Genomic DNA, 55,627 nt, shown 5'->3' with positions numbered 1-55,627 from the left:
CTCACGGACCACGAGTGCGCCGCGGACCACTGGTTGAAAACACCTGGCTTACAGTATCAAGCGGACTTAAGCTGCCACCTCTTGATGAAAAGTTGTAATATTTCACCCAGCTGCGTGAATAACAGAAAGCGCGAATTAAGTGGCCACTTCTAAATGGGACCCACTGTACAGTAGCTGAAGGTCTGTGGCTAAAGCAGCCATAATGAAAGTGTTATCATTGTTTGGATACTTCCCACACACACATGCTTTTTAATCGCATAGACACTACAACTACCAAGCTGGAATCAAAGCACATCGATTCACCTCTCACAGTCACACCCTAAACAAGCACCTTAAACAAACTAACAAGCGTCTCAGTCTCATGCATGTATAGCCATAGGCAAAACTGTATCAGACATAACGTTAGCAAAATCATCCATCGCACAGAATGATTTTTGTAGCACGTGCAATAGGTAGGCTACAGCCCTGCCCTGGATACATCTCTCAAAGTGCGCTCTAAAACATTTGGTTTAAAATGGAGATGTAGCCTAGATCATTACTGGTGCATTAATAAATCTACATTGTGACGAGTTGACACAAATTATTCACTTTGACGAATTTATGTAGTCTAGTTAATTGAGCCATGCTCTTCCTTAACGTTACTTCAAAACACCTTTGAAAATAGAGGATTGTTTGGGAATGAACGTTAGCTCAGATGCTTTTTGAGACTTTTTGTGGTCGGCTAATGCAACATTTTACAAAGCACTGACAGGGCCACCAAGGACTGTGAGCGAATCAACAGCAGAAAAACCTATTTAGCAAGCAGAAATATCCCAGCCTGTTTAGGATGCTTCATAGACAGGTTATCTTTCAGGTAGGTTAGGCCTATATTTTCCATTAGAAAACCACATTAGCGAACGCGTTGTGACTAACTCACTTAGCTCCTGTAGGCTATAATGGTCAGAAAAGAAGATGACAGTCGAAAGATACATTACAGCGCTGATATCAATGTGCTTGGTAACCGCATTTATGGTTTTCTGCAAATACACTGGTCAATAATCAAATTGGCCTCCATCACTCAACCAATGGTAATGGTAGGCCTAGGCCTAACATTATTTTACCTAGGTCGGAGGTAGGCCTATACAACTTGTATAACATTAACGTACCTGCAGTTAAAACCAAGCATGTCTGATAAACATTCTCAGATTTATTTCGGCTTCAAGAAGAAATGGGAATTACATTTCATGTGAAAATCATCCTACCCTTATTAGACGTTCTCTGTGGTAAACTGCAGTGTCCTTGTAGGAAGCGTCTTTCCAACCCACTTTAGATTAAAGGAGAATTCCGGTGTGATATTGACCTAAAGTGTATCGAAACATGATACCGAGTGTGAACGTATGTCTCATAGCCCATCTCGGCTTGTCCCCTGCACTCCAAAATCTGGCGCTAGTTAGCCGATGCTACCAACATCTTATTCCAAAAATAATTCAGTGGAAATGCATGGATTCCAGTTGCTGCTACTGGAAGAAACTGGAATCCATGCATTTCCACTGAATTATTTTTGGAATCTGATCCCTTATCATACCTGTTCATTCTTACTCGTTGCTCGACTTATCGTGACTAAATTCAAGATGGCTGCAAACGTTAAACTTCGTGAAGATACTGTCTGTATAAATCGTCTTGTAAGTAAACTACCAGTGCTTTTTCAAAGTTCTCAATGTCTCGTTTTAAATGTCAGGGCCCTAGGAAGTCTACCAATGAAGTGTGGAGATACATTGAGCCTCGTAAATGGGTGTAAAACAGTGATTTATTTGCATGGCTAGCCCGATGCCGAAGCACCACTACTGAAAAAGTTGTTGGTAGCATCGGCTAACTAGCGCCAGATTTTGGAGTGCAGGGGACAAGTCGAGATGGGCTATGAGACATACGTTCACACTCGGTATCATGTTTCAATACACTTTAGGTCAATATCACACCGGAATTCTCCTTTAACTTCCAACAAAATTACGTCTCATTGCAACGATGCGCCATCTGGTGGACAAACGACTACGTAACGCCAATACTGGGAATGCAGCCAAATGATGATGAATATTTGGTTTTCCTTTAATCGTACTGAATTTGTAATTATGTATCGGCCGTTCTAATTGCCGATACCGATGGTACGTGCCTTTGTGTGTATGTGTGTGCACCACCATCTACAGGACAATGACTGTACAGTCACTAAATGTACACATAACTTCATTTTTTTAGACCCCCCCCATGGATGAAATTCTACGAAACTTGGCATACCCCCAGAGAATGCCAGGTCAATCATACACATAAAATTTGGTGCAGTTCTGAACATCTTAACTGAAGATAGGGGCGATTAATGCAGAATAATATTGCATTTTCATTTTTTACCGGGGGGGGCGGGGAGTGGCCCCCGGGGACGAAACAAACATTTTCCGTAAAAGTCTAGGGGGGCTACATACCCACCAAATTGCATGTGCCCCGGTGTTTCGTGTCCTGGATATCGTTGACCAAAAATTCAGGAAGTAGATGACGGGGAAAAAAAAACAAAAAAAACTTTGACAATCCCTATATGACCGCTTCATATAGGGATTGCAGCGGTCATAATAACTCATCATACAGGATCATTTAATGTGTCATTTAGCAGTAAATATGTAAAGAGTATGAGTAAGATGTTATTGCAATTCAGGTGTTGTTGTTGCTCAGGGTTGGACTTCTTTGCAGTGTCATCATTAAATTTGACGTTGTTGACTCACCTGGTATGACTTCCTTTAACGCCTGACTGGGCATCAGGTACCTGCGTCAGAGAGCGGAGATGTTGTTTCAATCGTATTACGACTGTCTGCCGTTGTAATGACAGGTGTAAAACTAAAGTATTGTGACAATTGACAGCATTAATGTCTGGAGAATTCCAGCGATCCTGGAGGTAAAGGCGTAAGATGTAATCAAACCATTTCAGTGCGGCTGCCTCACCCTGTGAGTCGGATTAATGGTGTGCCACTCAACCATACTTACCGTCGCTAAAGGCACTTTTTTCGCCTGATTAAATAATTTAATAAAAACAGAGTCTTGCGTCGTGCTTTGACAGGCTGGTGGCCACCACTTAAAGTATGTTAAAGTATGTTGCTGTTTTTTTTTTCCCCGTGTTAAAATTAAATACCCTTCATAGTCAACTAATGTGTCAATAAAATAATGCCAGTATATGCACCAATGAGTTGTGCTGTGGATGGAAAGGACAGGCAAATATTGCAATGGTCTAACCAGGCCATTTCAATAGTCTGTCCAGGGAATTTGCTTGCTGTCCAGTACTAAGGGATCAGCCTTTCAAAGTGCTGAAACATGGTGTCTAATACCAGTCACGGTGGGGGGTTGTAGAGGTCAGTTTTCAAGGCCCGATGCAAATGTGGAGTGCTCTCTGGTCAGGTTTGAACAAATAGTTTTGTTTGCTTGTATCACCAGGCTTGACATCAGGGTCGACATCCATCACTTTCATTCTATCATTTCCTTTCTTCTCTCTTTTCTCATCAGAGGGCTCTTTTTAGTCCATCTCTCACTCTCTCACTCCATCTTTCTCACTCCATTCCTCCCTGTCCCGTTTTCCCTCCCTCAGTCATATTAAGAAGTCTCATTTGTGTTTGATAATTTATATTTTATTTTTTTACTCTTCAACTTAAATGTAACAAAGCTCCATCTCTTGGTATCAAACCCTCACCGCTCTTCCTCACCTCACAGCTGTGTCTCTCTCTCTGACTGCATTAATGAACTGATCTCCATCACTCTGTACACTGAACAAATACATTGGAAAAAAAAATGCTTGAAATGTGTGAATGTAGCCCAGCTGAATGTCAGTCTCGTTGGCATTTGTTAGTGATCTTGTTGCTCAACCGTGTGTGGTGTTATTATAGCTAAGCCCAAGAGTGAACTGTCTAGGGAGTGTGTTTGAGTGTGTGTGTGTGTGTGTGTGTAAGAGAGAGAGAGAGAGATCAAGCCTGGAGCAACAAAGTGAGACTGTTGTGTTTCAGGTGATGCTAATCTGACAGTTATGAATTGTCAGATCCCAAAACCGCCTGACAGTGAAGAGTTTTTAATTCAAACATTAGCTGTTTAAATAGCCTATACACTGTTGACTGTGGTAAACACGACAAACGAGAACCTGGGGAGGTGACTGGACAAGCTGCTTGCAGTTTCCACAATAAAAGTCCTATGTACACACAACAGCACTGAGTGACTCAGCTGTTCTCAGCCCAAAAAAAAAAAAGAAAAAAAGAAAAGACAAATAAAGAATCACTTTCCCGAAAACTGAAGGCAGGTATTCCGGTCAAATGTAGAGTGATTTACTGATCCTTTTTAACATGCATTTTAAGATAGAGTCATCAGCCACTCTATGTGGTCTACATCATTGGGAACCACTGACATTCCAAAACGCTTACCACAAACTGTGCTGACAGATCATTGCTAAGGGATTTTTTCCACTCCAGTTGAACTGCCAATCTGAGAATGCTTAACACATGTGGAAGTAACATGCAAATAGACTGTTCCTTGGTTCTTTTGACAAGGAAGAAAAGTCTTGTTGGTGCAGCTGCAATAAATGTAATTTCCTCTACAACTCTTAAAAATGCGATTTCCTCTACTACTCTCAAAACAAGCTTAAAACACACACGCACACACTGCCTCAATGATCTTTACCCTTAACCGTGCAATAATTTAAAAAGTGTCAATGCCATCAGTGTTGAAAGGATAAACTGTGGGTGTTTGCCTGCGTAGAGCCATCGTGTCCTCTTGCCTTTGTTCTAATTAGCGCCTGTATGACATTCTTTATGTCAGTTTCGGATGCCAGACCGCTTCTTTACCTTGGGTGCAGGCCAAGCGGCCCCACAACAATGTACTTGTGCTTGCAGCTCAGTCAGGTGGCTTGTTTGCGCACCTTTTAGATATTTGACGGACACCTGGCATCTCATCCGTCTGCACAGTAATGAACTTAAGTGACACAAATAACAGCTTTGTACAGTTTCATAAAGTGGTGGTTTGTACGCAAGTTAACTCGTCAAACAAGAGCACAAAAGCACTGGCTTATGCCTCAGAAAAATGTAACTGCACCTCCATGTGAATGTAGAAAGCATTTACTATTATTTAGCATAATTAAAGCTGACAGCACATCCAGTGTCTGTTTGTACAGACACGTTATTTTAATTGGACTATGTAAGAGAAATGACAAAATTGTATTACACAATACAACTAATACACAACAGACATGCAGGCAGACACACACACACACATACACTGTGTTTGCCAGAGCTAGTGGGCTGTGGTTTAGATGTTGACCGCAGGCAGACACACACACACATACACTGTGTTTGCCAGAGCTAGTGGGCTGTGGTTTAGATGTTGACCGCAGGCCTTTTCATTCCATGCTGAATCACACTATTAAAGGAACATGTCATGAAACGGCAAAAACACAAAAGGAAATGATCCTCTATCCTCTCCACCTCTCCCCCCAAGGGCTTTCATCCACTGCTCTTTGCACACGCTCGGTGATTCCCGTACCCCCGTAAGAAACTCACCACCTCTAAGGCTCTAGCTGCAGGTCTGGGTCTCTGTGAGGGATTTATTGGGAAGGTGTGTGTTAAATATATCATTATTTTCACATTTCCTTCCTGCAGTCCCCCCCGATCTCACGGCCTTGCCTGGAGCTGAGGCCGGGCGCTTGTGTGTGCGCCTATAGCACCCTTATCTGATCCAGACCACTTTGGAGAGACACCTGTGGAATTTCGGACGATATATTACCACCTAAGTAGTCATAAAAAAGAGATTTAGGATCATACCAAGGCAACGGTGACAGCTGGAAGCAACGCTGTTAAAAAGCCCCTGTAAATAAAGAGAGAAGCAGTGAGGAAGAGTTTTTACGACGTCACGACGTGAATAGGTGCGGAGCGCTCCCCCTCCAGCGCGCCCTCAGTGGACACGGAGATGGAAGAGCCAGAGAGGAGGAGACCGCACAACACAAACCCAACGTCCCACTATTATACTATTTAGATGGTAGCACCAGAGAGGAGACCGCACAACACAAACCCAACGTCCCACTATTATACTATTTAGATGGTAGCACCAGAGAGGAGACCGCAAAACACAAACACAACGTCCCACTATTATACTATTTAGGGTGCACATAGATGGTAGCACCAGAGAGGAGACCGCACAACACAAACTCAACGTTCCACTATTATACTATTTAGGGTGCACACCAGCCAGACAGGCAAGCATGCCTGAAATCCCCAGGGTTCCTTGTTTGTATTAAACAAAGAGCATAACCAATGGACTACTTTAGTTTTCTTTCCTTGTCTCTCATACAGACGCAAGCACTCAGACAGAGGCACACACACACACTCTCTCTCTCCTCTCCATCTCTGCAGCAACCTCCTTCACCTATTGTGTCTTGGGGGACTTTTTAAACCAAATACCCATGCTGTCAGTTGGCCTTTGATTTGTTCACTCGTTTCTTCTTTGCTCTCTCTCTTCTCCTTCTGCTCCTTTACCTGGCAGGCCCAGTTGAAAGCCTGTTTATTTGACACCTAATGTGTTGACAGGTGTCAGGGCAGGGAGCCTCTTCCTTTGTGTGTGTGTGTGTGTGTGTGTGCCTGGGGCCAGGACTCGCCTCCCTTGCCCTGGGGGTCTTCCTGTGGTAGAGTGTGTTTCCAGAACAATCCCTGAAGGTGACAGGCCCTTAAATAGAGGGCTTAACCCGCCTCAACGGCTCCCTGGTGTGCACAATTAAGCCTTAAACACTGTGGTACGTCTCCTTTGTTTGTTTTTTTTGTGTGTGTGTTTTTTTTATTGTGTTGACATGATATTGGGTTTGTTTTGTTTCAGGAAAAGTCTTGTCTATCTGATGTTGCATGTAAGTAATTGATTTGAATGTTAGACATGGAAAAAACAAGTAAATTTACTTTATTTTCATTTTTTTATCAAAGTGTATCTGACAATATTTATTTAAAAAACGTCATAATATTACAACACACACACTAGAACACATGCATACATGATTCACATACACTATATCATATCATACATAAACTTGATTCACTGGAAATCCTGTCTCACTGAAGTCCTGCGCCATTCTAGAGCACATACATTAAACTAAGCACTTGCACCTGTGGCTGTAGTTCTGCTAATTGATTGCTTGTTGAAAAGCTCACCTCATACAGTGTGAGTGACCAGGCAGGAAATACTTTGGTGAAACTCTGCCTTTGAAGAGCTGCTCCTATCGATCATTGGCTTCTAATTTGTTGCATTTCACCAGAGGTGACATGAACTGACAGGATAAGTGAACTAGACCAAAAAAAAAAAAACTAAAAATGAGGTGGACGGAGGAGGAAGACGACGACCGGCACACACACACACACACACACACACACACACACACACACACACACACACACACACACACACACACACACACACACACACACACACCTCCTGAGTCTTCTGCAGGGTGGGAATGTAGTCAGGCTGCATTTTACATTGCTGGCCTGTCAGAGCCAGTGTAAGCCCCAACACTCACAAACTGCTCTGGCCCTGTGCACATCTCAGGACTCCAGATGTGGCCTTCACTCTGACCAGACCCAGAGAACACTCGTACTGTAAGTGTTTGTGGACATGCAGTCAGAAAGACCCAAACTGTTCTACTGGTCAGATATTTTATATTGATCTTATTCCAAGAGCATGAACCTGAAGAAGAGATTTCACAACAATCTTAAAATAAGTGGTACCATGGAGACCTTTTACTACAAAAAAAGTCCCCTCTCCCAAACCAATGTTTCTGAACATCAATAAAAAAGTTAGTTCAAAAAGCAAACATACAAAGAGGTTCCGCTAACAATATCTTCACCATAAGGTGCAGAGAACTACTTTAAATGGTTTGGGATAGTATAAGTTCTTATTAGTTAACCCTATTACACTTAACCCTTATTAGTTAACCCTATTACAATTAACCCAAATTTAACAGCATAAAATGTTATGTCAAGTCATGTTAGATAACATACATTACTCACAAAAAGTTAGGGATGTCAGGCTTTCGGGTGAAATCTAATGTTTCAGTAGGCCTACAGAAAGTACTAAAACATTGAACTGTTAACTGTTGGACAACCACATTCAAACGTTTAAAGAAGGTTTCACCCAAAAGCCTAATATCCCTGACTTTTTGTGAGGAATGTATGTTGATAGGTTTTATCATTGGATAAAAAAAGAAGGGGGAACACCACCAGAGATGTGATAGTAGGACTTTTTGTCAGCACAAAAAATGTCTTCAATAAGAATTGCTTTCTTAGCATAGAGAGAGAGAGATAGAGATAGATAGATAGATAGATAGATAGATAGATACTTTATTGATCCCCAAGGGGAAATTCAAGGTCTCAGTAGCATACAGACATCACACACAACATGCACTTACAGCAGAAATGGTAAGTATACGTATAAATATATAACAAAACTCCACTGTACAATAGAGACAGTAGAAGATAATAAAAACTAAATATACTATATAAATTAAATAAAAAAATCCACAGTGTGCTTGAGAGTGATTAAGCATGAGACGCTTGCAGTGACAGGGACGGGACTGGCCTGTAGTTCTGTGTGCATGGTGCTCAAGAGAGTGAGTGGCATGGTGAAGGTGCAAAAAGTAGTCCAACAGTAGTCCTGTAGTTCTGTGTGCATAGTAAGGTGCTCAAGAGTGAGTGTCATGGTGAAGGCATTTATGGGCATGTATTGCAATGCTATGCATGTCCTGTGTCACTGGGCTCAAAAAACATTTTTTTCTGCTTTTATAGCCATGCACATCTAGCCTGTATGGTGAAAAATGTCATTCTAGTTGGCTACTGCTTTTCTTTTTGTTGCATTGCATCTACTAAGTTATGTGCTTCAAAAGTTATCTGCTACTTCAAAAGAAAGTCCTACATGTAAGATTATGATTTGTATTATTTTACTTTTGACATGTTATCTTTATGTGTCACCCTTCTTTGAGTCTTTGCCCCAACTTGGCCACCCCATAATTATTTTTCTAGAATCGCCAGTCTCCTTTTCTTAAAAAACAAATAATTGTCCAAAGGAAATTTTGCTGTTTTCTTCAGTGGCATCTATTAGGTCCACACACACGTTCACATCTCTTGGGAACTGTGGTAACTACTGAACTATGTGGTAATAATGCATCCATGGTTACGCAGACAGTGTACCATTCTAACTTCATGTCTGTTGCCGCAGCAATTAAATGTCTGGTTACACGCTCAGTGTAACATTCTATCTTGCAATGGAGCAGATAACACAGGCCATCACCTCTTGCTCTCTGCATATGACTGGGTCCCTTACTATTCCCAGAACAATACACTCATTTGATTTTAAAGTGACATTATGCAAACTTTGGCAGTTAACTGTTTTTTTTTTTTATAACATCCTCAAATTCATGTGAAGGAGAGATAGCCATCCAAGCTATTCACTAGAGTTTAATGCTCTAGATCGGAACAGGCTTCACTTGACATCACCAAAAATACTAATGTAACTCATCAGTTTGCAAATCTACTCATCAGTGGCAGTCTGATGCCTATAAGTTAGACAGCTTGCTAGTTTTAAATACTTGACTTGATGACTTTGGCAAAATTATCATTCAAACTGTTTGAGACTCTTCACTACCAATTGATACCGATCTGTCCCACTTTCTCAACCAACCCCCACCACCATGTCCCCAGATAATGTTATTTGGAGACAAAGGCCCTGAACATCTCTACTGTTAATGAAGCCATTAGACACAGCAACTGAGCCTGCCAGCAAGCGACGCCATAAAACGTCCAGGTGGAAAATCTCAGGTGGCAATTTTACTACCACACAACACTTCCTGGTGGTGTAATTAGTCTGCGCTGCTGTATCTTTGAACAGGAAGAGCCTCACTGGGGATCGCCTCGCCATGATCACCGGAGACCTGTCTAACAGAAGAACCATCCCCACAAGACTGCCGTTTCATGTTTAGGAGTATTTCAGGAATTACTGTTCCAGTGTCAAAAAGAGGGTTTGTTGAGTTATGTGAGGGACACAAGTAAAGTTGAAGTACAAAAGGAGTTACCCCCCTAGCAGGCCAGAGGGCCAGAGTGTTTTTTCAGCATTACAAATAATAATTTATGTGCTTTTCGTTAGGGCCAAATTGCCCTCCCCCTCCCTGAGGAAAAAAAGAGGTGGGGGGGGGGGGGGCACCATTAACCAAACTCTATTTCTTCAACATGTTTATACCTGTATAAGAGCTATGCCAAAAATGCTATGTCTCACAAGGCTCTCTCCCCTGGGCAAGCGAAGAGACACATCTCACTACGTCTGCATGGGTGAGGAAGGTTTTTTTACCTGGTTTTACAGCACTCACATCAGAGACAGAGAGCACTCATAACTGTCTAATCAGCGCTGTTAATCTGACTGAACCACACATTCCCCATTAGCCGTCATTTCAGCCCCAGCGACAAGCAAATGGCAGGCGTCCTTCTGCCAGATCTACAGATGATAACAAATGTGACAGTAGGTTTTCTTTTTATTTTCTGCCCTCTCCCCCCCACAGACGTCTTGATTTATGAAGATATCTAGGTTTGGGTAATGTAAAGACAGGGATTTTTTTTTGTAGGCCTAGACACAGTTTATCATCCTAAAATGTCAAATTTTAAGCCCTGGCTATATTTTTTGAATCAGGTCTTTGACAGAAAGGTGTGGAGTGAAGAGGATAAGTCAGACAGACAGAAATGCAAAGTTAGACACATAAAAAAAGGCACACAGAGACACACACAAAACAATTTTAAAAATAATAAAAATCCCAGAAATGTCAGAAGAGAAAACTCAAACCTGTCAGCAATCACGTCTGCTTTGTGAACAAATGGCACCTCACACAAGTGTGGAACATGTCAAATCAGTAATTGTTGACAGGTAAATATACTCAACTATGCCATAGCCCATTCATTTGCGCGACTTGAGTCAATGATTATATTTCAGGAGAGCTCGACGAAACCTGCACCAGCTCTGATTTATTGAACCATGAGATACGCGACAGTATTAATCCTGACAAATTTGGTGGGACAGCTGAACAAATACGCCGGAGATCTTATCACACATAACCTGACCACGAGCTGAGCCCACAAATGGGTGCTGTAGGACAGGCTGTGCCATTACAGCCCTCTAGTGGCCTCATGTGGTACTGCATGTGATAGGTCGCAGGCTACTGGAGGAAGAAAACTGATGGCGGCGTTGGAGAGGCCTATACACTTGACAGTGACAAGTTAACCAGATATATGAGAGTAACGGTGTGAAGTTAACTCGACCTGTGCTATGTGAGTGGGTATGGGATATATACGCTATATGGGAGTTGATGCATGGTCGGAAGGAGGCTCACAAGGAGAGGTGTGACTCGGGCCATCTGTACAGACAGCTATGGGCGTGTCTGCATACGCACAGATTCACACACATACACTCACAAACTGCTAGTGGTAATCAGAGAGAGGGAGAGGGTGGATTTCCCCTTTCTTTAATTCCTTCTCCAGGTGTGTTAGTGAACCCCCCATCCCCCCCCCCCCCCCCCCCCCCCAGCACACACTCACTCACACACACACACACAGTCCCAAAGACATATCATCCACATACTATGTACGCTATTGTCAAGAGGGTGGCAATGATGACAAAAGACTATGCTTCAAAGAAACAAAGACTGTTTCTCAAACTCAGCTCCTACACTCCTTTCTCCCTCTCAGGAATTGGGAGCGTGAAGCGACAGAGATGTTCAAGACTGCTGACATGGAAACTGAGTGCAGTGCACGTCCAAAACTCTCACCCCAGGAAGCTTGAAAATAACACGCTGAAAACGAGGGATGGGGGAGGAGGGGAGAGAAAGAGAGAGAGATGGAGATGGAGAGAAAGAGGGGGAGGAGGGTTAACTACACCTTTTAATCAAAGCTGTTTTCCTAAGGGTGCAATTTTCACCTTTTTGTTCTAAGCCAAAGTGACAAAGAACACCTCTGTAGCCACAAATAGCACAAGGCATTCATGCTCTGATTTCTTCCCCCCTTCCCTTTACTCCTGAACAGATTTTTTTTCTCATTTTAATCTTAACCCCTGGCAATTTCAGGGTCATCTTTGCTGTAATAAAATAATGGAAATTGTAATAAATACGACACTAAAATGCATTTCACACATACTGGAGTTGAGGACGAAGGGAGCAGATGTACCAGCAACACATCATTTCCAGTGTTGATAATGAATATGGGGAAGATTCTTATTATGGAGCAATTAACAAATTATGAAGCCAAGGAGAGGTATTGTATTATATTCGTGCGGCTAATAGAGCACAGAGGGACCCCTCACAACGCAGGTGTGCCCAAAACAACCCTCTAACCACCACTCCCCTGCTGCACACACACACACACACACACACACACACACACACACACACACACACACACACACACAGGTACAAGCAACCAGCACACAGACATACACACATGGAGGCAACGGCACAAACACACACATAGAAGTAACAGCACACGGACATGGAAACACACATGTATAAGCAACAACACAAACACACACACACGTACTAACAGCACAACCACAAACAAACTTACAAGCAACAGCACTCACACACGTGCAAACACACACACAAGCAGTCAAACTTTCTACTTAACTCTCGCACGCACACACACACACACAAAAACGAACAAACAACACAAGGCATAACATCCCCTTCAATTCAGACAGCCGGAAAAGCCAGTGACAAGGAGAAGACAAAAGGAGTGTGACCTTTTTAAAAGCGGCATTCCCATTCCCATGGCCTCAGAAGCAGCTCTACAGGCACAGTGAGGACACACAGAGGAAAAGTCAAACTCTTCAATGCACGTACTTGCACAGGAAGTCACGCACACGGCGAGTGAATGGTGCAGAACACACAAACACTACAAACGGCTGCAAGCAATTAAAACAGCGGCTCTTAAATAAACACACTGATTAACCTTCTAAAACAAGTGGCTGGCCGTGTTAATTAGGTCAGGCATTAGTGTCATTATGGTAGATTGTTGCAATGTTTTTTAACCTGCTGATAAAGTACTGCAATCAAATCATCATTTAGTCTTGTACTGGCAAATGGAACAATCAGTAGTTTGATGTGTAATTGTCAAAATGTGTTAGAAAATCGTACCGTTTGATTTCTAAATTTATTCCTTTTAATTACCTAAATGGGGGGTCATTTTGTTCTGCAATGCAAAAAATGTCTAAATGAATCCTTGAGATCGTTGTTGTTCTTTATTTGATTAATTAGTACTAAGGTTGCTTTTGTAATGACACATTTGATTAACTATTTTACACTTGTTAAGTGCGGCCTCTAAGTAAAAGCACACACAAGTCCATGCTGGTTCACAATCATAGATGAAGAGAATTTTTTAACCTACTTGGTTTGATTGCTGAATTTATATTGTGTCATTAATATTGTATGCCTGTAATACACTGTGTGCTATAGTGTGTGTGTGTGTGTGTGTGTGTGTGTGTGTGTGTGTGTGTGTGTGTGTGTGCGTAATTAGCGGGACATGTTTTTGCACAGGTGGGTTAACATCCAACCCGACACCCAAGAAGCAGCAGGGTATAGCAGAGTAGTGATAAGTGATCAGTGCAGACAGGCGCCCCAACCCCCTACACCCTGCCCTCCTCGCACACACACACACACACACAAGCAACAGCGCGCGCGTGCAATCTCTCTCTCTCTCTCTCACACACACACACACACACACACATGTGTTTGTCCACCCCATCCCATCCTTGGGCCGGTGTGTGAGGGGATCCCAGGTGGCAGGCAAATGCCCTGGGAACTGCCTGACATCATAACAGGAGGGCTTGACCTGCACTTCTCGGTCTGCTCAGGCAGGTATTGTCTTGACACGCCGGCTGGCCATTGTGAAACGGTGATCTACTTACACACATAGGCAGGCCATGGCTAAAAGGGGTGTGTGTGTGTGTGTGTACATTTGTATCACTGTGATGGGAGTGTGAGTGTGTGTGAATATATATGTGTGTGTGATGGGAGAGTGTGAATGGATCTCATTGCATCTCAGAGGCAAGAGCTATGGAAAGAGAGGTGTGTGTGTGTGTGTGTGAGTGTGGGGTCAGACAACCTGTCAGTAAATAACATGTCAATCAATCCAGCAGGCTCTCCCCACTGTGCTTGTTACCTTCTGGAGATGAGACAAAGGAAGAGCCGTCTCTGCAGGTCAGTCACACGCCGTCTCCAGTCAACTGGACACAGTGAAAGTGGGGTTAGTTAGGGCGAGGCCCAGAGGTCCATGCGGGGAAACAAAAGCCAAGATGTTAATAGAGTAGTTCTCTCATGCAAAAGGTATCAGTTAGCAGGAGCCAGACCAAAACTGAAGTGAAAATGAACAGACAAAAGAGAGGGGAGATGGGCAAAACATGGGCAACTTATTGTGATGTTCTAAAGTGAAATGGAATAAAACCAGTTCATTTACACATTCTGCAATGTTTTTCTGTAAGGCTCAAGGACAGAACACTGGGGTAAAACAGCACAACTGAATTGATACGTTCTGCAATCTTTTCCTTCAAGTCACTGACCAATGAAATGAACAGAATGTTTGAGGTTATAGACATGACTGTTCTAACATCGGTTACAGGTTATTGTTTATGTAAAAAAAAAAAAGATGACGAATTATACTCAGATAAAAACATGCAAACAACATGCACTCACACAAAGCAAACATCCAACAACCCTGTTTAACCTTCTCATCATAACAACTCAGTGCTGTCCCCTTGTGCTGCTGATGTGCATTTCATCTCACACAGCATTACAGGAGTACACCACTGAAAAGGAGGACTTTGCCGTTTTCTGCCAAAGCAGTAACAAAAACATTCTAATGAATTTTCAGATTTTTTTTCCCTCCAGGTAATATCAGCCAAATTGCCGATGAGTTGCTTTTATTTGACATTCTTAATCAAAACAGCACAACTGCAATTGCATTCATATTACCTAAATCAGGGATGTCAAATTCAAATACATTAGAGGGCCAAAAAAACAAATTTGCTACAAGCCGAGGGCCGGACTGGTTCAATGTTTATTAAAACATATTAAAATGACTGCACGTAACCTATTGAACCAAGACGTGTACTGTATTTTATTTAATGATTAAATTAATAATGACTGTGACTGAAGTGCGGGCAAAGTTTGCACAGAAATGTGCGATTTTTCCCATCCTCACCAACCTTGTCATAAAACTTGTTTAAATGATCATACGATGCCTCCTTGCTGCTTTGTCGTCTACATCAGCCTTTCTCAAACTTCTTTGACCTGAGGCCCAGTTAAGGCATACTTTGGGGTCATAGGGCCCACCTACATTAACCCACCCCCTCCTCCCACCCCCCATCAAATTATCATAATGAAATCACAATTATTATTATTTTTATACTATATTGCTATACATGCACTTCAAAACAGTCAATGTTTAAAGTGCTAAGATTGTTCACAAAAGTTTGTGAAAACATGCACATCAGAGTACTGCTTTACTAATGTAAAATATAATTAGGCCTACAATAGTTTCATTGTTTTTGCATTGTTGCATGATGCTTGCATGAGAAATACTTCTCAAAACAACAGCAGTTATATGGGTGCCGTTGTTTTGGGATGTTTCCCTCATGCAAGCATCATACACTGATAGAATATTTATATGCCAATTTCATTTAATTTGAATGCCTGAATGTAAGGATTCAGGAAACACAATACCAGCTTTTGTGAATGGTAAATGGCGGATCAGATCATGCGTAGATCACTGATCTGGAGATCTTTAACTATCTTTAACTAAGACTAATAGCTTTTGGCTGACTTTAATACTTAATGCCAAACAGTGTTTTATATAGTCTGTGCTCTGTTTTTTATGGAAGTTGCATAGGCCTAAATCCACGTCGTTCTATTAAATGTCGTTTCATAATTCAATAGCCTTCCAATAGGTTGAAGCTTAGCTTTGCTACCAGCGTGCACACGCATGCATTGAATAAACGCCCATACCACGACTTAATTCTATACCTCTATGTCTGATGACACCAAACAAGTATTTCCTACTAATTGCAGAAATGTTTGTTTTCTTTTTCTGTCCGCGGCTCCTTGATCAATTGCGCAGCAAATTATCAGACGATGGCCCGGGAATAATTTCACTCTGCAGACCATTGTCCACATTGCGGACCGCGGCCCATAGTTTGACGAATGGTGACCTGCATGCTGCCATATTAAGGCCTTTTTACGGTGTGTTTTAGCCGGGTTTTCGCGTGGAAGGCTCTGTAGAAATCGGACACCCTATTCAACGAAGTTAAACTGAAAGAGCGTGCCGTTCACAGACACCAGAATGAACGAGTTCACAGTAACGTTCATCAGGCAGTAGTAGGCTAATACAGTACGTTCAGTTCACGTTCGCTCAAAATATGAACGAGTTCATGAACTTTCGTTCAATGAACGTGTTCAGGCACAACACTGGGGAGGGGGGTCGCTAAAAGTTGACATCTGCCCTGACTGACTACTGATGAATAATGAAGCCGAAGCCCACTTGCGGCGCCGCAGTGAGTTCGTGGGCTACCGTTGCATGGTGGGAAATGGAGTATTGGTGCGTGCAAAACAGCAGCCGGCGGCTGTAGCCCGCGGGCCGGTTCTGATACTAATCAAATATCATCCCGGGGGCCGTAGATAATTCATTGGGCCTTGACTTTGACATGTCTGACCTAAATGCACACTGAAAATATGAGAGTCATCCGTTTTTGCAACTAAATCCTTTATGAATTTCTATAGGGAACAGGTAATATTGGCAATTGCATTTCTACCAATACAATTGCTTATATTTTAATCTCCCTATTTTCTAAATCTTCAGTTGTGATAATTTGCACAAGCAAAAAGAACATAACCATGGCTCAGATTCAGCCCTTTATTGTGACTTGATTTTCCAGACAAACAAAAGGGTCAAAGGCACCAATTAAAAAGGTAGAACTAGCATTGACAGACAATGGTAAAACTATAAAATAGGGTTAACTAAGGGCAAATGGTCACATGAGCTGTAAAAAAAAAAAAAAATCTGCATGTCTCTATGCAGACACACACACACACACACACACACACACACACACACACCTTTCAAAAACACTCACACATAAAATACTGATTGGAGAAAGTGCCAGTGCATCTACAATTCTGCATGCTTCAAATTCTACATTCAGAAGTGCTCTTGGCTCTTACAAATGAGTTAAGTACAATTGTTTTTTGTCTGCAATCCAACCACAGTGACTGTGGAGCAGGAGTCTCCTACTTAAATCAACAAAAAGAAAGACAAATATACAACTGCAACAAAAAGGAAATACAATTCAAACTAGTTCTAGTTTCTCTCTTGGCATGGTTTTATACACTGCATAGTCTTTTTTCCATCACCGAGTGGCATGTACTAAAAAAAAAAAAATCTTTCCATGGCAAAACGTAAATAAACAACTAGATAAAACAAAACAAAAAAAAAAAATCTAAATAAATCTGACTAAAAAGTAAAAATGAACAAACAGGATCTAAAAATAAAAGTACAGAGTCAAACCACAAACTCTCTTGCTCCACTGTGAGAGCAAATGTGAACACCAAACCAGTCAGAGGGAGTCCTCTAGTCTAGGTGACCGCCAGCTTCTAAAGGCACAATCCAGACGGACAGTCAGTCAGTTTTAAAGGCTCATCCATGTTAATGGCTCCACACTCATCACACCAGACATGGCTTTTGAATCAACCCCCCCCCCCCCCCAAAAAAAATAAATCAATCCAGACCGAAATCACCACAGCATGAGGCACCTCACTCTTGTATGTGCATCAGTAGACCACTAGAGGTCAGTGTGAACACTTTGGTTGAGGGTTGAGGAATGGAGTGGAGCGCTGTGATCCAGGGAGCATTCAGTAAAGTGCCCCTACCCCCCCCCCCCCCCAACACACTGCAGTGGGGCAGTTTGAGGCAGGGGCAGTTAAGCCCAGGGGGGTGGGGGGGTTATCGAAGTCAGCTGGGGGACACCTCGGAGAGGGTGGGAGGCCGATGGAAAGCGGGGTTGGAGGAGGAGCAGGAGTCGTGGTGCAGCAGTTTGAAGAGCAGCTCCTCCTTCTCCTGGCGCAGTTTCTGCGTCTCCAACGACTGCTTTTCCAGAGCCTCCTGCAGGCTCAGCTGGTCTTTAGACAGCTCCCTGCACACACGATTCATTACTGATCATTAGGACCATTATAATCAATCACAATAAATTACAATATGCACAGCACCACATATCTGTATAAAACAGTAAATAAAACATGCCTATTCTTATTCCTTTTCCATTGTTAGCATTTAAATGTAAGATGCAGAATTTTACATTTCTGATAATTACTATCCATCCACTACAGTATTTGACGACTGTACTAAAGAAACTAAAATCCTAGCAAAACTAGTGAATATTGAACATTATAATGCCACGTACTGGATGAGGGACTGGTAGTTCTCTATCCGAACTCTGAGGTCTTCATTCTGTTGTAGGATGTGAATCACCTGGTCCTCCAGTGACAGATTCTTTTCAACCTTTAAAGGCAAATAAATGGCCTAGTTTAACACAATGGATTTATTCCGACGGTCTACATTACACATGCCCAAACACTGACCACACAGCACACTTTTACTGTATGGAAATAAGTACAATTAATGAGTCACTGGACATCTGTGTCAGGTTCCAATTTGTTTATCTGGATTTGTTTACCTATCCAGTGCAGTATCTCAATGAAGACCTTCACTGTGGCAGTCCAGTAATAAGATTATCATTAGGCTACGAGTGGCCTACACAGGCAGATGTAATCCCTTAAACAGTCACGGTTCAGAACAGGAGGTTACATAGTGCCACAGATCCATGCTCACAAAATCCCACAGCAAGATACCTTTTGATTGTAAATGCAAAAAACACAGACTGTCTGGACCTTTAAACAGACCATGACCGTGGTTATTCCTGCATCATGATTGGAATAAACTGTTTAAGTTCAGAGCCCTTGAGATAATTTATGGATGTGTCATGAAAAAAATCCAGTGTTAAACATATCCAATCCAATCCAATCCAATCCTGTGTACGTATACACATGTACACATATTATATTTGGTGAGAAGTCTGAAATGCAAACACACATTGGATTTTTAAGCCCACCATCATGACCCTGCTGAACATGTACAGCAGTTTTGCTACACTACAGTAAGTGCAAAGAACCCTGGACATTCTTTCCTGACAAATGCATAAATACATGGGTTGAGCATGCACATCTTAATTCTGACCCTTTTACACACACACACACACACACACACACACACACACAGAGACACACACACAGAGACACACAGAGAGAGACACACAGGGAGACACACAGACCCCTCTCCTGGCTTCCCAAAAAAGGCCAGCAGCACATACCAGTGTGTTCATCTGCAGAAGCTTGCTGCCCAGCTCCTGCACACGCTCAGTCTTCATCTCGATGACAATCAGCAGACTCTCCTGCTCCCGCTCCCAGAATTCCCCAGGGCTGCCGTGAGTCTGAGGGGAAGGATCCGACAAAGAGGAGGAGAGGGCAAGGCAAGTTAAGTTAACTCATACAGTACACAATTCATACACAATGATTTATTCAAAGTGATTTACACTTGAGAACAATTAAGAGACTGAGAGGTCCCTCTTCCTCTTAGATAGATAGATACTTTATTGATCCCCAGGGGAAATTCAAGAGAATTAAAGAATGAGAGTACGTGAATTTATCAGAGAAGTGTAAGACTACAAGGAAGAAATGTATGAAGATAGAAAAAAGTGAGAGGAAAGAATCAAGTCAAGACCTAATACAGAGGCTGAGAGAGAAGCACCCAGTGCAAGTATTCTTAGGCGGTATTTAACTCTATACAAAATATGCACAATCCATCACATAATCACAATATTAACACAGTTGATATAAATCAGGACACTCATGTCAATGTTCTCTGGCCATTAGATACGTCATTGATGAAAGAGGATAAAAATAGAGGTGGCAACCTGATGACTCTGTATGGGTTAGTTATAAGGGCCCATCCTCCACACTCACCTCAATGTTCCGCTGTAGGTCTCTCTTCAGCGTAGACTCCTCTACTCTCCGTTTCACCTCATGGAACACCTTCAGATCCACCAGCAGCTCTTCTATCCTCTCCTGCAACATGACAGACACAGACACAGACACACACACACACAATGAGGACGCCTGTTCATTTAAAACACATGATAAATGAACTTCCTAGATGGTGGATAACTGCCTCACCTTCAGCATGTTCTCTGTGGCTTCATGTGCAGCATTTAAGGCAACTTTCTCTTCTTTGTGGAGGCGCTTCAGCTCTATACCATGAAAGAAATGTGTGATTTACAGTTCATTTTTATTATAGGAGATCCTCTAAGCCTCCAGCAAAGACCAACCAACTGGTTTGTATTAAAAACACATTCCTACACCCTGGTACTAAAAACACTTGATTTAGGGATGTCCGCCCTCCCAAATCATGACCTTCATCTGGTGGGAATAAACAGAAGCGTTTTGACCAGATAAAGCCTGTGGGCTTCCCTTTCAGTGGAAGAAAGCCTCTAAGGCCAGTGTGCACTTGTCTATGGCGTCCACAGCTGCCTTGTGCCCATCCACAAACATGGAGCTGTGGAGATCTTGGGGTCATTGGTGTGTGAGTACTGTAGTTGAGATGTTTGAGGGAGCCCACAATCTCTGGTTAGATAGAGAGATAGATAGATAGATAGATAGATACTTTATTGATCCCCAAGGGGAAATTCAAGGGTCTCAGTATCATACAGACATCACTCACACACACACACACACACACAACATGCACTTACAGCAGAAATGGTAAACATAAGTATAAGTATAAACATATAACTAAACTCCACTGTACAATAAAGACAGTAGAAGATAAGAAAGATAAGAAATCTAACATACTAAATACACTATATAAATTAAATTAAGGAAGTCCAATGTGCTTGAGGGTGATCAAGCATAAGACGCTTGTAGTGACAGGGCCTGGACTGGTAAGGTGCTAAAGGGACTGAGTGTCATGGTGAAGGTGCAAACAGTAGTCCAACCATAGTCCTTAGTTATGTGTGCATGGCAAGGTGCTCAAGAGAGTGAGTGTCATGGTGAAGGTGCAAAAAGTAGTCCAACAGTGCAAGAGTAAGGTCTAGAGACCAGCATAAATAATATGGACAAATAGGAGAGTAAAGTATAATGTAGACAAGGTAAAATAAAAAAACTATTTCAGTGCAAGAACAGGTTGAGGTAATAGGGTTATAGCCATTCATTCATTCAGTATTGTAGCAGAAGTCTGACCGCAGCCATTGATCATGTGTGCTAATATAGCATGAAAAACAGTGTAGCAGTAAAACAGTAGTGAAAACATTAGGCTGTGTACATTAGTAAAACAGTAGTAAAACAGTAGTAAGCAGTGGTGGGCAGTCAGTACTCAAACATGGACATGGAGAGGGTGGAGAGGCAGACAGACTAAGCAGAGAAGTCTCTCTCCTCTTCCCTTCCCTTTAGTGAGGCATTGAACAGTTCAACGGCCCTAGGAACAAATGACTTCCTCAGCCTTTCAGTTGTGCATGGCAGTGAGCGAAGTCTCCAGCTGATCAAGCTCTTTTGGTTTTTGATAGTGCTATAAAGCGGATGACATTCATTGTCCAAGATGTTGATCAGTTTGTTTTCTAAAATCCTTTTGTCAGATATTGAAGTGATGCACCTGTTATGTCCCTGTTTGGGGTGGAGACGGCCCCATCAGCGCTGTAGTAAAGATCAGACCTGGTTTGACTGGGACAAACACCAGCATTGTGCAGTCTGCAGGTGTGAACACAAAATAACTTGAGACTAAAATGGCCCAGAGTTCATAACAATGCTCAAGGTAAGCACTGAACAAGGGCCACATTCAGAGAGTATATTCTGACTAAAAGAAACTCAAAATAATGGGCGTCAGTCTCCAATTGTTAGTCCGTTAGCAATACAACTAAGACCCCATGTCTGAGAGATTTTTTTTATTTAAATGTATTCATTTAGCAAACATTTTTATCCAATGCAACTTACACATGTCAATTCTATTACAAGGGCCATTGTCCCTAGAACAATTCTGGGTTAAGTGTCTTGTAATGCTTAAGGGCACAACGGTGGAAGCCGGGAATTGAACCCATAACTTTTCAGATCAACTCTGGGAGAACTATCAAATAGTCTAGTGGACTCATAACTCCCCAAGAACAAAACAAATGGCAGTTTCTTATTGCACCTCGCAATATTTTGTAACGCAGACACAGAATCACTTAAAAGAAGGTATCTTACTCATTAGAGAATAATATTGGAGTTTGTAAAAGGGTACAATAACATCACCAAACAACTGAAACAACACATTCATTGCCATAATGTGACTGAATGCAGTGTTGTATTGTACAATTAAACTAGCTCAGATACATCACAGATTACACAGATGCATTTTGAAAAAAAGAAAGCTACTTGGTCTCTGGGTGGCGTATTCTATTGTTATTTAATTTGTAGATTCTAACACATTGTCTCATACAGGGATGGTGCATACAGCAGCATACTTGGTGCATTCATATTAAAAATACCACAGGTGTGTGCATTATTGATGGCTCTTAGTCTTAAGGGGCATTCACACCAAGAACAATACCTATAACTATAACCATAAGGATAAAAGCGTCTACACTGACCAACGATAAGAAAAGTATTTTCTCGTGTTAATGAATGTGATGGCTAAAATGTAATGGGTTCTGATTGGCTGTTAGCTTTTTATCGTTATCAAAATCAGTCTGAAAGTGATCAACAATATCGTTCTTCATGTCGTTATCGTTATAGTTTATGTGTGAATATAGTCATTCATATTAAAGAGAACAATATTTTTTTTTTTTTTATAGTTATCGTTCTTGGTGTGAATGCCCCTTTACTGTCTAACACAGAACAAGACTTGGATACTGATCAAATAGACAGGTAGCTAGAGCCAACCAGGTGGTAATGCAGGCAGGAAGAAAAAGAGGGGTAGGAAGAGAAGAGGAGATGGTCCCACTGACCTTCAGTCGCGCTTTGATACTCTTCTGTCGTCTTTCTCATCTCCTCCTGGTGGGCTGCATTAAGCTTGGCTGCAGTCTCACTCTTGACCTGAGGGAGGGAGGGAGGGAACACACACACACACACACACACACACACACAAACTATTCAGTTCACCCTAACTGAAGACAGATTTCTTGGTGTCTATTACATGCAACATCAATTATTGTGTAGAAACTCTTCTACGAGTAGAGAGAAATACACACGTCATTATCACATATTATAAAGATGCACTTAAAAAAAAGTTCCCACACTAAGGAAGGCCTGCATGTTTAAAATGGGCAACGCAGGTGTATGAGAGACAGTGACTGATCGAGTCCTGTCTCTGTGATTGACACTAAAGCAAGAGTTTTAACCTCGCCACTATGCCTTACATAAGACATCCTTTATTCATGGGCAAACACCTGCTGAGAGGGGTACTGCAGGTCAACACGGTCTCTTTTGTTCGTCTCGGTGCGTAACTGAGGACTTGTTTGACTATATATTTACACAGATCAGGTCTGTCTCCTTTCTAAAGACCAGGGTGGACGGACGCACCTTCCAAGAAAACAGGTCTGGCTTTGTCAGGTCGGGGTGGTGGGGGACACTTTCAACGCAGGCCCGGCATGTCAACGCTTTAGCAGCGTAAACTTGCACACACAGAGAATAGGGGCGGCAAGAGCGGGCATTGTGGAACACGTGGAAACAGAATGGGCATTGAACGCTGCCAATTATTGGGTAATGGAAAAGGCACAGCGTGTTTATGGGCGCCGCCAGCTGCACAACGCATTCCCTGACGTCATCGCTGCCGTTGTGTTATTCGTTTGAGCAGACGGGGCGCTTGAAGCTGCACGTCTTTGGGAGTCCAAAAACCTAAGCAGGTGATTCCATGCACAGGCCAGGTCTCAGACCAGAGATTGAAGAATGGGTCTTCAAAAAACTGAAAGTTCTTTAATTATTTTCCCAAATGAACCTTCAATGGTGTTACTTCTATGAAATTAAAAAAAAAAAAAAAAAAAAAAAAAAACACTGTCTCAGTAAGGTTCAATACAGGGCAACTTTTAACATTGATACAGTGATTGATGCAGTGATACTGAGTGATGTTGGTCGGCCACTTTCCCATTTGTGTTACGAAACCAGTTGTCATCCATGGGTAACTTGTTGCAATCATCCCATCAGAACACTAGGAACAGGACATGTGATGGTCCAGTGACATTGTTTGCAAAAGGTATCCCATGTACAATCACCCTTGGAGTGCAGTTTATGTTCTGAGATTTCTCCATGCTATTGGCATCTCACTACTCTGGGGACTGGTGACAGTCTCTGTCTCATGCCTTTTTGACCTAATGGCCTGTGGCCTATGGACCATCAGAAGGCCTATGGAACATCCTCCTTTCTTTAACCATGCAACACAGATGTAACTGCAGCATCTTTAGCCCTTGAGAGCATTCTTAAGGGCCCTGTTATTCCTCAATGTTTGTGGCTTGATACAAAGCAAACAAACAAAACAAACTGAAAAGCTATACATTAAATCAATGGCAACTTTTTCCCCACACAATTATCCAATTCAATTTCATTACAAGTAATCACAAAACATGAAGAGTGAAACAGGAAAAAATTAAAACAAAATGAATAAAATGAGGTAGACTTAATAAAACAATTTCTACAAACAATAAAACAACTGTTTGCAGAATTCAACTAACACTCAAATCTGGAGATAAATTAAGATTAACTCCATATCCATATGATCATCTGTACCTTCTCAGCGATGCTGCAGACGACCTTGCAGAGCTGGTCGTTGTGGTGGGCTTTGAAGAGTGCATCTCTCTCAAGACCCCCAGGGGCAGCCAGGAGAGCATGGAGGACCTTCAGCTGCTTCTCATACTGCTCCACCCCTCCACCCACCTCAGCCAATGAGACCTTGGCTAGACGGAACACATGGAGAACCAATCAGGGATGTTAGAATGCTGATGACCGTACCCAACCTTTAACTATAACTCACCAATTGACCAAGAAGGCCTGGATTAATTGAAATTGTGAGCAACATAGGACATTGACAAACAAGACAAATTAAAATAAGAATAAGGAACATGCATGAATTTAGATGTAAACATGATGTAGATTCTTTACAAAAAAATGTGAATTGTGAGGCAAAGGTTCAAATGCTAAAATCTAATCTCTCCAACCAGTGGGCCTTTTTTTTGACAATCCTTCACCAACCTGGCCTAAACCATGGTCAAAGCCATGTAATATGACCTCACTCAAATGCAATGTGGACATAAACAGTGACCAGCCAGACATGTTAAATAGGACAAGCGGCCTTATCTCGCTTCAGCACTCCCGAAAGGTTAACAAATGACCATGGAAGGCGTAAAGAATTCCAAACTATCTATTTAGTCTAACACCATTGGAGGAAGTAGATTTGCTTTGTTTGTTTCCTTTCTCTCTCTCTCTTTTTTACAAGACATACCTTTGGGCAAGGACATGAAATTATACAGTAAGGGTGCCAGAATAGCGTTAGTCAGACAGGATGGAGCTTGTAAATCACAACCGTGACAAGACCATCCATTTTCTCACCGAGATGTGGAATGTGCTCACTCAGTCATTGTTAAATGGGCTCCCAGCTCACCCGACTACCTAGCAATTACAATGACCAAATACCTGAGCGCCTTATCACACACACAATTACGTAATTCATTTTCGATCATGCAATCAGGAAAAATTAGGGGTGTTTAGGTACGACATCACTTCCTGTCTGTTGCTTAGTGCGTTTCAGGTACCTCCAGCTGTTCTTGTGGTGAGTGAAGAGGCCCAAGGGAAGTTTATTTATGTAGCGCAATTCATACGCAGACGTGTCAAAGTGGTGTAAAAACACTACAAAACACAGAATATGTTCAGTGGACCAAAATGGCTGATATAAAATAATGAAGAGTGCATTAGGTTAACATTAGTTAGGTTAAAGATAGCTTGTATTTTACGTAAAAGGTGGCATTTTCTCTTAAGGTCTCATTTTGTACTATAGCTTAAACGGCAGTCCTCATCACATGTAAGTTGCTCTGGATAAAAGAGTCAGCTAAATGACAATGCAATGCGATGCAATGTAAATGCAAGTTAACAGAGGCCATCTAAGAAGAGTTAGCTTATGAGTGTAGATCTGCCGGAGGAAACCATTGCTCACCACTTCCATCCTGAGTGCTGTTGTTCACCGCCCTCTGCTTCTTCTCCCCCACCTTCGACTTGCTCTTCTTCTGCGGAGACACACAGAGGCAGGGCTTGGGCCTTGTTTCAATGGAAATATGCCGTACACAGCTCAATAGCAGGATAAGCCAGGCACAGGGAGACTTTAAGATGTCAATGAATTGCATCAGGCCATAGATCAAACTCCACTGTTTGTTTGGGAGCTAGTCAATAAGGTTGGGCTGTCAACACCTTTTATTTCATTTATCCCCTGCTAGTTAGGTCACCGTCTTGTGGGCATTACAAAATGTAATCCACCTCCTGGTCAAAAAGTCTCTCTGCTTCATAAGCAATAAAAATGTACACAACAGAACAGGTCACACGCTATTGCAAAATAGGGTCATGAGAAGTTACATAAACCACAGTCATCCTAGCTCATCATGGCCGATTCAGAGGTTTGTCATTAAAAACGGAGAACATGGACCACACCTCAACGTCTCCAGCTGCTTGGGTCATGATTTTTTCCACAGGACCTTTACCCCTTTACCATTTTTAATAGTGTTGTTCAGACTTGTGTCAAATGTCAAAACAAAGCAAAGAAACAAACAAACAAAAAAACTGCCTTATGTAAACAAGCTTGGACAACAAACAAGCTGTTTATTCTGGTTCCAATTGCCAAACAATAGCAACTAGCCTATAATCCTGGAGGGGATATCTGTTTATGGGTCTTAAAACAAGATGCTTTGGTCACTGGCCAAGTTTAGGCTACATACTCATCAAACCAGACTCCTCCAGGCAATACAATGGATTTTGTCCATTGCCAAAACAGCATCACTCAATAACTTGTAGGCTACCTCAGAATTTAGTTTAACAGTGTTTCAACAGCTGAAGGCACTTAAGATTTTATGTTGGACTGGCAGCAAGAGGAACAGTGAGGAAACTACAACAAGTGTAGGCTATTACCTGAACAGTGACATATAACACATACTCTGATAACACAAACAAAGTATGACAACTCTAAACTTTTAGTGTAGCTGATCAATAAAAGTGTGTGTGTGTCTTGATACTCATCAAGCCTACAATTTGAAAAGTGCTCCCTTCCACCTTATGACACTTGCTTACAAGAAAGCACTTTTGAAATTTCTGACTCAAAGCACTGAGCTCATCAAACCATCATGCAAAGCCCCTCCCTCCCTATAGTCGTGTCCTTAACTGTGATACGCCACCTCATCACTCACAGTGACAAAACAGATGTAACTCATTTCCTCTGAGCCGGTGCAAAACAATGATGTAAGCCTGAGCACTCCACAGAACCTAGGTCTTATCACAGCTTTCTTCATCGATGTCTCTCGGAGAGGAAAAACAACACTTGGGCAACAGACATGATAAGGTTTACAAGTAGTATGGAATTCCGTGATTTTTTATTTTCATGGTTCTTTAGCCATCTGTTAAGTTTGTGCACTAAACAAACAAACAAACAAAAACACCAGTGTCCCTGGTCCTTGCACTCTGAAAATGTGAAACATAGTGTCTCAGATTAAACCATAAACCGTTTCAACCAATCGCGTTGTTCAAGGAGCACAGAGGGGAGGGGGTTTCATTAGATTGGCTGTTGAGTTTAAATATAAATAACCCTTCACCAGAATCGTGGTGGACTGCACCTTTAAGTAACAATGCGTGTCAATCTATACCCCAAGTTATTCTGTCTCCATGGGAAAGTTTGCAGCTTATGTTACACTCTGAGCTGCTCTTTAAGTGCAGGAGACAGTGAACTCCCTCTCAGGTATAAACAGAGGCCTTCCATCCGGTGGTCATTACATAAACATGTATAAACACAGCACAGATATTAGACTCAGATGGACATGCAGGACACAGATTAACACACACACACACACAGCTGGGTGCTTGCCATGGTAGCCACCATGTTTGTTTGAGGAGAACAGGGAGAGGAGGGTGGGGGGTGAAGTTTGTATGGTTTCTATGGCAACTTGTACAGTTCTCCCTAGAGTATGTGCAAAGTCTAGCCTACTCCCTGTAACATACAGTCTAAAGACAATCTACAGAAATTGTTCAGCTCTTTATCTGAACTAACCCTCCTAAAAGAGACCTGGTGTACTTTGCCTTTTAAATAATTGCATTGAAAAACATAATAAAAATTGACTATAGGCTAAATATTTTCAAAATGTCTGCAAGACACCAAACCTAGGTGATGAAAGCATTTATTTCCTCTTACAGACTTAACCAAAATAATCCCCCCCCCCCCCCCCCCCTTTAATGAGTGAATGAATGTGTACATAATAACTAGCAGACAGACTGGATGCCCATCTCAGTACATTTCCTAATTGTTCTCAGATTCACAGTAACGAGACGTGGTTAAAAAAAAAAAAAACTCCCTCTCTCCTTCCTAGAGTATTTGACTGGGACATCATTCATACTGCCATGCCTTTCCACACATTTTTAACAAGCACGAGACTCCTGGACCCAGCCAGTGTTTATAGTCCTGTAGGGATATATTTGCCAGCCACCTGAGAGAATGTGCCGTTCTACAGCAAAGCTTAAGGCTTCCTCGGTCAGGGCAGCCCTGGCAACGCCAGTGCAGTCATTTAGACTTTTAAAACTCCTGTGTTAAAATGGTGAGATGTAGGCCTATCGGGGTCACACAAAAGAGCTGAGCCCCATCCCCTGCAAGATATCACACATACTAGTTTGGGAGGCATAAAACAGACTGGAGACATGACAGGAACGTAAGCTGGGCCAGGTGGCAAAAACCACAAGACTCGTCTGCTTTCAGCTCTGAACATTTTTTTACCAGGCATTTGTCATCTGCCTGATAAAAGTTGCTTCAAAGCATCAGTTATTTTAAAGAGTGCCTCAATTCATCAAGACTGTCAATGTATAGAATGAGGCCTCTGGATTCCACCCAGTGGCATTTCACCTCTGAGATCACAAAGTGCTCATGAGACAATCCTAGGGCAGTGTGCAGAACACAGAGCAAAAAACACCATCACATGAGACGGCTTGCTGTGATTTTAATGTTTTCGCTTCTTTTCCTAACTGTATTTTTCACAATAATGTTCCACTGTGTTGTAGGCTACCCTGGTGGGACAGCTATATTTCACAGGCCACATGTGAGCCAGGCTGAGCTGTCCCCTCATCAAGTGTACTTGATCTCCTTTTAAACTTCCTCTGGGGTGTTGCCAGTAGGAAGCTCTGTGGATACAGTTCGAAATACTGAGAATGCCAAAGAGGAACAAACTATCACATGCTAGGCTAACTCCTGTGAAGCAGCAGCTCATTGTATGTCTCCCAGCCATATCAAAACACAATACAGAGTCATGACACTAGTACTGCACTGCACACAACAAACACCCAAACAGACCAACAGTATTGACACATAAGTGGCGTCAGTCCAGGTCACGCCACCTTTGATTGATGCTGTGTTTGTTACATAAAATTTGGCTTTGCCACCACAGAGCTGGCCTATTTCTCTTGGCACTCAGAAGCACGGGCACAACAAATGCCCTTGTCGCCTAATGAACAACTGGCAAGCTCACACGTTTCCCAGACCGGTGTCGGAGTGAGGCTGGCTGGAGGGGGGAAACAGAGCTGCCCTAGGACATGGCCGACGTGAGTTTGTGACCCTCTATTCCTCGCAGAGGTCTTACTATACCACACAGTCTACATCTCCAGTTGGTCATGTCTACTTTGGGAACATACTGCTGTGCCTTAGCTGCCACTATACCCGACCGATGTTTATTGTGTGCGTGTGGGAGGGGGCAGCACTCTTAACAGAATACAGTGCACAGCTTGTGAGGAGCACAACACTGGCTGTGACATTAAGTCCAACAGTTTCTAAATCCACAAACAATCTGGGCTAATCAAAGCTTTCCACTGACGAGAGATTTAGGACCGTGTGGTCTCTGCGCAGACAATAGGGCTGGTAGTAAATATAAAAAGGGTATGGGTATTGGGTAGGGTAATTAAAGTTCATTTAAATATAGATTTCTTGCAACACATGGAGCTGTGGCCTTATGTGGCACTACAAAGGTATTAATCCATAATTTACAGAAACCTTACCAGACGCCACGGACAAATTAGTTTGTGTATGCTGCATCAAGTGTGGGCGTGCAGGTAGGCGAAAGCTCTTGACAGCACTTTGATCAGAGGAACAAGACATCATGAATGTTAGAATCCTAACTTACACGGAAATGAATGCACCACTGATTTAGCAATCATCTGGCAGTGTCAAGTTAACGAATAGCTGACATTTGAAACATTTGTTATTTAATTAAATTTGCATTGATAGTTAAGTTGTGAGATTTTAAGAGCCCATGTGTGCCTAATGAACTCACATTTAACGTTAGGCTACACTATTTTTTTTTAACGTGGTAACTTCAAGTGTAAGGGCAATTTGTGTGCATGCAAAGTCTTGCTAGCCAGCGCTAGTTAACCAACAGCAATAATTCACACTAAATTATAAATGAGAAAAGACTGAGCAGTATCACTAATATTCTGGGTCAGGTTACAATGTTTCAACACTAAAGTTTGCTGTCAAACGTTACAAAGGAAACAAACGTAAGAAAGGAAAGTTAACGTTAGAGTTTAAGTTGAACTGACAAGAGTTGAGGTCTCCGACTCAAAAGACGGGTCTTCCACCTTTTATATTTTCCAAATTGAATAATGTTACACACCTTGCTCTGGGCACAACCCATTGCTGAGCGCCCGACCTTCTTGCCTCTACCCGAAAGGTGAAGCCAGCAGTATCTTCAGCTCCTGCGTTTGGACCAGTCACAGAGTCCCGCTATATGTACCACTACTACCCTCCCCACGAGCCAGTTTGATTCCTCTCAGCCGCCTCGAATTAAATTAAGGCAACATGAAACCCCTTGCGCACAACTTTGTCAAACTGTGAAGATGCGCCCCGAGAAACCTGTGTTATTGCTGCCTCATTAGTTGAGCAAGGTATGCTGGTATGAAAGCCTAAAATTCAGGAGCCGTCCATGAGTGTTATGAGCATTGTGTTGTCGGTGCGGATTTGCTGGCACGTTATAGAATTTGAACTTTTTGTACCGTAAGTCCCAGTGTAAATGCGCAGAACTGCACGTGCGCAAACGACTAGATACACATATGAGATCTTTGAAAAACAAAACAAAAAAAAAACTTGCCTGAGGTTGCTGTAGCCTACTTGAATTGTATACAAATTATGGCATATTTCAAAAGGTAATGGATCATTTACATATCCATATAATGTTAGAAAACGTGCAATATATATTTTTTACTTGATGTTCTAATCAGCTGGGAAAGTTTTGAGGGGATATCTATGCCTGATTTGACCATATTCACTGTATTATATCATGCATAGACATAGACATCATAAACAAGGATAAATAAATAAATCGGTTATCACTTATTTTCTAACTAGCCTCTAGGCCTACCTTATTCCCCTCATGGTGACCAACCTCTGGGTCAAGGACTATTGAGCCAGCTTCATTTTGTTGCCTTAATTGTCAAAGGGTGCTAAGATTAACTCTATTGGGCTAATTTAATGATTAACATGCATAAAATAGAAACTAGGCCTACAAACAAATTAACTACATTTTGGCTTTGGGGCATTGTGTGCCTAGATCAAGCTGTTAGGCTATGCAGGTTCAATAGCCTATATTGACCCATTGAACCTTTATTATTGTAGTTCTCTAATATTCATCCACTCATATAAACTCATGTCAACAACTCTTAGAAAACCATGGACAAATTATCAGATGCTCTTCTTCAGTTATGTCCACTGTTGTCCACTGAAGGGAGCATATAGACTAAAATGTTGACCCTGTAGAATGGAGCACACTTGTAATGGCTCCTGCTCTGCTCGTCATACCATGGTTTGGGCCACAGGCGTTAAAGAGCTTCACAATGGCTGCTGCAAAATGTATAGCCTATCTGTGCTCTCCTTTGCCATCAGCATGCAGCAGACCTGAGTTAAAGGAAGAGCCAGCAATACTATAGCTCTGCAGGCAGTGAGGGTGTTAGTACTAGTGTGATTCTGTGAAGAGAGTCATTTCAAAATGGCATTGTGCAACAAGAATTAAGTTTGCTCCTGGGAGCTGGACCTGTGTTAGGTTATATATTAACACAAATGGTCTCTGTGAGAAAGGTGAATCTCTAATTCATTAAATGACATATATGTAGAGTAGTATTGACCATTTGAGCTGATTTGACACTTACGTTTAAAAATAACAATTAAAAATACAGATTATGTGAGTAAACCTGTTCTTTATCCTGGTGTCATGGACACAGGGTAAAGTTAGAAAGAATCTGCTGACTGTGTCCAAATTAATGTCCAACATATTCCTTCACAGGGCGCAACCTTTCTTGTGTTGGTGTTAACATCAACAGGAGCAGTCTAGCCTTCATCTAGTGCAGAGGTCATTGTTATATCTGTGTCACAGCAGGACCTGGTCTAGCCCAGAACTAGCTGCTAAGTTGGATGCCCAACAACTAAGCCAGAGGGTCTCTCATGCACATAATCAACAACAACACATCATATTGATATAGTGCTTTTCACAACACTCAAAAGCCCTTCACATTGAAGGGGGAACCTGACTAACCACCACCAATGTGTAGCACCCACCTGGGTGATGCACGACAGCCATTATGTGCCAGAACGCTCACCACACAACGGCTTAAGGTGGAGAGTGAGGGAGTGATTGAGCCAATTACACTGCATAGGGGGATGATTAGGGGACCAGATTGAATGAGCCAGGTTGGGAATTTAGCCAGGACACTGGGGAACCCCCTCTTTGCGATAAGTGCCATGGGATGACCACAGTGAGTCTGGACCTCGGTTTAACGTCTCATCCGAAGGAATTAAAAGCATTTGTATGTAATCAAAATGTGCACATAATCAACTTTTCCTTATCAGGGTTTAGAAGTGGCATGGGACGTGTGGTCACTGGTTGTTGGATATAACTGCAGAATATCACCTGTGATGGAATTAGGTTTCAAGGCTGAACTTTAAATGACCAAAATATCATGGGGTCTAACTGAATTAGATTTTTCCTGGCACAGTGAAGCATTACAGAATTACAGCCCTGTGTGCAGTTTACATGATTTTGATGGCATATTCCTATCAGTTATGGCAAAATCTCTCACTTTTTTCTTGATACCTCTCTCCTGCCAACAAATACACGTTCAAGGAATCCTACGGAGCAATCCACTGTGAGCTCTGGTGGGAAACCAGCGGCACATTAATCTGTCATCGCCTATGCCAACCATCCCTGAACGGCATGCTGGGTAATATGCTGGGTGGCAAGCTGAGAATGTAAGCACAGACACGGCATGATAACAGGCCATAAACTCCTTTGTTTTCCTTGGCCCCTTGCTATAGATTCTTATCAGGCCAACTGGGGTGACATCATAGCTGACAGTCAAACTCAGGTGAAAACGAGAGATTCTCCCTATTCAGAATGTCCAAATATCATATTGTTACATTTCATATTAGATATCTGTAATAGGAGATGTTCAGTGCTGTGGTGGTGAGGCAGCTTTCATTTGCACTTCCACAGCTACGCTAAAGCTTATGCTGAGTTTGTGATGTTACTGTAGCTGTGCCGATATCAAAGATACAGGCACTATATTGGGCTGTACATCTCTCGGGTTACGTTTATATTAGGCAACAACATGATACCACCTCAAGTGTGGGTCTTCGGGAGAATTCCAAACACTTTCAATTTTGTAAAAAAAAAAAAGAAGAGAAAACCTTTCTATTTATAGGGCAGCTTTAATCTGACATAAAGATACAGCAGTTGTTGCCTGGCACTCCTGTGTGCTTGTATGAGAGAGAGAGAGAGGGCAGAGTAAGAGAGAGAGAAAGACTGAGCATAGAGTGAGAGAGCATGTTTGTGTATCAGTGAATGTGTGTGTGTGTGTGTGAACAGGGGAACGTTCCACGAGCTGGCAGCTGTGCAGTCTCAGTTACCCCTCAGGCCCTAACCTCCATGGCTGCCATAATAAAGTGACAAGCTAATAGATAAATCAGGCCTTGCACCGTTATCTGCAGGAAAAACAATGCTGCAATCTCATAAAACGGTTGGCTTTTGCTAAAGACGTGGATTATCGAGGGAATGAACGCCACTCACTTGTGAAGTCATGGATATTTGAACATAAAGAATGCCCTAAATATGGTACACCAGTCAAGCTCAAGTAGTTTACTGTTAAAGGGTATTTGCAAATCACAAGTCAGGCTAACATCTTTCACGGTTTAGGGATCTGTAACGTTTTCCTCTGTAGTGTGGAAGAAAGGAAATTACACTGCATAATTCCTTCCAGTATGCTGTACAGCTCCCTCAGAGGCTGATTAAGGAGATTGGCTTTTATACTTGTGGATTTGAGGGTAAAATAAAAAATGCAAAAAAATAATTAACACTAACCACAGCTTTTCACTAATCAGTTTTGCAGCTGAGGTTTGTCAGAGACCTCCCATGAGAAAGCCTCACTCTAAAGCATTTAGGCAACATGTTTAAACAGTAAAAAGGAAATGGCAGTCACCGCAGCAAGATGTTCAAAATGTTTGCATTTTTCTTCTAGGATATGTAGCTCATGCATGTAACACTTTCTTAGGCACATTTGAAATGTCAGATGTTCTGTTTTAATAAATAAAACCTTTTAATGTTTTAGCTCAAAAAAGAGCCTGTGGGTGCATTAGAAGAGAAGAGGCCGGAGGTTGGGTGTGTAAATCTGTATAGACCCTTTCAACAATAAAAACAAAAACAATGCTTGAATATTCTATTTGGTTCCCAATCTACTTCCTCTGCATTAAGATAACATATGGTTTGTTAAAACGTAAGCCTTGTGGGGCCAACTATGATGCTGATAATGGAACTCTCTTGAAAGGGCCCACGTGGAGAGCATGTCACGGTGAGTAGTGGCACTATAAGCTCCATGAATGTGCCTTGTGCCTCCCTCAGTCTCTTTCTCTCTCACTCACTCTCTCTTCCAAAAAAAGAGTAAGACTCAGTTCAACTTCACAGTCTGCTGTGAGATAACATTCTTTCCACTGGCCTCTGACCATGTGTGAACTCTCAGACATACAAGCACACACTCACACACACTAGCTGACTGACAGACATGTACACACTCACACAGACATATGCGCTCACACACAAATGTACACAAACGCTGTGCTATATTTTTCACAGCACAAATCCCACCAATATACCCTCCCCAAACAAGCACCCTACACCCTTTTAAACATTTGCACTGGTACAGACACACAAAGTCACACATCAGAGGTGAGACTAAAGGGATATCCAGACACCACAGCTGTTAGAACAATAGCTGGAATTTTAGTCAAATTTAGTCACAAGATGCTTTAATGTTCCTTTAGCTATTGTTTTTTTTTTTGGGGGGGGGTCTGGTGTCTATGTCACCGGAATTCTCCTTTAACATTGTTTTTAATTATCCGTGTGGTGAAACTAACAAAAAAAAACAACAAAAAAACAATTTTAGATACCATCATTTTAGATCACTCAACACTAAAACTCAAGTTGCTTTACATACGACATATAAATAAACAAAACAAACATGCAAACAAGGGAAAAACAGAACCTCCAGCGGATTAAACATTTTGTGGTTCTCTCTCGCACACACACAAAGGGGCTTTGCACTTTTGAGATGAGTCATACCGTTCTGAAAGCAACACACCTGGCCATCTGGTGTGATGATGGGGGGATGATGGAGCACCAAGACAACCCTGAATCAGGAATGAAAGGAATGGGGCTATTGTCAGAGGTCACGGCTTGAATTTATTTGACAAAGTTACAGATAACAGCAATGACCCCTTTGAAGAGAAATGATATGGAGAATAAAGTGAGTTCTGTCAGAAAAGAGTTATGCATTATATCTTAATTGTGTCCAAGTTATGAATCACAAAAGATCAATTGGAACAATAATTACTTTATTCACTTGCATCACATTTTGACAAAATCTTTACTTGTTGGAATGAGGGCAAATTATATGGGGGGGAAGATAAATTCAGATTCTGCCAGCAACAGATGTGATATTGAGACCAAACTGAATTCTAAAAAATAATTTCATCCATGGATAGTGATTGATGAATTTCCAAAGCAACAGAGAATATTGTAACATCTCGTTGTTGACATCAATACATTCATGAACATTAAGGACAATATCCATTTACAATAAGATCTGATGATTTTCCTTAACCTCCAGATTTAACTGTTTTCTATACTGTAAGTTGCGTGGCAAAAATGAGGCCGACATGGTCTACAAGGAAATGGCACCATCAAGTGTGCAAACAGTGCAATTGAACATCTATCAGGATGCTCCACATCCTGAGGGCTGTATTAAAAAGCGAAGTTACTGGCTTAGCCAAGTAGTGTCACAAGTAATCACTGATCTCTAACAAAAACACTACATTGAATATCTATCATTTAAAAAGTGACATACTCTTTGGGATTAGTGGTCACTCCCAGAGAATAGGTCTCGCTTTGTAGGACACCCCTCTTAAGTTCACAGCACTAATGGACCATGGAAACATGAATGTTATAATCAATGGACATTCCTGAGCCCTGCATTACATTTTGGTCTGTTCGTCAAATGTTTGATTTTTACAGGCTCTGATTGCCGCCCAACTGAGTAACAATCATGTCACAACTCCTTCCCTTTTGTGCAAAGGGTGTTTTTATGAAACTAGGAAAACTGAACACACCTTTATGAAGAGCCTGTAAAATGTAGCAAGGTCAGAGAGTTTATTAAGACTACTGGCTGTTTAACCTGTACAGACCCTTATGTTTCTTTTACTGAGGTTGTAGACTCAGCCTTAGACACATGCATGCATGTAGCCTACACGCACACATACAGCATGTTTAATGTTCAATATGATGTGCGATACTGTGTGTTATGCATTATGATAATGTGAGGAAATAAATCATTCTGTAAAATACATAATTTAAATCATATTCAACATCCATTTACACCTTTATTCGTCTTTCCACGTGATCAGCAACACCCCTCTCGAAAAGCTATAAAACACTGTGATTTAAAATGTGAATGGAAGACCCATTTAACCCCTGAGGAGCTCTTTTAGGCACTAAACTTGTGTGATTTGGCAAATACAATGTATTCAGCAACACCCACATAATATAACAAATGAAATGTACCTGTTTACAAAGCAGTAAAAAAATACTACAGTAAGTGCTTTTCTGAAAGATAAAAATAGTGATTCAGACAACATTGTCCTTTATCTGTGATCACCTCATATGACCACATGTCCCTTATCAAATACAGGGACAGATTGTTTGTTGTTTGTTTGTTGTTGATGGATTAAGTCTAGCCCCAGACATAAACCCCCTTTTTAATGATTTTAAATGAGACAAATGAGACATACGTAAGAGATAAAATGACAGCTTTTCTGATCATCAACTGCAGATAGATTTTTTTTTTTTTTAACAGAGGTAATTTCTTTGAGCCTGCATCAGAAGAAAAAGAGGAACTTAACAAAAAAAAAGCTTCAATGGCATGTATGAAAATTCTACTGATTTAGAGCCTCCCTTTACAGTTAAATGCACATTGAAATGGCTGCCATGGCTGTGCAGTCGAGTGACGGTCCCCTGTGCACATGGCACTGCTAGTCCAGCGTAAGACCTGTGGGCTCAGGTCGAGTGGATGGACAAGCTCACTTTAAGGCACCCCAACTCCTTTCCATTTGCTCCCAGAATGCCCTGGACTCTGTAGTCGCCATTGGTGAGCCAGAAGGGCAGGTCAATGTCTGGCAAGTAGAACTCCGACTGCGGCAGAGTGTAGTCCCCCTTTTTAAAAAAGAAGAGGAAGAATGCAGGGAAAAAAGGAAGTGTAAATGTAAATGTATCACATTTATATGGACCCTTTCAAGAGAGTTCCATTATCAGCATCATAGTTGGCCCCACACGACTTCCTTTTTAACATTCCATATGTTACCTTAATGCAGAGGAAGTAGATTGGGGCCCAAATAGAATGTTCAAGCATTGTTTGTGTTTACTTTGTTGAAAGGGTCCATAGCACTTTTCTCTAAAACGCTTTACAGATTCACAGTATGCCTCACAGTTGTTTACCAATTCACACACACACACATTCACACACACACACACACACACACACACACATTCACACATATCAAATGGTGAGGAGTAAAGAGACGGATGTGTTGAAAGAACATCACAGGATAATGCAGGAAATGGATTGTGGACCACAAAGACTTGCATGTTCAGTCACGTATCATTAAGGCTGGCCTCTCTGAAAGGGATATGAAACTATAAGCAAGCAATGCACATATGAACTGAGAAAGCCCACATGCAGTATAACCATACCATGGGTGAAGAAATGGGTTACAACAGCACATTTTGGCTGGACAAAGATGTTACATTTAACAGTATAAGAGGAACTGGTTTTTTTTTTCAGTCATATATATTTTTCAGTCAGGCTGAGAAACACAAAAAGAAGCACTGTTTCTTATTCAACATACCAGCAACATCACAAGAGAAATATGTAACATCATTGCCAACACTGGGCCCCAAAATGTGCAAAATGTTTGATACGTAAAAACACCCACCCCCACCCTTTGTTATCAATGTTCAGTGTCCATATGTGCACTAAACCAAATACAAATGTATGTTCATGTTCAAATAGGCTAAGGTGTTCTTAGCAAACAATTCTCTCAGCTTTATCAACTCGAAACACCTGAGCATATGACCAGAAAATAATAATAATAAAAAGGACTAAAAGAGTGAATGTGCTACTCACAGCTTTGAAGGGACAATGGCAGGGCAGACCATATGTGTGCAGAGGCTCTGGGCAGTCCTGTCCAGGAGGGATCAGCTGGTCCAGCAAGTCACAGGCGTTGGGGTAATGGCAACTCCCAATCTCCTCCAAACATGGGATCTTGACCCAAAAACCAGCCACTTCTTTCTCCAAGGTCACGTTCACCTTGACAAAAACAAACAAAGATCATTGAATGGCAGAAAGCACTTGTGACTGTGACAAGATATATTATTTTACAGCAGTGTTGCTGCTGATGTCCTAGTTTAGCGCAGGTCGCATATTTTTAACCCCATGAGCGCTCACAAGAGGTCTTATGAGTAATCATGTGATACAGCCTCCAACCATTCAATTGTAAAATGATCTCATTTCTGCATGTTATAAAAATCTACTGCCGGTCTGTTGTTCCATTCTATAAGGTTTGCGGGAATCAGTCATTAATCAAATGTCCTGTTTGCATTGTGTTTTACTGTGGACTTACGCTTACAATGCTGTAGGTTATTTAAGCAAAATGTGTAACGGTTAAGCCTAGGTTTTGTTACTGGATTCTTGGCCTGGACATGGTTGCAACGATGTTGACATTCTGAGGTTGCAAAATCCTGTTGTTGTCTATTTGAGCTGAGCTATATGTTGCATATCCCCTGAAGTGATAGTGATAGTGATCATGAGTTAGAAGTCAACTGCTGTCTAATTTGGGCAGGTTACTACATGTCACACTTAAGCGAACACATGGAATCCGCTCATCAAACACAACTGCAAACAAACGGCCCCCGCCCAGAGCCATCTTTGATAGCTTATAAAACAATACGTTAAGAAGTCCAAAAAACCTTAACTGCCTTTAACAGCTTCTATGAGTTGCCAGTAGTCTAGCAACAGTAAATCAAGCATTAGGCTACAACCAATTTAGTTAGATTTGTTTTATCAATCGCGTCTTCATTTGGTTATCGCACCCAATATGTGATTGAGTAGGCCTAGGCTAGCTACTTACAGACACGGGAGCAATGAGCGCCACGGATGTTGTCCCCGTCGCACTTGCCATTAGGTTTCCTGGGACAGAGATTGGGTCTGGCGATATCGATAGAGTCTTCATGACAGCTGGATCGTCAGGCGATCCGCAGTTTTTCCAGGCAAAGCCCACGAGCTGTCAAACACGCCGTTCATACTTTCAAAACACTGTGATTGCAATATGTGCACGTGCAAAACATTTAAATAGATACACATAAGACCAATGGACTCAGTCACTCACCTGTTTTAATTTCAGACGATGCCTAGAGTGTAAGGTGCAGGCGGGCTGCGCTAAAAGGCTTGCGATGCATAATGACAACAATATACTCAGGTGGTCTCTCATGGCTGCTTTCGGAGCAAAGCGGTCTGCACAGGAAATGTCGGACAGGCTAACAGCCGAGATGTTGCTCTCCTAAAATGATTAGACGAGTGTCTGAGGGCGAAGTAATTATCTGTTAGTTTCAAATGCGAGTGTTCAAACTGATGGCACAACTTCTGCATTTGAGTGTTTGGCTGCCGCCTTCTTCCGCATATCTAACTGAACATGCGCATGGGAGACCTCTAAAGGAGGGAGGACCACAGATGTGTCTAACTACTAGACCGACTTTATTCAAGAACATCATCTGATTTTGAAAACAAAAGGCTGAATAAGACGGCCTAATTTGTGAGTGCGTTTTGTTTTAACAAACTTTTCGAGTTGCCCAGGTTCCTTTATTTGGCAGTAGCTAGGCCAGCATCAACTTAGCTCCAGGGTTACCGCTCTTAGCAGATAACTCGCCAGTTGCCTTGTTAACACTTTAATGTTTGCCCGAGGTTGGTTAAACGGAAATGTGTGTTCACATTTCGTTGCATTATGTAAAAAAAAAATGTAAAAGCTTATTTTGCCATTGCAGGCATTAGGCAACCTGTTACCGAGTATGGAATGATATACACTTCTACACTATGGCCGCTAGATAGAGCTAAAGTTGTATTATTGCCAGCTCTGCGTAGAGCTGTGGCCCTGATTATTGCTTATCCGAGGGGTCCATGTGTCCTGTTGTTCCACGATGAATGTTGTTCTTGTTTATTTCTTGCTTTCTACTGTTGTTGTCTCAGATTAATTGGCTACTTATGTGTTATAGCAGGCTATGGTTAAGCACCTCTTCACAAAGGCTTACATCATTGAGGACTGACGAGGTTGCAACATTATACGATTTGCCATTAGCCTAGGCCTAGGCTACTTGATGGGTGGGAAATGTGGACAGAGCTGTCTCCTTGACTCCATGATGCTGTTAGTTTACTCCTAGCGCAAGATAGTATGTACACATACAGAACTGTTTTTACATATGGGTATAAAAATTCAAATCGAAAATGATAAAAGTCAACCCCACCGTAGGCTACAATTTTCATGTTTTAGCCTACACTAATACTTCTACTATAAATAGTATAAGTATATACTGTTTTGATCCTGTGAGGGAAATTTGGTCTCTGCATTTATGCCAATCCGTGAATTAGTGAAACACACTCAGCACACAGTGAACACACAGTGAGGTGAAGCACACACTAATCCCGGCGCAGTGAGCTGCCTGCATCAACAGCGGCGCTCGGGGAGCAGTGGAGGTGTTAGGTGCCTTGCTCAAAGGCACTTCAGCCGTGCCTACTGGTCGGGGTTCGAACCGGCAACCCTCCGGTTACAAGTCCGAAGCGCTAACCAGTAGGCCACGGCTGCCCCCACAAATGTAAATATTTTAAAAGCATGATATCAATTAATGACAATTATTATATTAAATCAAGTATATAAGTTAAATGGAGATTTAATTCAAGATTTTGACAAGGCCCACTTCAGATGGTTTTAGGATGGCTGTGTCAGCACACAGGGCTATGTGTCTGTGTGAAGATAATAGACTGTCGTAAAGATGGGTAAGCTATCCCAGAGCCAGGATAATTACATTGCCTACTACAGGCCTTAGAGCACAGGCCAACTCCAGGGGCCAACATAGTTGCAGTATGGTGTAACCTGGATTGCCTGATAAGAGCAATGTAGGTATGGTTTAAAATATGGAAATTGGAGAGCTTCTAGTTAGTTGGTGGCAGCAAAGCTTCAGGTAGAGTACCGTACTTGTGAGCTGGGACCGTGGAACACATTTTCAATACATTTCAAATCACTCTGGTTATGCATGCATGGGAAAAACATGCTGAGATGAAGGGGAAGTCAGAGAGAGGAGAGAAGTGAAGTCTTTTCCTGACCCACTGAAAATGCTTAGTCTGCGCCATCTGCTGTTGGTAATTTAGAAAAACAGATTTGAAAGTCTGATTCGTCATTATCAGTCGTCATGACCCAACACATTTCAGTGATGATCTCTATCCTTCTTATGCAACAGCAGCGGTGTTTAGTTTTGCTTGGTGAAGTCTTGTAAACATTGAAGAAACAGCAATGAAAAATAGAAGGAAATACAAACAAGATTATCTTAAAAACACAGATTAACAGAAATCTAAGGGAATCTAGGGAATGAAATCTGGTCTCTCGCCTCCAAAATGTACTTATGATGAACAAGAGCAGACATACACACACCCACACACAGACGCCTACTCCAGAATGCAGCACATATTCTGATTCATTTCCCTGGCCTGCTCTGCTCTGCAGGAGTTTCCCGCGAGTGCTGTGGAGCTCCGGCATGCGGTCCAGCTCAGTCAGTCCGTCAGCAGCGGGGGGTCCCTGGGAAAGTGACGGATCTCTGGGTTGCACTGTAGCTCCTGTCCCCTGTAGCAGCCCCCGCTCACAGTGGGGGTCCGGGAGTTTATGAGGACGTGTTGGTTCAGGTGAGCCGCTCTTGTCCTCTGAGACCAGCTCCTTTTAATCGATTACGACCACACCTTCAGCAGGAGTAGGACCTACATTCTCTCTGATATTAACCTAAGGTGCTCATCCCTCCATCCATGTCATATGGTGGGTAGAGCTTTCCTGGGGTGGGGGGTGGTTCTCATTCTAAGGCAGTGCTTCTCAAACTTTTTCACGAAGGACCACTTTACCAATAAAAAAGAAATGTACGGACCACCTAGCTAAAAAAAACCCTTCTTCAACAGTATATTAGCCTACACAATTATAGGCCTACTCACTGAACCACCTTGCTTATTGTCTTTGCACTTTGCTTATTATGTCAGAGGATTCATATGATTTAAATGGGCATATCTTACATAGACAGTGTTGCAGAACTGTTTGGATTTACATACAAGTTGGTTCAATATTGCAAACAACTCATCTACTGTATATTATATTTTACCACATCCCCGGATCACACTTTGAGAAATACTGTTCTAAGGCATCTCAGAGGGTCATGTAAGGTGAGCATTTGGCTGAGCGAATATAAATTGATTTTAGAGAAGCCTGTGTGCCTGTATGCATGATTACCTCTGTTAATTGACCCTAGTCATTGATCTATTCCCTGAGGCAACCTATGACCTTGTTACTTTTTCTCTTGGATTTCTCCTACCATTCACATCAATGTCTCTTAACAAAACTCAATAGTCTGACACCGCAGTAATTAGGATGTCCAATAAGTGATGACTCTCTTTAGATGCATAAAATGCAGGACACTTCCCCTGTACATAGGTCATGTTCTAGCATTCTAGCCTAGTGTTGTTGTCACAGGTAGAAGCATGATCCTTTTTGTCAAATTTAGACAAATGGAGTACCTCCTTAGGGCTACAGTTAGGGTTGACGAAAAGGGGGATGCCTACACTGAGTTACAGTAAGTCAAAATGTTTCTATTTCAACTATAACTTTCTTCCACTCCAACTGTTTTTAACTCACTGTAGATCGCCAGATTAATGGAGAGACTGGCAAAGAAAAGAGGGATAAGCAAAAGCTGAAAGTGATTGTTTTGCTGTTTTGCTGTAAGTGATTGCTAAACTATGCAAGTTGTAGTTTGATGTGCTTGTCTAATAATACGAACTAATCATAATCTTTATTTTGCGAATGTCAATTTGAATCAATACAGAATCTGAATTAGTGGGATGGGCCACATATTGCTGTCATAGAAAAGGCTAATACTTCTAGTGCTGTTTGGCAAGGGCCTCCAGGATGGATTTTTGTGTGACACACACCGCATCTACTAACCTGCAAATCCAGAGTTCTCGCGAGATCACAATTTGAATTTGCTCAGTGAGTCACTCTGGCAATCAGTAATGATGCTCATTACCCCCTGCCCTTGGAGCCGAGCTGCACCAATCATATCGGTGTATCTGATATAGGCGGGCCAGAGGTGAGCTAAACAAATGATGACAGCGCTGCGACGTCGAAGTCCGGAATCAGTCAGTAGTAGTGTTGTCCAATTGTGTGCAGTGATATTTTCGAATGCATTCTTGGTGCCACCCCTCGAGTTGGGCCATTTTCATTACTCATAGCCAGACCCTAAATCTTTCTAGATTTGAGTCTGTATTTCCAGGCTACGCATCTACTTTGATTTAATCGAAAGATTGACTATTGACTATTTACACTGATCTTCATTGCTCACACACCCCTGTGTTTGGAAACGAGAACATAACTTCTGTCATTAAGTGTCATTCGGTTTTTGTCATGACTAGTTAGGGTTTGGGTTCATGTGTCAAGACAGTGTCATGTGTTCATTATATAGATACCCTCAAGTAAAGTGTTACCAAACAAACTTACTCATGCATATTATCACGTTCAGACAATCGTTTTTGAACACACTGTTGCACACACTAGGCCTACACTAAACAAACTGAACTTAAAAGGGAACTTTCCATCCCAAACATGTGTTGTTTATCCTGCATGTTTTGTGTTGTTTATCCTGCCAATGAACATTGACAAACTAATGTTTCATGTCTATTCTAAGTTACGTATTCTGAATGATTCTCAATTATTGAAGGGTATTGTGCAATGTTTGAATGTGCTTTTGATGTGCTATTGGTGATTTGATGCAAATTGACATGTCGTGTTGACGTTGACGTGTCCCTTGTGACATTTTTTGGTTTGCTTGTGATAAACCACAAAAGAAAATGAGTAATTAGTGTTCTACCTGGCATCCCAAAATAATAATAAAAAAAAACAATAATATTAAAACTGAAGTAAGTTAATCCAGGTGTGCCAGAATCGTTGCAGTACACACACACACACACACACACATGCGCACATGCACACGCAGACCCACACACTGATGGTGCAGGGCTGGGGAGATGGTGCAGGGGACGCCAGTAAAACTCTGGGAAACGTATGGTATTTTTTTAGGAGTAAACTACAACAGTGGCTCTCTGAAAAGCAGTCTGCATATTCCACTTTATCAGTCAATGTCACAGGGAGATTACACCCACAGGCCGTGATTAATTGGGAATATCATAGACACCTCAACCACGGCGAAGAGAGTAATGTGATCCACACGAACAACACAAACTGCACAGCCTGAAAAGCTGGCATGAACATAGACCGGTGTGTTGATGAACATCAAAGCAGTGTGTGTGTGTGTCCATGTGTGTGGGTGTTTCAGTGATGGTATTGAGAGTCCCATCTAGTTCTCTTGGCACGCTGTGCCGTGGTGGTAGAATGTCCTGCCAAGTGTGTGTGTTGCTCAAACAGATAGGGCTAGGGGCATATTAAACACACTCCCCGGCTCCAGACAGCACCACTCACTGATACAGTGCAGTGCAGGGCCAGCCAGCAAATTGTTGCTGCTGATCTTCAATTGTTGAATGTGCCATTTTGCTTGCAATAATTACCTACATTTTGTTTAATATATCACATGAATCAACACATCAGATGTGTGCTAATAGCTTTGCATGTGCCATCTGGTCTGTAGCTGCACATAAAACTGATTGTGTCAATAGTTTAGGCTGCTAAATGCTAGCATTTTATGTAATCATAGCAGGTTTGAAATATGCAGGGAAATGAGCATGACGAGCTGAGCTGCTTTTAAGTCCCCATTAGAAAAAACAACCAATCCAAACCAAAAGCATTTTCCAACATGATGCAGCTGCCAAGGAATGCTTATGTGTGACTATTTATTTTTGAAAGTGGTAACTTAAGATAATAATATACACAAACACCAATACACAAGCAACTTTCAAGTTCAAACATGCTGCGCCTTTACAATACACTACACGCCTTGATATGTGTTGACATACAAAGCTGTGATCCTAGCTGCCTATTTGTCTGATCGTGCTGTCCAATCGTCACTGAGCAACTTGGCCTTTGTAGGGCCAGAATAAGTCGATTGCTATGCTGAGTTGAAGCGGTGGCAGTGGCATATCAAGATATTAAACACAGAGTCAGGTTCTCAGTCCTGCAGTCAACTACAGAACAGAGTGTTCAGAGCAGCGTTCGGTGTTGTGCTGCTAGCTCTGACTTGCCTATCTGAACAGAATTATCCCCCTTGGCAGAGGAGCAGAGGAGAAGAGAGCAGCCTAAATGTTTTACACTTTGCCTGCTCTTAAAGTTGAAACGTGTTGTTCACCCCTTTTTGAAGTTGAAGCTTGTTTAAAAAGAGCCAAATCGACATTGATTGGCAACTTTTTAGGGTGAAACAGTTGAGGGTATGTTTGTAACAAAATCGCTTATACTCAGTTCATTTAAGTTTTGCATACTAAATGCAGTTCATCAAATACTCACAGCAAGATTATATTCATGAGTTTATAGATAAACTCAACTTTTCTTAGCTCAAATCGAGGACAACTTTCATTTTTAAGGAATATAATTTTTTGTCAAAACCTAAAAAACTTAAATGAGTCTGAGGATACTTTTGCTAGTGTTTCCTGTCCCATATGTGATAATAGCTGGGCTACAAGCTAGTGAAAATCTTGGAGTCCCTAAGCTGAAAATAATAACTGACCATCAAGGCTCTAACACAAATCTGAATCTGTCGATAATAGCTAGCATTCTGGGCCTTCAGAAATTATTACAAATCATGAATGAATGTTCCAGCCTCCATCCCACCTTGATTGCAGAGGTGTAAAAGTCTGGCTTCAGAAAGTAAAAGTCCTGCAACAGTTTTGTTCCAACCTTCACTAAATCAGCTGATTCTAATAAGCACAATTCTAAAGCAGAGACTTTCAAATGACAAGACAGAGCACTCAGAGAATCCATAAGGCATGGAGTTAGTTTGTAACGCCAATATGGCCGCTGTCTAACCCATAGATATTAGAAAGCTAGATACCGCATTGGGCTCCAGAACGTATGTAAATAGCACCGCCATCTTGGTGGGGGCAACAATCACTGGAGGCCAATGGTGACTCTGACTGGAAATCAGACAGGTGTCTCTGATTGCAGGCAAGTGTTGCCCATAGACAGTAAGGTGTTTGGCCCCAGCAATATGGCGGCCGTGTTCATGTATGCCACCTAATAGAACTCGACGTACAATGCCCTTCCTGTATGCTTCCCCATTCACTTGAATAGGAAAATAACTTGCCCAAAATGTGTTGCAAGATGGCCACCGAGTTGAGGGGACTTGCCTAAAAGGACTTTGTCAGGGATGGGCAGTATTTCTAATACATGTATTAAAAATATGTATTTCAAATACAAAATACTATTTTGTAATTTGTATTTTATTGAGATGATGCAAAATACTTCAGTGTTGTGTATTTTTGTATTTTTAAAATACTGTAAAATACTTTTTGTGAAACACTGTGATGACATCTATCTAACTATCTATAAAGCACAAAATCTCTGTCTCTGTCTGTGGCACCCTCGCATGATCTAGCCCCTGTGATACCGCTCTCGGTCACTATTTTTTAGAGGACCAAAGGAAGGACTTGCCATCCTTGGAACATTATCCACTCATCAAAAACCTTTTTGTAAGGTTCAATACCATCATTCCGTCTTCTGCTCCAGTAGAGTGTTTATTTTCCTTTGCTGGACTGAATGCAACACTGTTTGAGAAGTTAGTTGTGCTTAAAGGCATCAACTGAGAAGACACCATTATGCCTTTGCTCACACAAGGACAGCACAAGGACTTGAGTCAAAGTCCTTTTAGGCAAGTCCTGACGGCCATATTGCAACGGTAAAACCCACCTTGCTCCAGCGGCGAGATCACAACACATGATTGGCACGATGTCTTCACAACACACCATATGATTGGCTCAGTGTATTCACATCACACCAAATGATTGGGTCAATGTATTTACATGTCAACATTTTGCCGTGGAAGGGGTGGGATATGTATAGACAACTGCCATATTGGCGTTACAAACTAGCCCCATGCATTTGGAGGATTTTTTGAGTGCTGTGTCTCCTCATTAGAAAGTTGATTTCACAAGCTTAGATCCAGGGCTGTAGTACTCGAGTCCGGTCTTGGACTCGAGACCGTTTTTCTATGGTCTCGGACTTGTCTCGGACTCGCTAGTATTTGGACTTGGTCTTGTCTCGGTCTCGGCCACTGGTCTTGCCAAATATGGCTTTTGGTCTCGACCGAGTCCAGGTGTCTTTAGGGCCATCAAAATTAACGTGTTAATCGCCGCGATTCATTTTGAAATACATAATGCGTTACAAAATATTAACTCAATAGTGTTTACCTTTGTGGGGGGCTGATGTCACGTAACGGAAGCCGCAAAACCTAAAACCGCAAGCCTGAGAGTTTATTTTACTGTCTGTGGAGTTAGCTGAAGATAAAGAGGAACCAACATTTAGCCAAATAGTAGCTTTACTGCAAACTACTTTTCACTCGTTAGATAACGTTTACAATGTCAAAATGCACCAACTGCAACAGTTACATAAAGATGATACTTTTCGGCTCCTCTCCATTAAGATCCAACTTGAACGTATGCTACTCCATTTAATTAAGAGCGCGTCTGAACGCACACGAGAAGGAGAGAAAACGATTGGCAGGCTCCAGCTGGCTTGTCGTTGTTGATGATAATTGATATCTCCTTTTTAATATAAGAAACTTATAAAAGGAAGGCAACAAAGACGAGGTTAGAGGAGATTGCGGATTTATCCGATTTCCACTACTGACCAGTTATAAACATGTATGTAGGCTGCACTCACTGTGATTTGAAAAATGGACAAAAATATGAAGAGTTGTCTTTGCCTTTGCCTTTGTGTAATGGAACTGGTGAGTCTTGAAGTCTTCAATAATTTGTTTACATGAAGCACATATTATGCCGATTGAAACACATTCCATTCAGATAGCTAGGTGACTGGCTCAGGCTCATCATTCACTTTTAATTGCAAACAGAAAATGTCTAGCTAGCATCATGTCATTACATGCTTCTATTTCCAAAGGAATGAAAACTGTTTATACCAACTTAATATCATGCTTATCATTGTTAATATTGTACAATACATGTGGTACAAACAATATTAGAGCTTGTGGACTAGCTATAGGCTATATTTCAATGGAGCTGGTAAAAAAAAGATCATTATGAGAACGTGGCCACAATGGGCTTAAAGTAACAGTGCACAATTTACAAATGAGTTAAACAGCATCATATGTGTAGTATTTCTTAAGAAATGAATACTTTAAAACACAATTACTGTGTCAGTATTATCATTTAAATAATATAAAAGTGTTTTACTTTTACCTTTGTGGTTACTCATTAATTTTGTGATTTATGTTGAAGCTTTAGTCTTTAGGAACTTTTTAATTGCGGTTAATCGAGATTAATTCATTTCAAAATATATATTTTGAATAGTTTGACAGCCCTATAATAATATTGGAGAAGGGGAATGGCTACACTTACAAATCCTGGGTGTGTTCACACTGTTTTTGCTTTTAGATAATAATAATAATAATAACCCAAAATGATTGTCTTGATACTGTCATGCATAAGACTTTTTTTCCTATCCTGGACTCGGTCTTGACTCGGACTCGAACCTTTTTGGACTCGGTCTTGTCTTGGACTCGAACCTCTTTGGACTCGGTCTTGACTTGGTCTCGACTAGTCCTGGTCTTGGACTTGTCTTGGACTCGACAAAGGTGGTCTTGACTACAGCCCTGCTTAGATCACAACATTTGAGTTTGTTTTTTTCCTTTTTTCTGTTTTAGTTTTTTTCTAGACTTTAAGTTTGTCTATGTTCTCTGACCTGTGAAATATTTCAGTGCTATGGTGACTTAAGATAATGTCCTACCTCAAACAAGGACATTTCCAACCTCTTGCACATTTTACATAACAAATGATTGATAAATGTCTTAACTCTGTCACACAACTTGCACAGGACATGGTTGTGATTTGGCTCATATGCAGAAGATGTTTTGTAAAACTATGATTATGTCTCCCAAAAGAGGGGTTGTTAGCAACTTGAATTATATTTATGATTTAAAAGCATCTGGTTATAAACAGTCTTTAAGACCATCTTTGAATGTGTGAAGAATACGGTCCTTGCGGTCCGTACCCACACGCAGGATGAGCGGCTAGGACTCACTGAGGTGAAGTGATGATGGGGTGAAGACACAGCAAGCAAATGAGGATTTTGGTGGAGTGCAGATTTATTTACAGTGCGAAAACAGTGCAAACAAAAAGACTTGACAACAAAACAAAATTAACCAACCGGTTTCTTACTTCCAATTGCGCAATGAATTCAGCACTTCATCTACAACCTCACTCCTCAGACTATCCCACAAGACTCTCCGTGTGTGTGAAATGAGCCTGTCTAAGTAGGCCAGCCAATTATCCAATCAGGACTCGGGCTAAACCAACATAGAGGGGTGATTGATGGTCTGTACCAATATCCCTGTTAAAATCTTCCCTATATGAGGACACATAGATACACAAGACATAGACACATACCAAACAACAAAATGACACCCTTCAAACACAGAAGTAAAAGGTGAGTGCATGCAAATAGTTGCACAAGTACAGTTTTTTTTAAAAATACATATTATGGGGAAAGGAGAGGTCTCCTTTTCACAGAATGAACAAATTATAATATTTCAGTATCAAAAAATGATTGGAGGAGACAAAAAGTAAATATAAAAGGAAGCACCAGTGTGCTGTATAAACTCTGTTTCAAGGCCATTTTACCTGTTTACAAAGCTAACACTGCAGCTGTCTGAAGTGACAACGTGAATACTGTTCAGAGGCCACTGTACTGTAAGTCATTCAGTATATTAAAAATGTTAGCATGCCCCTAATATGAATACTGTTACAATTTAGGGGCTTCAGGAGAAATAAGGGCATTTTGAAAAAAATCATTTGACCATGAGATGGCTACATCTCCAGGTTATTATTGGCAGAACAAAAAGAGTGTGAGGAAAAATGAATGCCATTATTCAGTCCTTCTGAGGCATGATAGCCACATCTTTTATGCCTGCCCATATTTCATTCCGCTTCAATATATGCCACCAAAAGTTGTCTGTTTCATGTAACGGCTTCACGTCTTTTGATGTGACCGGATAATATATCATTTGGGGAAAAAAACATAAGCTCAAGACAGTTTTCCTCGGTGGAAATAAACACATTTGTGCAATATCCCACATTTCCTACAGCTCAGTGCCGCATTTTCAAGGTTTTCACTGTAGCCATGACCAATAATGGCAGCGCCTATATAGGCAATCCATCCAAAAGGTTGTCATGCTACATCACTCTCTGTCAGTAATGTCAGTAACTCTAGACCCACACAGATAATGGCCTGCATGTATATTGGCTGTCATTGTGACTGGGGCATTCATACAGTATATGGCAATATTGTGCGGGTCTGCTGAAGAGCTCTTTTCCTGCCTGATACATATCATTAATTTCAGCCATGTGCATTCCTGTTGGGATTTCACGCAGAGGCAAATCTGTAACAACATAATGACTGTTTACCACAATTATGACGGTGTTAACCATGAACAACGCATTTGCTTGTGTGTGTGTGTATGTGTGTGCATGTGTGTGTGAGTGTGTGTTTGTGTGTGTGTGTGTGCGCGCATGTGTGTGCGTGTGGGGATGGGTGACTGAAATTTCATAGCTGGAGGTACAAAACGACAGCTGACAGGTCAGCGTATATGTTGAGACCTGCTTTGGTTTGTGGGTGTGTGTGTGAGAGAGAGAGAGAGCGACAGAGAGAGAGGGAGAGAAGTGGAGAGAGAGAGGAATAGACAGAAGTAGAGAGATAGAGAGATCAAGACAAAGTCCCGTTGGCATAGAAGCTTAAGCTAACCCCCCCCCCCCCCCCCCCTTAACCTGTAAGTCACATCACATCAGTAGTAAAAGCTAGATAGATAGATAGATAGATAGATACTTTATTGATCCCCAGGGGAAATTCAAGGTCTCAGTAGCATACAGACAACACACACACATTCACTAACGGCAGAAAAAGTAATTAAAAGTATATAATATAAAAAACACAACTAAGCAATAAGGACAGTAGAAGATAAAGAATATACTAAATATACTAAAATACAAATCATACTAACACTTAATCTGAATCAATTCTAAAAACAGTATTCACATAGTGGGTGATTAATCAATCAAGAGGCACTTGCAATGACTGAGGCAGGGACTGAGCCTGTGATTCTCTGTGCATAGTAAGGTAAGGTAAGGTGCTCTGTGTGAGTGAGTGTCATGGTGATGGTGCAAATGAGTAAGTCCAAGAGTGCAACAGTGCAAGAATAAAGTCTATATATCTATACCTATAACTATATTAAGAAAAGGTATAAGTGTGGCCACAGTTCGGCTGTGGCATGAAGGGAGGGGTTATGCATATGTGCTAATATAGCACGCAAACAGTGAGGCAGAAAGACAGTGGTAAAAAGTGGCTAGTGGACAGACAGGATCCAAACATGGAGGGGGTGAAGAGGCAGACAGACTATGCAGAGAAGTCTATCTCTCCTCTTCCCTTAAGTGAAGCTAGTATTAAGCTGAACAAAATCTCACCTCTTCCCTCCCAAATGACTTCTTCCACGTCACTCTCGGTCCTTTAAGTGGTCCATAGATCAAAACACCTGTGAATGCCATTGACAAAAATGATTGTTGCCATAACTCTGCAGTGCACATTAAGGGAGTTGTGACTTGAGATATGTATCTGACGTCTTAAAAGGAAGTTGTCAGTTTTGGGCCCCTAACATAAATTCAACACTCACACAGGACTGCGGGAGTTATGGATCATCTGAATGGCTTTGGGGTTCCAGGGAGAGCAGTAATTACGTGAGTAGATTTAAAGCCAACTCACACACAATATGATGTTCGATACTTAAAAGATAGGTTGAAATGTTATTGGCTTCCTGGGGGGGGGGTTATCATGATTCAAAACCACTTGCATCTGAATGGATAGAAGTATAAGTATGTATACTCTTTTGATCCCATGAGGGAAATTTGGTCTCTGCATTTATCCCAATCAGTGAATTAGTGAAACACAAACAGCACACAGTGAACACACAGTGAGATGAAGCACACACTAACCCGGAGCAGTGAGCTGCCTGCTACAGCAGCGCACGGGGAGCAGTGAGGGGTTAGGTGCCTTGCTCAAGGGTACTTCAGCCGTGGATGTGGGCATGGGAGAGCAGTGCTCAACCACTTCCCCTCCCACATTTTTCCTACTGGTCGGAGATCGAACCAGCAACCCTTTGGTTACAAGCCCTAAGCCCTAACCAGTAGGCCACGGCTTCCCCAAGAAAGTAACTGCTGAAAGTAAGTAATTTAAAGATTAGATTAGATTCAACTTTATTGTCATTGTGCAGAGTACAAATACAAAGCCAACGAAATGCAGTTGAATAGCTTAGAACAAGTAACATCTCAAGATGGTATTAAAAGTATCAAGCATGGCAGTGTTCTTTATCAGTGTAACAAATGCACATTATTTAGGAGTGGATTGGAAATTCACTGAACCACTTGGCTGAACAAATCCACAGTGTATTTTGTAAAACAGAGCGGAAAGAACAATGGCGCCTGCATTCTCTGAAATTCAGAATGATGAATGAGACTGAAGAGTGCTCAGAGGAATAAAAAAATAAATAAACCAAGTACTGCTCTCCATCTCTTATTCAGAACACATTCTTCAATGAGGAATTTGACCCAATACTTAACAGAAGCTGTGGTTGTGTTGCTCAGTATGATATAAAGTTGTTAATAAACGTGGTTCTCCTGAGAGTCATGGCCTGCAGCACGTGTTGTGCAACAGCGTGGTGAGCTGTGGGGGCCGTGCCCGCATGCACAGGGCTGCTACTGGGACTTGCTGGGACACGGCGGCAGGAGAAAACATACAAGACTGTGCCTGGCCTGTGATAATAGGAGACTGGGTGAAAGGTTGACAAGGTTGAGGAACATGCGAGGGGTTACCACATAGCATATTTCAGTGATGAATGTGTGTGTGTCAGTTTAGATGGGTGTGCGTGTGTCCGTTTAGGTGTGTGTGTGTGTGTGTGTGTGTGTGTGTGGTGTGTGTATGTGTGTGTGTGTGTGTTTGTATGTGTATGTGTGTTTGCATTTATATGTGTGGGTACAGTATGTGTTTTTCTTGAGGGGTTTGCGTTTGCAAAGGATGTATGTATGTATTTGTGTAAAACTATGTGTGTGTGTGTTTGTGTGTGTGTGTGTGTGCATGCATGTATGCATGTGTAAGCATGTTTATCTCTGCATGTGCATATGCATCTGTGTGAATGTGTGTGTGTCAGTTTAGATGGGTGTGCGTGTGTCCGTTTAGGTGTGTGTGTGTGTGTGTGTGTGTGGTGTGTGTATGTGTGTGTGTGTGTGTTTGTATGTGTATGTGTGTTTGCATTTATATGTGTGGGTACAGTATGTGTTTTTCTTGAGGGGTTTGCGTTTGCAAAGGATGTATGTATGTATTTGTGTAAAACTATGTGTGTGTGTGTGTGTGTGTGTGTGTGTGTGCATGCATGTATGCATGTGTAAGCATGTTTATCTCTGCATGTGCATATGCATCTGTGTGTGTGTGTGTGTGCATATGCACGCACATGTTTATATAGACACAGTATGTATACTCATGCTGTCCTGCGCTGTGCTGGTGCTGGTGTGTGTCTCCAGGTCTCTGTGTGCACAATGCCTTACAGGATGTCTCGTAGAAACATCAGTGAGACTGGAATTCATTTCCTGAATTGATTCGTCACCTGTGACAGATTTACATCGACACTGTGCCTTATAACCGAGAAAAAATTATGAGATTTGAGAGTGAGTAAAAACTTTCACTGAATTAAATGGGCCCATTAGCTCGTATCATTATCGATCGTGGTCCAGCTATGTAAGCTCATCTCCATCGAAATAGAGCTGTAGCTGTGTTAAGGAGGGATGATAATTAATTATCCTGGGACAGGATGCATATTTAGAGCTGCACCTTTAGCCCTCAATGAAGCTGGAATGTGTGTGTGTGCGTGTGCGTGTGCGTGTGCGTGTGTGATTTAGTTATGATTTTGGATGACTGGATAAGTACTATGGATAAGAGTTATGATGGTGTGAGTATGTATTTAAAGATATTATTTATGTTGAATATGGGGTAACACTTTACGGTAAAGGTACATGAATTATCATGAATTCATGCATGAATTAATTAATGATTTATGCACTACTTCTTTCCTTTATATCTTATGAATCATCAGGAATTGACATGAGTTCATAATCTCTCATTCATAA

At 41.7% G+C, this 55,627-nt stretch overlaps 2 protein-coding genes across 3 annotated transcripts; both read right to left on the bottom strand.

The window, feature by feature from the left end:
* Positions 1-7,389: 7,389 nt before the first annotated feature.
* Positions 7,390-31,375, bottom strand: ccdc69 (coiled-coil domain containing 69). 2 transcript variants are annotated; one of them, XR_006025875.1, is made up of 10 exons: positions 31,015-31,375; positions 26,325-26,394; positions 24,905-25,071; positions 23,131-23,218; positions 20,330-20,403; positions 20,120-20,221; positions 19,468-19,587; positions 18,502-18,599; positions 17,179-18,234; positions 7,390-7,458 (listed from the first exon to the last, which is right to left on the bottom strand). XR_006025875.1 is itself a non-coding variant. In XM_042075027.1 (9 exons), the coding sequence occupies exons 1-9, from the start codon at positions 31,033-31,035 to the stop codon at positions 18,054-18,056; spliced, it is 921 nt and encodes a 306-aa protein (XP_041930961.1). In that variant the 5' UTR covers positions 31,036-31,375; the 3' UTR covers positions 16,945-18,053. The 2 variants fall into 2 exon arrangements, 1 of the variants encoding a protein (XP_041930961.1); XM_042075027.1 differs by lacking the exon at positions 7,390-7,458 and having other exon boundaries at positions 16,945-18,234.
* A 5,916-nt stretch (positions 31,376-37,291) lies between these two features.
* Positions 37,292-40,677, bottom strand: gm2a (GM2 ganglioside activator). The gene is made up of 4 exons (XM_042074840.1): positions 40,377-40,677; positions 40,119-40,271; positions 39,116-39,298; positions 37,292-38,145 (listed from the first exon to the last, which is right to left on the bottom strand). Exons 1-4 carry the CDS (start codon positions 40,476-40,478, stop codon positions 37,990-37,992), a joined length of 594 nt encoding a protein of 197 aa, XP_041930774.1. The 5' UTR covers positions 40,479-40,677; the 3' UTR covers positions 37,292-37,989.
* Positions 40,678-55,627: the final 14,950 nt, after the last annotated feature.

Source organism: Alosa sapidissima, chromosome 20 (assembly GCF_018492685.1).
Source record: "Alosa sapidissima isolate fAloSap1 chromosome 20, fAloSap1.pri, whole genome shotgun sequence".
Taxonomy (NCBI): domain Eukaryota; kingdom Metazoa; phylum Chordata; class Actinopteri; order Clupeiformes; family Clupeidae; genus Alosa; species Alosa sapidissima.
This window is presented reverse-complemented; position numbering and strand designations above follow the sequence as displayed.

Bases quoted from the DNA above. Each gene is read 5' to 3' on its own strand.
- ccdc69 (XM_042075027.1), bottom strand. From the start codon at position 31,035: ATGGGTTGTGCCCAGAGCAAG. The intron at 25,072-26,324 runs GTGAGCAATGGT...TGTTCCGTCTAG, and splicing joins CAGCACTCAGGATGGAAGTG to CCAAGGTCTCATTGGCTGAG. The intron at 23,219-24,904 runs GTACAGATGATC...TCCCTCCCTCAG, and splicing joins TCTGCAGCATCGCTGAGAAG to GTCAAGAGTGAGACTGCAGC.
- gm2a (XM_042074840.1), bottom strand. From the start codon at position 40,478: ATGAGAGACCACCTGAGTATATTGTTGTCATTATGCATCGCAAGCCTT. The intron at 40,272-40,376 runs GTGAGTGACTGA...CGTGTTTGACAG, and splicing joins ATCGTCTGAAATTAAAACAG to CTCGTGGGCTTTGCCTGGAA. The intron at 39,299-40,118 runs GTAAGTAGCTAG...GTTTTTGTCAAG, and splicing joins CGCTCATTGCTCCCGTGTCT to GTGAACGTGACCTTGGAGAA.